The sequence below is a fragment of the Mytilus trossulus genome, chromosome 5, assembly GCF_036588685.1.
Source record: "Mytilus trossulus isolate FHL-02 chromosome 5, PNRI_Mtr1.1.1.hap1, whole genome shotgun sequence".
In the NCBI taxonomy this organism is placed as follows: domain Eukaryota; kingdom Metazoa; phylum Mollusca; class Bivalvia; order Mytilida; family Mytilidae; genus Mytilus; species Mytilus trossulus.
The window spans coordinates 30,332,774-30,404,862 of NC_086377.1; the positions used below are offsets into that span (position 1 = coordinate 30,332,774).

The following is a 72,089-nucleotide window of genomic DNA, read 5'->3' on the forward strand; positions in this document are numbered from 1 at the left end:
CAGGTGGTCGTGTGGTCTTGCGGGTTGTCACGATATCACAGTAGCATGGGTTCGAAATCCGGCTAGGGAAGAACCAAAAATTTGCGAAAGCAAGTTTACAGATCTAACATTGTTGGGTTGATGTTTAGACGAGTTGTATATACATTATGTACACAGCCATGTATCACCCTCATTGGTAGCGATCCGATGGATAAATATGTTGCAGAGTTGTCACTGACTCAGACGTACTTATTATATATATAACATATTATATATATATATATAAACGAGTCTAAATTGAAAACAACGTTCAAACCTATAATTGCGTTGGATAAAAACCGCAATTTTTATACGTGTGCATGTAAAGCAAATTTTGTTGTAGAAGGGTGTAAAAACAGCACAAACAACATTTTCCAAAAGACCAAAAAATTGAAAAAGTATATTTTAACAAAACGCATTTGACTAACAGGTCGAACAACTGATTTTCTTTGACCCTGCTGACTGCCATTGGCGATTGCCAAATAAAATTGATCACAAGATGTAACAAAATGGATCTTAATATAAACATATAAAAATTAACTTGTGGCCACGATGTTATGCCACAAACATACGGTGTCAATATTTTTTTAGTACACCAGAATAAATGTCTCTTCAGTGATGTTAGGGATCGAAACGGTATTTGGAAGGCCATATAAAAAGTACCCTAAAAAAAAAAAATATACATACAACTATTTAAAGCTTCATTTTAATGACGCCCAGGTAGTCGTGTGGTCCACCGCACCGGTTATAGTACAGACGATTTGGTGTCACGATATCTCCGAAGAATGGGTTCGAATCCCGGCGGGGGAGGAACAAAAAAATTCCAAAAGCAAATTTACAGATCTAACATTGTTTGGTTGATGTTCAGACGAGTTGTATAAACAGGATGTACACAGCCATGTATCACCATCACTGCTGGTGATCCGATGGATAAATCTTTTGTAGAGTTGGCACTGGTTTAGACGTATTTATAAATATAATTATTTCTGTGACTGTATCTTGCACTAATTTGTAGTAAAAATAACGGTACCAATTGTCTTGCACCAGATGCGCATTTCGACAATACATGTCTCTTCAGTGATGCTCGTTGCCAAACTATTTGAAATCCAAACCTTATACAAAATATGAAGAGCTATAATATAGGATTCTTTACTATATATAATTCAGCTGATCTGTAAAAATAACATCTTCATGCCTTATATACCATGTACTGTAGTAAGACGCTAGATTAAAACTGACGAGGAAAGGTAACACCCAACCACCGAGAGCTTCATTTAAATGAAGTCCAGGTGGGCATGTGGTCTAGCACGCCGGTTACAGTGAAGGCGAATTGATGTCACGATATCTCAGAAGATTGGGTTCGAATCCCGGCGGGAGAAGAACACAAAATTTGCAAAAGCAAATTTACAAATCTAACATGGTTGAGTTGATGCATATACTAAATGTACACAGTCATGTATCACCATCACTGCTGATGATCCGATGGATAAATCTGTTGCAGAGTTGTTACTGGTTCAAACGTACTTATAGATATAATTATTTCTGTGATTGTATCTTACATTAATTTGTAGGATCCTTTACTATAGATAATTTAGCTGATCTGTAAAAATAACATCTTCATGCCTTTTATATCATGTACTGTAGCACGACGCAAGATAATAAAACTTACGTGAAAAGGTAACGCCCGGCCACCGAAAGCTTCATTTTATTGAAGACCAGGTTGTCATGTGGTCTATATGCGAAAGCAAATTTATAAATCTCACATTGTTTGGTTGAAGTTAAGACGAGTTGTCGCAAATGTTTTGTTTCTTTAATATAAATTTAAAAAAAAATTCTACATCAATTTAGAGAACCAGCATGTCCTCTATTATTCAAAATATTGAATCGTAAACAAATTTCAATAGTTTCGATATATCAGACTGTCGTTTGAACATAAAAAAATTGACCGCATCAACCAAAACTGAACATGTTTACACTTTATCCTGTAAAAATATATGGCCTTATTGTAATCCAATAATATTTCTATGTCAGGACGGATCGTATGATAAAGATGACATCAAATTGGGAACACAATGACTGACATGACTACAAAAATTTGTCAACATCAATTAACAGTGCCATTATTTATCTAAAATATTGAACCGTCACTGAAGTCAGTGGTTCGTGATGGGTTTTTTTTAAAACAAAAAGGCAGCATCCAACACTCACATATATGATTCATATACTTTAATTGAATGAGTTACCACTCCATAGTACTTAAACAGATTTCTTATTTTTAAAACTAAGCGAAAACAAACATAAAAATGATAGGTAGAAGAAATTGCGGTTTACAATGAAAATCTTCATAAAATGTCATGTCAATAGTTTTGGACTATAAGAACGACATATACATTTATTTTTTGTCGAATCGCATTTTTAAATTAAAACTCAACATATTTTTCTTTTCCAATTTGTGATAAACTGAACTGCTGGAAATATAAATGTAGCTATGCATGCATCAAATGTAATGCTAAGGTATTGGCTGTGCAACACAATAATTTTCAGCCTGCTGGTCAAATAAAGAAGTAGATAAAACACATTTTTTTTAATTTGTCACTCCACTAATATAAACAATGCTAAATTGAACATGTTACATTTACTTATCCACTTTAATATTTGTTAAGTGTCAATATAGTTAAGTGTACATATCAAAGTCGTTCACTAGTCCGTCTCATGTTTTCAAAGATCAGTATATTGGTTACTGAAGATTTTCTGTTTCTTCAGAAAGAAGTTTCTTTTTAATGGTATATGCAATCATCGTACAACAATCGTCTTTTAGTTCATCCAATAGCTGTTCGAAAAAACGTTTATATGTACGATATAACACAACCGTGTTGTAAATTGGAACCACCTGTTTCAATATTCCTGGAAAGTCCTCGCATAAACGATCTATTAGCGTACCTATATAATCTGCCGAAAATGGGTGTCGTAGATTTAAGAGTCTATAATCATCCACCAAACTATCTAGTCCAAATGAATGATAGTACAAATCAATTTCACCTGCACAATAATTTAGGACACCATAGTCACACCATGCAAGCATTAATGCTAAGGATGAAATTCTGTTTTGCAACCTTTGGTATGTTACCTCAATCATTTCTTTACCAATTGAAGATAAACAAAACGCAAATGCGTCAAACTTTAAGCTTGATAATTTTGCTTCAATAAAAGAAATCAATTTTTTCATATCACCAATCTTGAAGTTCTTATTCGAAATCAAGAATATATCTACGTCTTCTTTCACGGGTGACATATCGTTGACAGCGTCAAAAATGGTTCGCCTGATTTCAGCTGGAACATTTTCTGCGGCAATTCCCATCTTTTTGTGGTTTTTGATGTCAAGATCTAATTTTGCCCTTACAAAACAAAATTTCTTTTCGACTTTTCTGAGCTGTTCTGTTAACCATTGATCATCTTCTGTAGGGACAGGATTGATAAAAATGAAAAATAAATCGTAGTCCAGAAGTTTCACCTTCTCAAGAAACATTTTCCTTGTCATGGTTACAGTTCCATACCCTGGTAGGTCGCAATATATAATCTCTTTATTCTTTGGGTGTCGGTATTCCTGTACTACCAAAGTTGTTTCACCATCTCCTTCGTTAGCTGAACCTTCGTCAGTACTGTTTACATCACGAATAGCATTGATGAAGGTTGATTTCCCAACGGAACTTTTTCCTGCAACTGCTATTCGTACCGTCGCATTTTTCCACATTGACACATTCTCATTCAGGTAACTAACCGCACTTTTTGGACCATCTGCTTTAAAAATGTGTAAAACTTCTTGTTTGATACTGCCAAGCCCTATATCTTTCAAAATTTCGTCTTCCAATGTTTCAGCATCTAAATACAAAAATAAGACGAAGGGAAGTAATTGAATCTTAAATAAAATGCAATATACCTCATTTTCCTTTTTTTCTCTCAAACAGTGTGTTGATACAAAAATTACGATCTCTACATCTACATTTTTTGACAAGTGTTTTATTGCAAAATGATAAAAAGTTGGTTTTACATTCTGCACTTAAGATAATAACATGATTGATTATCCGGTGGAATATTTTGACGTTCCACCTGATTTTGTAGTAATATAAGTTTACATGATATTTTGATAGAACAAATATATGTATATTGTTGTATGCTGTACATTTTTTGTTCAATATCAACTGTATTCTTTAAGCCTAGGTCACACCTTACCGGCTAAGACGAACGGATGCCTAACGGTTGAAAATAAAAGTTGTCCGTTGACAAAATTGTTATCCGTTTGGAGTCCGTTGATGTACTGGCCAACTAAAACGGACGCCAAACGAATGCATAACGGACATGCAACGGATATGCAACGGACGAGAAACGGAGACGTACCGGACAGAACGGATGTCGAACGAACGTCCAACGGACGAGTACCGCATAAAACGGACACATAACGGAAGCGTACCGGATAAAACGGATAAACAAAATAAACGTAAAAATTAAAGGCGAAAATAATAATACATGTAAATCGCATTAATATTGAAAATGTTCTGTGTAACTGGTTTTGGTTTGTTCTTCAAAATGTCGCTAAAGGGCAGTGTCTGACCTGAATAACAGCTGCTTGATTGTGAAGATGTGCCCTTATTTTAAGATCGATTATGAATAATAAGAATTCATGAACCTTAAAAGAATCTAATGGGCATTTCTGACGAGAAATTTTTAATTGCATGGCATTTATCCGTTTCAGATCCGTTCATCATCCGTTTTATCCGTTATACGTCCGTTTCACATTCGTTCAGCATCCGTTTCATCCGTTAGACGTCCGTTAGAAGTCCGTTGGTGAATTTATCTGCCAGACCTCCAACGAATGTATAACGGACACGTAACGGATACAAAACGGAAACGAAACGGACGAGTACCGTACAAAACGGACGTCCAACGAAAATGTCTGTTGGACGTCCGTTCAAAGTTTTGAACATGCTCAAAATTTTCCACCGGACAGAACGGACGTTTACTGATAAAACGTACGCTTAGCAGACATGCAACGGATATGGACGGACGCCTAACGGATGAGAACGGACGTCTAACGGACATGAACGGATTAAAAAAAAGTTATTCGTTAGGCGTTCGTTCGAGCTATCCGGTAAGGTGTGACCGAGGCTTTACATCCATGTAAGTATTGTTATTTTTTGTTATTACATAACAATTTAACCATCCTATTATGATTTAATGTACTTATTTGTTCATTTTGATTTTGCCGATACTAATGTTTGAAAGCCTTTTATACCCGTGCATGTATTGTCATTATGTATAACCAGTAATTGTCAAATATGTCATATCGTATGCCATATAATCATAGTACGTCACATCTCTCAAAGAGACAACTCTCTATCGGAAACACCTTGTGACATAGACGATAAGACATAAAGGTCACCGTGCGGCTTCGCTAAGAGCAAAACCTATATCACAATGTCAGCTATCAAAGGCCCCTTAATGACAATTCAAACAAAAAACTAATGAACTGATGTATGTAAAAAAATTCAATGTTTGAAAATCAAATATGATATACAGTAACATAAGACAACCATTGTATAACGGGATGCATCACATATATGATTTGACTTGTGTAGCAGGCACCAAAACACTTTCCCTTACCTTCGATGGTTGTGTACATGTCAAATACCATATATGAACAAACTATAAAAATCAGTCGAAAAGGGCTGAATTAAGGGGGCTCGCGGGTCTAAATCATTTTTTTATATTTAATATGAGATTTCCCTATTTCTTTATATAAATGAACTTTATCTTATACGTAATAGAAAAATGAAATAAAAAAGAGAGGTCGCCGATCATTCACGCATACAATCTATCTTCGAAAGAAGCATACATTTTTGTAAATGTACTTTTTTTCTGTTGAACTAGGAGAAAAAGTGGTAATATCGAAATAAAAAAAAATAACTTAATTACAGAAATCGCTAAAATTTTACAATTATTTAGTTAATGTTAAGCTTATTGGAAAAAAATGAAAACAATTATTAAAAATATTGGTCACCAATGAGTAAAAAAGATATTTCAATTTTAATGCCAAAAAAATAGGTTTTTTTGCACTAAAGGGAGACAATTTGGAGCTTTTCCAACAATGTAAACATTTTAAAAGTCATATGGGGGCCAAACCGAATCGAATTTTGTATCATATCATAAAGTAATAGCTAATAGTGTAATAAATACAATTTGATATGAAAAAAACAAATGTTTAATGTTTTGCTGAAATTTTTGTACCCGCGAGACTCAATAGATCGATACAAAGCAGTAAAAAAGTAGTAAAAATACAGTCAGTCGTGGCAGGGAATTTATATATCACTCAAAAGACACCATGTACAAAGTCTAAAAGAACTCGAAATTATTAACTACTATTAAACAAAATCGATCTAAGATTAAAGTAACTGTATCAATCAATTTTCATCTAGCATCCTTAGTTTTAGATTAAGGAAGTCATTAACAATGAGAAGATACTAAGTAATCAAAAAGAATTTAATTAAGCATCCAAATAATTTTGAACACTCAAAAATAGTTACTATACCAATATTTTCAATTGTTTTATTACTCGGGAACATATTTCAGTGAGAGAAAAAAATGTAACTTACCTGACGATAACCCTATTTCTGTGGAATGTTTCTCATTTATTAATACTTCGTCTGGTTCTTTCACCTGTTCACCTGAAGTAAATAAACAAGTTTGCTGTGTTCAGAATAAACTCATCATAGATACCAGGACTAAGTTTAGTATATACGCCAGACGGACGTTTCGTCTACAAAAGACTCATCAGTGACGCTCGAAACCAAAAAAAGTGCTGACTACTGGGCTTGTGATACCCTCGGGGAAATAAATCTCCACCAGCAGTGGCATCGAACCAGTGGTTGTAAATAAACTCATCCTAGATACTAGGACTAAATTTATTATACAAGCCAGATGCACGTTTCGTCTACAAAAGACGCGCTAGCGACGCTCGAATCCAAAAAGTTAAAAAGGCCAAATAAAGTACGAAATTGAAGAGCATTGAAGACCAAATTTCTTAAAAGTTTTGCCAAACACAGCTAAAGTAATCTATGCCTGAGGTAGAAAAGCCTTAGTATTTCACAAAAATAAAAATAAATGGTAAACAGAGCATTAAAATGCAACCTGCATGCATACATCGAAATCACACATCGTCAATTTTACATTATACATTTTGTTAATTTTTACATAAATTTTTAATAACAATATTAAAACCATATAATATTTACAAATCAGTATTCTTCATGAATAAATCATATTTTAATCCAATTAAAATTGTCTGTCTTTTGACATGTGTGAAAGTTGTTCCCGGTTTATTTTAGTTCTCTAAGTTCCTAAGTAGAGAAAAAGGAACATAAGGTATCATGCTATTTTGTATCTTATTTGAATATCGACATCATTATAATTTAGCATTTTTAGCTGACGGTATCATTATTGGTATTTAGTCAAATCTTAACCGGAATTTGTGCCCCAATTAGAATTCCAAAATTTATAAAATGTAAACAACATGTCGAAATGTTTAGGCTTGAAATAAATATATTTTTGGATACGTTAATGCAAGCACACGAGGTGTATAGTGTCTTATACAATTACATGTTTGTAATGTTTAACAACCATATCATATCAGTGTGTAAACACGTTTATTATGAGCTTTGAAAGTCAAGTAGTTCGAGCATTTTCTAAAGGTGGTGCACTAATTTCCAGCTTAATAATTCGATAGGTGTTTCACTTGTATACAAAAGTTACATTCCTTTGAACTATGAGTCTATATTCAATTTCATAAAGTCAATGTGTTGATTGTCTACCTTGAACAGGGTTATAACTTTATCTTTTACATTTAGTTTATTTTATTGAATTAAAGATCGTTTCAAAATCTGTTATGAACTAGATACCCGTATTTTTCATTTGTTTATAAAAGACATTTATGTGTATTTATAATTTCTTTTATTGGTTTTGAAATGTTTAAAATTAATATATACCAATATAAAGAATTATCTTATAAATATGTTTTTGTTACTTATAAAAATTTATTCCGTGTTTGTACGTCAAAAACGAGCAAGGTCAAATCTGCCTTCATCATCATTGACTTTATATGTGCGATGAGACAAACTGCTCTAAATCACAGATCACAGGCGCTTATTTCAGAATACAATTTCCTGTATTATACTTTTTTATACCATAAAGGTAAGGGGAAAATATTCTGAACAAGTAACTGTGTCACAGAAAAAACATTTTCCAAGTATTCCTGAAATTGCTGTCCTTTAAAGCTATATCCTGAAAATTGATTAAAAACACCACCCTTTTCTTCTTTTAATTTGAAGTACACTATGCTGGTGAAAAACATAGGTTTAATTTTGCTGTAAAGAATACACTGTTTCAAGTTGTAGTATGCATAGAAAAAAATGTCCAACAACATTCGTCCTTCTACACGTGAAGGCATTTGTTTCTAAGATCGATACGGTGTAAACACTTATGTCAGAACTCAAATGAAGAAGAAAGCTGATGTAACGTATCTGCTTTACTCAATCTCTAAAGACAAATACATGAAAGAAGTATAATAACGCTTTACACAAACCCACATAAGCACAAACACAAAACAGTACACCATAGCCACCACAATAGTCAAGAAACTTCTAACTGATGCCGAATGCTATAGTGAAACATTGTAATTGGAATCCACCCAAAACAATTAGAACTTTTCTGAAAAATGAAAACAGAAATATTTCATTTTCCCATGATTGAATGTTAGGAAAATTGATCAGAGTTATCCCACTTTAATCACAGAGAGGGGAAAGCGAATAATTTTTCGTTTAAGCTTATTAACATTAAAACAATTTTCCACTAACAAATAAAGTTACTTTATTAGAATATAAGGACTTTGTTAGCTAAATCTATTGATTTTAGTAGATATTATGATTTTTATGGCAAAATATAAACATTCTACATAATTATATTTACAGTACATTAATTAGTTAATCCCGATTTTTCCTATATAGTGTTTGTTAAATTCGGGCTGTTTCAAACCAAAAAATGTGCAGAACTTATCTTTTTGTCAGCAAAGTTCTTGCTTGTAGCGAAAGTTTTATCCTGTTACGTAATATAGTTAACATTTAAAAAATAACAGGTTACAACTATCACCGTTACAAGCTTTAGTAAACATGTCATCTCATTTAAAAAAAATAATAATTGTGCTTTGAGAAACCAAAGATATATTCATATGTTGATGGCTCACATTTATATTGTGCAAGAAATTTGTTTAATACCTACAACTGTAAACGTGTAAAAACATGATATGACGTACTGCGGTTTGATGGTATTTCATCTGTTTTTATCTTTGTAAATACTATTTAAAGGACAATGTAGCTAACCTGAGGATGACTCTTTTTCTCCCGAATGTTTCTCATTGACTAATTCTTCGTCTGATTCTCTCACCTGTTCACCTAAAATAAATGAACAAGTGAATAAAAAAGGATACATTGTTAACCTTTAGAAATAGAAAATAAAGTTGAAACCACACATCGTCCTATATTCATAACATATTCTTTACATGAACCCTTAAAACAAATATAAGGAAACAAATAACGAGTTAAATCTCAGCATTCCATGAATAAACAATCTTCCAATTTAAGCTTTCTTTCTTTTGAAGTCATGGAAATTGGTCTCGGTTTATTTCTGATATTTGGTCTTTGTTCTTAACGTAATAATATGTTCTCTCACTAGATATTTAATTTGGTTTTAATACATTAAAAAAATATAAATGGATCATACAGCGTATACAAAATTCTAATAAATAATCAACAATCCGGTGACGATGTCGAGTTAAAAGACCAAAAACTGATATCAGGGCACTCCTGGCTTAACTTCTTCTTGCATCTTTATTCTGAATAAATTCCTTCTGAACAGTTTTGGTTTACTAATACCTGATAAAATTGAAACTGTATCATGTAACATTTAAATTTGAATATCTTGTATAAAAAAGATGATTGCCAATGAGACAAATTTCAACCAATTGACACAGAAATTTACATATTTAGGTCACTGTACGGCCTTCAACAATGTGTTAAGAGTAAAAAGGTCAAATCTGTCAACCATCAAAAGTATGTATTTATCTAAAACACTCCCAAACAAATTATTCGATTTTTTTATATGTTTTAATACAATATATTTTTAAAGTTCTTTGATAGTAGTAAGGGTACTTGTTAAAAGCACCGACATATTAGTTGAACACTTACAAGTGGACGAAATTAAACGCCATTTTTTATGATGTAGTTTGGGTATCCAATACATAGTAAGGGGACCTTCACACGTTCAGGAGAAGCCTTAAGCTATGCGGTTTTGAAATAATAGTTATGCTTGCCAAAGGTAAAACTGTTAATCTTAATCTGTTTATACATTTCAATAATCTTAGATTTGACGATCTTGATGACTTATTTTATTTATATTTCAAAATTATAAGATCATTTTCATCATGAGTTATACCAATATGCTTCTTTGGTATTAATGTACCACTGCATGTTCGAAATAGAGTGAGTATTAGGTAGAAAATAATCTTATTTGATTTTCGCACCCATAATTCGTAAATGACAATAATAGCAGTTACAGTGATTCCCAAATGGCGGAGCCAAAACAGGTAAAATCTTCTTTTTGTAATTTCTCCTTGTACTCACGCTATTATATAGAATTACTCGCCCATTTAGTTGATCTGTACGGTATTGTTGTGTGTGTGTTTTATATATATCATATGTGACCAATTTACCGAAACAATAACCCTTGAAATTAATAAAGATAATCGTAACTTCAAAAGAAGATAACTAGTGGACAAATAACTTGAAAGATAATCGTAAATATATACAATAGTTCTATGATCATTGTTATTGATTTTGTCGGAACCCTCTGCTCACGGAATATATATTGATATAATTTTGTAAAAATGACAATAAACGCGCAAACTTCTTTCGTGATCGAAATCTTTTTTTTCTTCATCATGTAAGTTTGCTTACTCAGACAGAATCAAAATATGCAGCGGGGTTAAACATGATATGTGTGTTCTCAACCCTCCATGTTTACCTTTAACCAGTGAATAAATAATAAATGCACATCAAAAGCACAGTTAAACTCATGCTATGAATTCCCGAGTCTAAAACTAGTTTACCATTTGACACAGAAATAGAGTCAAGTTTTTCTTCAACGTTCCATGTATCAGTCTGGTCCTCATCATCTGAACTGTCACTCACGAGACCTCTTTCTGTGTCGTGGTCATTATTTGGAATGATTGATTGAGCTGTAATATGTTTGTATAAATCACATATCGGATTATTCATCTAAATATAAATGAAAGCGGCAGTAGTTTATCTCTGTTGAAATATCCTAAACATTTTTTTTTTTAATTTTCAGTTTGTCACCAATTTACAATTCATTTAGTGGGTTCACTGATATGGGGTATGTCAGAGAAAGTAATTTAATTAGAACAGAATATCACTGTGTTTTCTAATATAACCTCTATTTGTAAGTGCCTATCAATAGTTACCTTGTTTAGTACTGACTATTTATAACCTTAAAATACGAACAAAACAAAAACAAATCGGTTATCAACCAACACATGAGAACTGACGAGATATGTCCAACTTAACTGATTTAAAGACAACATATTAACCGGAGGAATCTAATTAACATTCGGGTCCTAATAACTAGTTTTGATCGACGTTATGGGAACGAAACACATTGTCAACTTCAACAAAAAGCAGCATAATATTTTATATATAAAGTTAATAAGAAATAGTATTTATCAAAAGTACTAGGTCTATAATTTAATAGGCCAATACAAGTATTTGGTTTCATTTACCGTCTGAAAGGACGTCACATTGTTAGTTAAGAAACAATTTAACATTATGGTCTCCATCTTTTGATCTGTCAGTAAAAGAAATTATTTCTGCTGTGCCCTTTTCATCTTTTGAATTGACCGATTGATTTTAAATAATTGATTAATCAGATATTCTTAAAAGAAACTTGTAAAATTATTTGTTATACTTTTTCAATTACAATTGTGTAATTATATATTTATGGAACCCTAGCAAAATCATGAATGACGTACGGCTTTCTAGAATGATATGTCATCCACCACAGTTTTAATTTCAAAATTATATTTCAAAATGGGATGTGAAAACAAATCAAAACCACTTTAATTGGACTATATTACCTGTCTTTGAAAAACAATTAAATAAAACAGGACCCACAAATGGCAAGCCCTATTCCTTTATATTTAATAGTGTTTCCGTTTTTGCGTCTTGAGAAAACGCCTTAATTTCCGATCTCCTATGAAAATGTCTGTACTAAGTCAGGATTTAGACAGTTGTTTTCCATTCGTTTGATGTGTTTGAGCTTTTGATTTTGCAATTTTATATGGGAATTTCCCGCGCAGTCCAGTACTTTTGTGATTTTATTTTCTATTCGAAGAGTAGCGTATGAAGGTATGTTTTTATCATATTTTCCAAATCTGGCCGGAAAGAAAGTTTTTTTTTACATTTATTGTTACCTGTGAAAAAGTCAGGGTTTTTTGTTCCGCAATTTGTACAGAAATTTGAGTCACTGCTGATTAATTGAAGACACTGCTTTCCGTCTATGTATCCAAGGCATGTAAATTGGTTTGGTGTTGGTTCTTCCATCACATTATTTATACCAAAATAAACACATACATGTAAGCTCTTCTCTGCATCTAATATATTTGGAGTGTTTTATTTTGACCTGTGGGTAAAACAAGATAACACAATTGATCTACTGTTTAAAGGAATTTGGATAGATTGATTGATTGTTGGTTGCTAAACGTCTAGTGGCACATATTTCATGCATATTCAGGACGAGAACAAGTTCACAATAAATACAATAGGTAGGTTGATACAAAAGAGGCCATCTGGGATGATGGTCAAGGAAATTTGGACTGCCACTAGAAAATGAGGGTATGTAGGGACAGAGATTTTGCCTTGCAACAGGCCACCTACGGACCCTCAAAGAGTTGTTGCAAGGGTTCTTAACGTGCAAAGAGCGTGGCACTCTCTTTACACGAGGCATTGGATTTAACGTTCCCCTTCTGACTGGACGTGACTGCGAACTTGATACATCCCGCACAGCCAAACGGACGCCCCACTTCGGCAAGCGTTTTACTGCCGGTCGGGAGAAGACCAAGTGACCATATTTCTATACCCCAGTCACCCTTGGCGGTTAAAGGAATTTGGAAGTATGTATTCATGAAGTGAACTAACTTCATGATTATAATACAAGTTTGTCATGTTTATCTTAAATATCAGAATCATATCATTACTAAGATCACACAGGACATACTTGCTTTACTTGATTTTCCCGATTTAGTAAACACATTTATGATATAATTGGTTTACGGCTTTTAAAAAAGTATTTCTTGACGATCCCTACCAAGTGTTTGAATTTTATTTGAAAAAACCGAGCACGCAAAATAAGACTTTGAAATTTGTGATGCACGTAAAATCAAATAAGCAGAACACGTTGAACGAGACACCCGTCTTGCACGACTGAACGTCATATAAACAAGTAAAAACACGTAGAACGTGAAATAAAAAAACGGCGATCACGTTGCACGAAAATTACCCTTTACCACCCTCATAAATGGCTAGTTTTCAAATAGGAATTTTAATTGACTGCCGCATTTTGACAATGGTTCACAATGTTTTTAAAGACGTATGTTTGACGTAAGGTATTGATATTTAATTACAAGACTGTTAAACCCTGGAAAAAGTTAAATTACAAATATTGCATTCATCAAATATAAGTCGACATATATTCACTGTTGGTTATTGCATGTTCTATACAGTCAATTCATGTTGATATACCCTTTCAAATATATTGATACAAGTGCAAGCCCAGGGTTGTTGATATAATTCAACAGAAAACTGCGTTGATTACGAAATAATTCAGGGCAGCCGTAGATTTGTTTTTTTAACCATTGGTTAGGCATTTCTATTCGATTGTTTTACCCTGAGCGGAAGCGGGGTAAAATACGAATAGAAATGCCAAACCCATTGTTAAATGAGAACAAGTGCAGAAAAACTATACGGCAGGTTGTTTCCGGCCTGTATTTTTGTTGTGAATCTGAGTTGTACGACGTTTCAAGGAAGAAGCATTACATTTTGCAAGACTGAACCTTTGAGAAACTTAAATGACCTCAAAGCAGTAAATGCTGTATTTTAAAGTTAACACATGTTTTTTCATTTAATTCCTTAAACCGAGTTCTTTTTTTCTAGAAAGTTGATTTGAAATAAACAGGCTGTGATCTCTATTTTGATGAAAAAATGCAGGTTGTGCCATTTCATCGTTGCTTATATGGACATTGACTACACTTTTTATTTATAAAATTAATCGTGAATTAGTGAGTTTATCTTTTCATGAAATTTGATTGTTATTACCTTAGAAAGAGTATTTTAGTGTTTCATTAATATTTCTATATTATTTGCTATTTTTCTGCAATTTTCTGGTTCCATGGTCTATTGCACTGTAAATTACCGTTCTATTGCACTTGTTTGCAGTTTATTGCACTGACCTGTTATGACTTCTTATTCTAAATCGGATTAGTTGAAAGGTATTCACGTTGACCAATCAAATTGGGTCTTTTATATGTATTAGGTAATAAAACAGTTATTGAATGTGTAACAGTGCTATAGATCAAAATAAATTTCCCTCGGTATGAAGATCAACTCATTGTTCTATAACTCTCAGCCATTGGCTTCAGGCTATAGAACAATGAGCTGATCCTCATACCTCGGGAAATATATTTTGATATATTGCATTGTTATATATTAAATAACTGCATATCATTAACATATTTTCTGTCTTTTTTAATTGAAATATTAACGTCGGTATTATAATTTCTTTATTCATCGAATTGTCAAAATACTATTCATGCCAATGTAGTGAAGACAATACGTTTATTGACCGATTACTTTGCTCCTTAAAGGGGGGGGCGGGCAGTATGTTCTGTTCTAAATGTATTAACTATTTACCTTTACAACGCCTTTCACCCAATATATATATATATATATATTGGGTTGATGTTTAGACGAGTTGTATATATATATATTTATATATATATTCTTAAATTAACAATATTATACCAATACAGTTTTAGAAAAATCAGGAATCATGCAGATCAATAATTTGTTATCTGCTTTACCTTAGTAATTTTTTTCTCATAAAATTTGTGATCAAAATATGTGTTGTTATTAGGAGAAAACCCTACCCCCTTTTTGAAATTACATACCAACCTTAGTGTACCGATATGAACACTATTTAACTGAAAATGTTTTTAAACAAAATGTTGATGCTAACGTTAATATTTTATTTAAAACAAAATGAATGAAATAAGTCGGTGAACCAAAAAATTCAAATCTAATTGAAAGTTAAAGTGCCCATGAACTCACTGATTATGCACGAGTGGGTCTATTCATAAAAAGTGTCAGTGTAACAACTAAAAAGAGTCTGTGTATCGTCTAAAAAGAGTCCGCGAAACACCCGTTAATTTGCTGTTTTTCTATACCTCTGCAGGGGGGCACAGTTGTACAAGCTGTTTTATTTCTGTTATACTAATTGATTAGTAATATTGTAATTAAAATATGTTGCAATATGAAAAAAAAATACTTACTAGGTGATCGCATCTACTGTTATCGATTTCTATTTAAATCTGTTATTTGAAGTCCCTTTTCACGAAACTGTTTATTTGTTTAATGATATATCTAACCCAAGTAATCATCTATGTAATATCATTTATAAATATTGACATGTATATTTGCCAATTAAAGGTATAAAAGTAAGTCCACAAAACCACATCAAGCGCTCGAAATACAATTTCCGGTTAAATTCAAATCCTTCTTGGTATGTTGTTCGTTTGTGCCGACATGATTTAAAACATAAGCTTTTTATGATTCCTCGATGGATTACTTAGTTGATAAAGAGATTTCAATATTCCATTAGCAAAAGTTGACGTAAATGAATTAAGTTTTTCCTCTCAGGCAGTCATGTGTCTATGTTTTTTTTTAATATAACTGTTACATAACATATAATGCTCGTAAGTCGGGTTCGGGTGTTTCTGGTCGTGATGAAAAGTGAGGCTCCTAATTATTTGCTTAAACCTTTAATAAATGATTATTTTTGCTTTTCAAAATATATATATTAATGAAGGCATAAAAAGGCTATTTCAATAATTTGTTGTATCCGTCATATTTTCTTCAACAGCCAAAAAAAACACATTTTATCCCTATTTATCATTTTAGCTGTTTTTGCTATTTTTGGGCTTTCTTTTTTTCACCTAGATCGTTGGATTCATCTGGACTTCTAGCTTTGGCTATGAATTTCTTTAGTACGAAACCATAAAACAATATTAAACTATTCACACTTGTACCTAATTTCATGCAAAAGATATATACTGGGTGACACGAATTTCATTGTATCAACTCGAATACATGTTTATCTTAATAAGGCTGATCCCGGTACTGCACCCACAAGAAATTAAAAAAGGGAGATATGACTGATGTTTCCGAGCATTGAGGCATTTATTCAATGGAATTGAACGACAATGGTAATTTGTTACGAATATGACGAGTTTTGAAAATCAAGAGTCAGAAGGTGGCTATTTAACGAGATTTTTTGACTTTGAATAAGTGATTAAGCATTTGGTAAAATAAGTCTCACTTATTTTGAGTGTGAAACAAAGATGGGTTTTGAAAAATATATATTTCTACTTTTGTTTGGAGAATATTAATACTAGTGTAAAGGATCCAGATATAAATGTTTTTTTTTTATTTTTACAAAAGACAAGATGATTAGCTTATTCAGTTTTTACATCTAAGTTGAATCAATGACTTCCAGACATTTATACCCATTTGACAATATAAACCATTGTTTCTCATTTTTCTCATTTTCAACATCGATGCACATTATTAATGGTGTTTCGGTTTTATATATTTAGGTTCATTATGGAACGGTCCTTTGGTTAATATGTTCAATAGAGAAGTCTTATATATGAATAATGAAATAGAACAGATGCACTTCGGATGTTAAAACTTACAGTTGTTAACATTCCGATCCTGCATAACGTATTTGGTGTCACGATATCTCAGTAGCATGCATCGAATACCGGCGAGGGAAAAACAAAAAAATTGCGAAAGAAAAGATCTAACATTGTTGGGGTGATATTTAGACGAGTTGTATATACATTATGTACACAGCCATGTATCACCATCATTGCTGATGATCCGATAGATAAATTTGTTGTAGAGTATACAAACAAGTCTAAATTGAAAACTGCGTTCAAACCTATGATTGCGTTTGATAAAAACCGCAATTTGTATACGTGTGCATGTTAAACAAATTTCGTTGTAGAAGGGTCTAAATACAGCACAAACAATATTTTCCAAAAGACAAAAAAAGTGAAAAAGTATATTCAAACAAAACGCATTTGACTAACTGTCGAACAACTGATGTTCTTTAACCCTGCTGACTGCCATTGGCGATTGCCAAATAAAATTGATCACAAGCTGTAACAAAATTGGTCTTTTTTATAACTTTAGTACTAAACAAATAACAATTAATTAGTGGCTAAAATGTTATGCCACACACATAAGGTATCAATACTTTTTTTGTACACCATATCCGAATTTCGACAATAAATGTCTCTTCAGTGATGTTAGGGATCGAAACGGTATTTGGAAAGTTATTTATAATTTACACTCAGTTTTAGATAGATTCTTGAATTTTAAGAGTCAATAAGATGAACGGATCATATAAACCGGAGGGACGAAAGCGAAGCCAAAACGAAAAAAAATATAAACAAGTCTAAATTGAAAACTACATTCAAACATATGATTGCGTTGGATAACAACGTGTGAATGTAAAACAAATTTCGTTGTAGAAGGGCCTGAATACACGACAAACAACATTTTCGATATATATCTGCCTATGTGTAGTGACAACTGCAAATTATACCTGGTCCATCGGATTTCTTATGATTAAGAAATACCAGGCGTTAGAATATGTATAAAGTGCCTAGAAGATCAATCTAACGATGTTTGAGTAGATTTGATTCGTAACTTTCTCCCCGGCGCTGGGGCTTGAACCTGTACTTTTCATTTCTAACTTCTACGACAACACCACCTAACATTGCGCAGAGACCATGTTCCCTCCTCTATATATAGCTCTTTTTTGAGAGCCCAGGTGGTCGTGTGGTCTAGCAGGACGGCTGCAGTGCAGGCAATTTGGTGTCACGATATCACAGTAGCATGGGTTCGAACCCCGGCGAGCAGATCATACATTGTTGGGTTGATGTTTAGACGAGTTGTATATACATTATGTACACAGCCATGTATCACCATCATTGATGGCGATCCGATGGATACATCTGTTGTAGGGTTGTCACTGACTCAGACGTACTATGCTGAGCCTGACTCAGCTAGTATAACCATGGGATTGTATCGCAATCTCGGCAAATTACAAAGAATAACAACTTGTGAGTGAAGCTTGTAGATTATAATTCCACCAGAAAGGATACAAGAGTTTTTACAGAGTGTGTAATGTTTGGTAAACTGAAAGAAATAAAAATACAATATTTTACAATATGTACGAAAGAAATATATGAATGTTCAATGCAATAATAATATCAAGTCAAAAACGAAAGTAGAATTCTCAGTTCAATTCATAGAAATAAACAATTACAGTTCGTATGGTTGAATAAACATGGAATCCAAGTTAACGGAATTAACGGTATATATATTTAACAGTTTATAATTGATTTGAAACGTTCTTGACGGTGATTTGTCACAATATCCACAGGAGCAGTTTTGTCGCATCTTCGCTAGCCAAGGGTTACGATCCACTCCCGATCTCTTCACCCTTGGCGGATTGAGCCAACATTTGTGATAACAATGTTGCGCCATCTATCGGAAGATAAAAATCACGCCCATTCTGAATACATTATTCTTGACCAATGGTAGCACTTGAACTCTTCATTTTGGAGGTAAAAACACGGTAGCGTCTAGATTCTACACACTTGGTAAAGCCGGAAATGAAAATATAAGTCAACATTCATGCATTTGTGCATAAAACATACACAAGAACTTCTGTTTGTTGATTAAAAACCTTCAAGTTGTCACTAAATATAGTCGTATGTTTAGGGATGTAAAGACTTGTTGCACAATAAACACTTGGTAATTGTTTACAAACACTTTATACATTTACACGTGATCATGTTATAGGCGCTTTTTGATTGGATGCAGCGAGTTTTGACTGCAACCAATAAAAATCCTTACGTTGTGTCTCCGAAATTTTAACTCAATCCGCCAAGGGTGAAGAGAGCGGGAGTGGACCGTAACCCTTGGCTAGCGAAGATGTTTTGTCGTGGCATCCATTTGCAATAGACCGGTGAGGAAGAGAAAGTAAGCACTAGTGAAAATACGGAGAAGTCCAGATTATTTCCGGAAAATACGGATGTCTAAAAATCCAATCATATAGACTATACAGTGAATATATAATTGCGGATGTGATCCAGAATACTCCCCGTCTGAAATCTACCTGATATCACTATTATTCCATAAGATATAACACATATGAATGTCACTATATAAATCCAGAGATATATACATATATTTACACAGGAGTGTTCTCTATGAGGAGAATCATGTCCACGATAGGGCGTGTGTAGGTTGTGGCTTTTTCATTAACGATAACTCGCACTTCTGCTTTTCGGACATGTTGGTCTGAACTTTTAAATGAGTTCACTATAATTCCAACGGGCCATTGGGTACGGCAAATGTTTTTGTCCTTAAGAAGAATGACGTCTCCTTCGATGGGATCACGGCGATCTTCGGTCCATTTTCGTCGTTGTTGTAGTAACGGCAGGTATTCCTTCCTCCAACGGGACCAGAAAACACTGGCCAGAGCCTGTACTCGTCTCCATTCGGCAAGACAGAGATCTCGTTTGTCGAATTCCCCAAGATGGTCTGAAGTGAAAACGTAGTCGGTTTTCTGTGTCAATAACATAGCCGGAGTTAGTATTAACGGATTCTCTGGATCTGTTGATACCGGTACCAGAGGTCTAGAGTTCACTATTGCTGAAACTTCTGCCATTAGTGTGTTCAGCACGTCATGTGTAAGGCTTCTTCCGGCTGCGTTTAGAAGCATAGAATCAAGAATTCTTCTGGTGATACCAATCATTCTTTCCCAGACTCCACCCATGGGACGAATGCGGCGCATTGAAGATCCAAGTTGTACCAGAATTGTACAGAAAGTTCTTGAAGGGTCCATCTTCAACGTTGATTGAGTCAATCTTTAAATCGTCGATTGCGCCAATAAAGTTTGTTCCACGGTCAGATCGGAAAATCTTTACTTGGCCTCTTATAGCGGCGAATCTCCTGACAGCGTTTATGAAGGCCGAAGAACTCATTTCCTCGATTAATTCGATGTGAATAGCTCTTGTCACTAAGCATGTGAATAAAATTGCCCAACGTTTTGAGTTGGCGTATCCACCACGTGTTTTACGTGAAACAATTGTCCAGGGTCCAAAGGTGTCTATTCCAACGTTAGTAAACGGAGGTGAAGGTTCGAGACGGTCCTCTGGCAAATCAGACATGATTTGATACTCAGTTTTTCCTCTGAGTTTGCGGCATGTCACACATTTGTGAATAATAGATGAGATTAAGCGATTTGCTCCTACGATCCAAAATCCTGCGGATCGAATCGCTCCATCTGTGAAATGGCGACCTTGATGTTTTATCTTGTTGTGGTAGTGTCGAACTAATAATGTTGCTACATGATTGCGTCCAGGGACGATCAATGGTTTCTTTTCATGGAGGTTCAAGTCCGATTTAACAATACGGCCTCCAACTCGTAATAGTCCTCGTTCATCCAAAAACGGATTGAGGTTAGCTATCGGGCTCCGCTTATTAATTTGTTCCTGACGTTTTATATCTCCATCTATTTCATCTCCATAAACTTCCTGTTGTGCAGATAATAAGATGAAATTTTCGGCATTTGAAAAACTATCCACAGAAGTCACTGATGATGCCTGTTTTGACCCGTGTAAACGAGAGAAACGTTCCAAAAAGGCTATCGCTCGCACAAGTGATGTCCAGTTGGAGAATCGATTGAATCTATCAGTTCCGATACCTTTATGCTCAGGTGTGGAAAATGTTTTTGCAACATTAACAGTTGCACGGATTTCTCCATCTTCTTCTGGATCTATTAGCTGGTATATATCCTCAGAATTCTTCTGTTCTGAGGAAAGAAGTTGTTTTGGTCCTAATAACCATTCGCTGCTGTGAATTTCATGGGCTTGTACGGACCTTGTTCCCGAATCTGCGGGATTACGGTGAGTTGGTACATAATTCCATTGACTTGGAGAGCTAAATTTTCTTATTTTCTCTACTCGATTGGCGACATAGATGAAGAACCTTCTTGTCTCGTTACTTATGTAGCCTAGGACTACTTTACTGTCTGTGTAGAATTTTACGGTGTCTATATGTAAATCTAAATTATCCATGATGGTCTGTGTTATCTCGACTGCTAATACTGCAGCAGATAGTTCAAGGCGTGGAATAGTATGACCACTTGTTGGTGCAACTTTAGCTTTCCCAAGAATGAATCCTATGTTTGGTTCACCACTATTGTCGGTCGTGCGTAGATATGCAACAGCTGCTATGGCTTTTTCTGATGCATCAGAGAAGACATGTAACTCCTTTGTGGCGGTTTTGCTCAGATACGGCACGTAGGTACGTGGAATGCGCAATGTTTCGATAGCAATTAGAGTATCTCTCCAAGATTTCCACTCATCTGCTGTCTCATCAGTGAGAGGTTGGTCCCAATCGACGGTTTCTGATACTATTTTCCTCAATAGGAGTTTCCCTTGTATAATCACCGGAGCCAAAAATCCCAGAGGATCGTAGAGACTGTTTATCGTTGATAAAATTCCTCTCCGAGTGATCGGTTTGTTTTCTGATGATAATTGAAATAAAAAGTTATCAGTGTTTACGTCCCAGCTGAGACCAAGACTACGTTGTAGGGGTTTGCTATCGCATTCTAAGTCTAGATCTTTAAGATTTGAAGCCAAATCACTGGCATGAAATGCAGACATAACTTCCGCACAATTAGAGGCAAACTTGTGAAGGCGTAAGTTTCCATATCTTGCTAATGCTTGCTGTGTGTCCTTCATGAGCGTAACAGCTTCCTCTTTAGTGGGACATGACGTAAGACCGTCGTCGACATAGAAGTCTCTTGTAACAAAGCTAGTCACGTGACTGCCAAACTCTTGTTCTGATGCTTGAGCTGCTTTTCTGAGTCCAAGCGTAGCAACAGCAGGTGACGGACTATTCCCGAAAACATGAACTCTCATGCGATATTCGACAAGGTTCTTCTGTAGGTCATTGTCTTTATGCCATAAAAATCTCAGATAATTTCGGTGGTCTTTTCTGACAACAAAGCAGTGAAACATATGTTGAACATCTGCAGTTACTGCGACCATTTCTTTCCTGAAACGCAGCAGTACTCCCAAGAGATCGTTGGTCAAGTCTGGACCTGTAAGCAGGACGCTGTTAAGTGAAACTCCGTTACATTTGGCGGAAGAATGGTGGAGCGAGCTCTGCATGATTATTGTCTAGGATTTTACTCATAAAAGTAAGAAAGTGTTCCCGCTTAACTGGGTTTCTATTCAAACTGATGTCTAACATATTAGCACGATGAAGAGCTTGTTGTCTGTTGCTTGGCAATGGCTGTCTTGGCACTCGGAACGGCAACGGTGCTACCCAACTTCCTTCCGAGTCTCTTACAAATTCGTTGTCCATCTGCATCATGAACATTTTGTCCTCATATGACTGTCCAGGCTTGTCATCGTCTCTTGTTTTTTCAAAGAGTGGCGATTGTAGGTCTTTCGTTACAGGGTCTGTGTAGTTTTCCCGGATGTCAAACTTGCTTGTGCATGGTTGAAAGGTTGAAGGTTGTCCTGTAGGCAAAATGTTGGTTATTTTGACATTTAACTCAAGAGGAACATGCTGCTTGTTATTGCAGGTTTCTCCTATCACTACCCAACCAAGTTTCAATTGTTGTGCATATGGAGTTCTGGGTGGTCCTATGCGCTGATCGAGGACACGGTGTGCCTCTATAAGGTCTCTGCCAATTAAGAGAAGAATTTGGCAATTTTCCTCTATTGGTGGAATGCTACCTCTAAGTTCTTTTAAATGAGGGTGGTGCATTGTTACTTCAGGAGTAGGTATTTCGTCCCTATTATTGGGAATATGATCACATTCAATCAGTACGGGAAGGTCAAACTTGTCATTACCATTGATTGATTCCATGACGAAACCTCTTCCTCTTTTGCCGGAAGTGACTACTTTGCCGGAAGTGACTACTTTGCCGGAGAATGTTGATAAAGTATAGTTTTCCGGTTTATCTTTGACGTCGAAAAGATTAAAGAATTCGGGCGATGCTAGTGACCTGTTGCTTTGGTCATCAATGATGGCGTACATGCGAATAACTTTGTACTGGTTATCTTTGTGATAAACATTCACAGGAAGTATATTAGCACAAGATTTTCCACTATATGTATCTTTGCAGATCTCAGTACAGGTAGAGTTCACTGAGGTTGCCTTAGTTTCAGCCGATTCTATAGGCTCCCCGCCGTAGGCTTGCTTAGGCGAGCTAGACTGTGAACTTGCAGGTTGCTGTGGTCTAGTGATGTGAAGTGCGGTAGTGTGTTGTTTACTTCCACATTCTTTACAACTTATGCTTGCATTGCAATCCCGGCTTCTATGTGTGGTAGAATCACAACACTTGTAACATACATTGTTTTCTTTTAAAAGACCTTTGCGCTCCTCTATTGACTTGGCTCTGAACGCTCGATATTCATTTAAGGAATGTTTTGTATTGTGCAGAATACAAAGACCTTGTTTGCTGGCGTCTCTAGATTGCTGCTCAACTGCTGTTTTATGAGCACCAACTTTAGTCCTAGGATAAGACGTAGACCTTGGCGCAGCACCTTTTGTATTTGGTGTGGCTTTTGACCCAAAGATGAACCCAGGATCATTCTTTGTTTTGCTTATTTCCCTGATGAAGGCAGAGAATTCTGTGAAAGGTGGAAAGGCAACTTCATATTTGGACTTGTATCTTGTAGCCCTTGTTGTCCACTTTTCTTGGAGTCCGTACGGTAACTTTTCAACAATAGGATTAATCCCGGATGAGGAGTCAAAATATCCTAGCAAACATCCCAGCTTGGGATTTTCCTTGTGATATTCTATTTCTGATAGAATGTCAGATAGTTCGTAGAGACGTGTGTTGTCCTTATTTGTTAAGGTAGGGAATTTGGCAAGTTTACTCATGAGAGAGGCTTCCAACATTTCTGGAGCACCATACCGCTCGTCAAGCCTCTTCCATAATCTCTGTATCCCTATGGTAGGATTATTGGCGTTCGACGCTCTTATGCTAATGGCGTGTTTAGCAGACTCTGGACCGAGCCACTTGATCAGTAAATCGATCTGTTCTGAGTCAGAGACTTGTAACTCATCAGTCACATTCTTGAAGCTTGCTTTCCAAGTATGGAAGGATTCTGCCCGATCGTTAAAGCTCGTTAACCGGGAAAAAAGCAGGTCCTTACGTAAGAGGAATCTAGTTATCTCCGATGTGAGGTTGATTTGTTGCTGGTGTGCAATAGGGATCTCTTCTATTATGCCTTGTTTTTGGTGTGAAACAGGGATCTCTTCTATAAAGTCTTGTTTTGGGCGTAAGACAGGGATCGTTTCTTTAACACCCTGTTTTTGGTGTTCAGTAGGGCTCTCATCTGAAAGGCCTAGTCTTTGTATGCCGGTTACTAATCCCAGATCTGGGATAAAGGTAACTTCCGGTGACTTAGAATCGGAAGGTAAGACAGCAGATGTCTGTGACAGCAAGTTCAGTGCCGCGGACGGCACGAACGCTGGTGCTTCGTGGCTCAGCTCAATTTTAACAGGAAATTGCTTTTCCTTTTGAGGTGCTGTTACTTCCTTCACAGCTGTTGATACAGGAAGTTTGTTGACAAAATCTTGCACACGCTGGAGCGGGTCTTCCTTTTCGTCAGGTAGTTCGCTAAAGGCTTGACTATCGTCGTATTCCAGGATACGAGCCTCGGCTTCTGCGGCTGCAGCTTCTTTCTGTGCTTCAAGAAGGTTAAATTTGGCTTTAAGCTCGGCCTTTTCTCGGCTTACTCGTGCAGCTTCTTGTTGCATTTCAGCCTTCCTGCGCATAGCCTCTTGTTCTAATTGCACTTTTCTGTGAGCGGCCTCCTGTTCTTTTTCAATTTGTCTGAACAGGGCTTGTTCCTCTAACATTACTTCCTGTTGTAGGATAATGGCATGTTTTTCTACAAAGGCTATTTTAGACTTGGCAGCCTCTGCCTTGGCACGCTTTTTCCGTGCTAGGCTTGACATGTCTGACACGTTAGAGCTACCACTGCGTGAGGTTTTCTTACCTTTTGAGGTCTTTGTTTTAGTGGATTTGGCCTTTGTTAGGGCGAGGCGATGCTCGTGTAGTTTTTCCATAACAAGTTCCACTTTGGACAGACGTAAATCCAAAGAGAGTTTACATGCATCAATTTCTTTTTGACTCTCCAATGTTCTGGTCCTTTTCAGAAAGTCAAGGTACTCATCTGTGAGCCTACGATAGTTATTACAGGCTTTAACTAGTTTGTCCTGAGCTGTGAGGAGTTGCTGGAGCTCGTTAGGAGGCGTTGTTACTTCCAATAACTGGGATTCAATGTCGGCCCAGAGAGCCTCCAGTTCCTGACAGAACTTGTCACGTTTTTCAGTGAAAGCTCCTTGTCCTTTTTCTGTGAGGTCACGTACTCGCCTAGCCTCGGGAGTTTCATCTGACTGTGATGTATTAGACGGATTTTCTAATAGTTCAGGGACATCTCCTTCTTGGGGCTGTATCTCTTCTTGTTGTTCCATATGACTGGGATCCATGTTGACTCAACGTTGTTGGGTTGCTGTCGAGTATACACAAGATCTGTAGTCCACTGTCAGTGTAAAGGTTTGTACGTTGCTACGTTGTAGTTCCTTGTTTGGATATGTAAAGACAGGTTGTCGTCAATTTACTATGCTGAGCCTGACTCAGCTAGTATAACCATGGGATTGTATCGCAATCTCGGCAAATTACAAAGAATAACAACTTGTGAGTGAAGCTTGTAGATTATAATTCCACCAGAAAGGATACAGGAGTTTTTACAGAGTGTGTAATGTTTGGTAAACTGAAAGAAATAAAAATACAATATTTTACAATATGTACGAAAGAAATATATGAATGTTCAATGCAATAATAATATCAAGTCAAAAACGAAAGTAGAATTCTCAGTTCAATTCATAGAAATAAACAATTACAGTTCGTATGGTTGAATAAACATGGAATCCAAGTTAACGGAATTAACGGTATATATATTTAACAGTTTATAATTGATTTGAAACGTACTTGACGGTGATTTGTCACAATATCCACAGGAGCAGTTTTGTCGTGGCATCCATTTGCAATAGACCGGTGAGGAAGAGAAAGTAAGCACTAGTGAAAATACGGAGAAGTCCAGATTATTTCCGGAAAATACGGATGTCTAAAAATCCAAACATATAGACTATACAGTGAATATATAATTGCGGATGTGATCCAGAATATTTACCTATGAATATAATTATTTTCTGTGACTGTATCTTACATTAATTTATAGGATCCTTTACTATAGATAATTTAGCTGATCTGTAACAATAACACCTTCATGCCTTATATATCATGTACTGTAGTACGCCGCTAGATTAAAACTGACGTGGAAAGGTAACACATGGCCAGCGAAAGCTCTTTTTTGAGAGCCCAGGTGGTCGTGTGGTCTAGCGGGACGGCTGCAGTGCAGGCGATTTGGTGTCACGATACCACAGTAGCATGGGTTCGAATCCCGGCGTGGGAAGAACCAAAAATTTGCGAAAGCAAATTTACAGATCTAACATTGTTGGGTTGATGTTTAGACGAGTTGTATATACATTATGCACACAGCCATGTATCACCATCATTGATGGCGATCCGATGGATACATCTGTTGTAGGGTTATATATATATATATATATATATATGTGTGTGTGTGTGTGTGTGTGTGTGTGTGAGTGTTTTAGCTCCACTGATGAGACCGGTTAATCCATCAGAAATTTTTTTTTTTTTTTTTAAATGTGTTCAATATTGAATTTGTGTTTAAAAATGTATGACCTCACAAAATCCTGTTGCGAACACGACAAAGATAATGGTATAACATAGAATTAATGTCTCGCCTTCTAAAAAAATATTGAACTGATTAGACATACTTGCTTTATTCAAATGTATGTATTTTAATAATATACAGACAATCTCAAATCTGAAAGTTTCTTCTGCAGAAAACCTTTCAGTGAAGACCGAATGAACAGGATTAAAAAGGCTAAATCAGTACTAAGTACATGAGAATTGATGACAAAAAATCCGAAAGGCTTTGCAAATTACAGTGTAGTCTATTCTTGGGATAAAAAATCGCTAGTTTTATGGAAAATTCGAAGTATTATATATATATTTGATTTATTATTATGACCATAACATGGTCAATAAAGAACTTATACACCGACATATTTTTTCATTCTGTTTATTATTGTTTGTGGTATTCGACAATGTAAGTGTACATTGCTTTGGCATCTTCTGCTAGTTCATTTAATAGATTTATCAAGAATGTTTTACAAAAACGATATCTTTTATTCACTGAGGCTAGGTCGGATCCTTTCCTACTTCTGAAATCTGTTAAAACATTTCCAATATATTCCACTGAATAAGGATGTTTCCTATTTTTGATGTTTTTCGCTAAGTCCTTATCTAGATCGAAAACGCGATAAAACATTTCAATTTCCTCTTTGATTTGCGAATCATAACTGAGGCCAACCGAATAAAAAACTGCAAATCTTATTGCCAAAAATAAGACTCTTCTCTTTAAGCCTTTATACTTTTTCTGAACTACTTCTTTTGTTAAAGTAGGTATTGAAAATAGAACAGCCTCAAATTTCGCAGGAGCAACTTTTTTTTCAATGAAGGAAATTAAATTATCCATTTCTCCGACAGAAGGCTCGTAACTTGAAATAAAGAAGATGTTAGCATCGTTCATGTCTCCAAATTTGTCCCATGATTGATTGATTTTCTTTTTAATCTCAAAAAGAACGTTTCTTTTTTGTTTTTCTTTAGTATCCAAAGCATCATCTATGTCTTCGTCAATTTTTGACCTTATGAAACAAAATTGTACTTTAGCATGTCGAAGGTGGGCAACAAACAATTTATCAGTTGATGTTGGAACCGTTCTGAAAAATATTAAAAATAAATCAAAGTCAGATATGATGACTTTCTCTAAAAAACCTTTGAAAGTCATTTTTGTTGTGTTGTACCCAGGAAGATCATGTAACAGTATCTGCTCATTTTTTGGATGTCGATATATGTTCACCTCCATGGTGGTATTGCCAAAGCCAACTTTGGCAAACGTTTCATCTCCATGTTCAACTCCACGAAATGCGTTAATGAAACTTGATTTGCCTGTTCCACTTTCTCCAGCAATTGCTACATTCACTTTTACTTTTTTCAACAAGTTTGCCTGTACAGCAAGAGTTTTCGCGAATGAATTAACTTTGCCCGATCTAAGTTTTCTTATGATTTCATCTTCAACATTAGCAAACTGTGCTTGATCTACAAGTTCTTCTATGATATCGTCATCTACAAATATATGGTACAACATTAGTAATTAAAGTTTTCTTAAAAGTAAGATATTTCATTAGTTTATATTCTATTTTAATTATTTCAAATCTGTGAAGATTAATGAATGAAATATTAATAATATCGATTAAAAATTCAACATACGTTCAGTGTCACTTTCGCTCTGAATAAGATGTTTGATCTGATGTCTCGTTAAGAGGAATTTTTCCTCAATAAAACTCTAGCAATAATTATCTAAGGGGTCAATGGGTATTCTGTTGCATACATAACTGTCTTTTCCTTCCTATATAAAAATGAGAAAGAAAATGAGGAGTCAAAGCGACAACAACCCGACCATAGAGCAGGCTGTTCAGTCGAATGCCATCAATGGGTTAAACATGTTTATGAGATATCAACCCTCCCCCTATACATCTAGCAAATGTGGAAAAGCAAACGCGTAACAATACGCACATTAAAATTCAGTTCAAGAGAAGTCCGATCTTGATGTCAGAAAATGTAAAAAAAGAAAATAAATAAAATTAAAAACCAATTGTTCAGAGAACAATTGAAGGTCTTTCCATCAAAACAATGTATTTTGATATGAAAGTTTTGAAACTAAGTTTAAAATGTCATTTCAATCGTCAAATGATAGCTTCTAGTACGCGGATTCCAAAAATATATGGTTTCCATACATTTTTTTTAAATAAGGGAGATAATTTGTGACTTCCGGTATGAAAAATGTTACTTACGATTATATTTTAATATTTACTTTACACTGATTCTAAAAATATCTGGTTCTATATACTTTTATATTAATAAAGTTCATAAAATAGCTACTTCCGGTTTACAAAAGGTAACTTCCGGTTGTTTTTTTTCAAATGGTTTGATACCTTTTTTCAAAAGTTTCATAGCTTTATCATGTATAAATATAAAATAAAAGCAAAGGTCAAAATCTAGAACGTCAAATTAAGCTATGACCTTGAGATCAATTTCAAGGTCATGAACTAAGGACCTCAAATCAAAAGACCATAGGTCTTAATTATATTTTGTTAATGAGTTATATCACCAAACGCGTATTTTTAAATACAAGAGGGGAGAAAACTCACTTTTACGTCTAATGTACCCTTGCAATAAAAATTTATGTAATACGACATGTCGCAACTAACAATTTAGTAAAAATAATTTGTAGATATCTTATACGGTCTTTTGATATAAGTGAAAATAAGCCAAATTCAAATATCAGAATATGACCTTGAGCTTTGACCTTGACCTATTTTTCATTCTTTTGGACCAAGGACCTCAAATCAAAAGATCCTAGCTCTCTTTCACTTTTGGTTTATAAGATATAACTGCATATCACTTATATCAGATGCATAAGAGGAAATAACTCTCATATGGAGCGGTCATATTGCTTCGGTCAAAATAGGACAAATCATGCCAAGGATATAACGAGCAATTTTGTAAAATAAATTTGTTGTTATCTTTTACGGTTGCGAAAGAGTTGTGAACACAAGGAAAACAGTGTTTGGGGAGATAACTCCTACAAAGAAAAGTATTCGGTTACGCAGGGTAAATTTAAAAAACGCTTAAACTGTTCGATATCATATACCAATTATCAAAGCGACATGTTGCGAAACAAATGTTTATCGCAAGAACAAAATGTGGCGGAAGAAAAAAAAAATAATCACAAGAAAGACAATAGGTCTTTCCACAGAAAAGTGGAAAGACCTAATGACAATAACACATAAAAAACAACAGACTTCTAGCAGTTACTTAGTAACTGACATGCCAGCTCCAGACCTCAATTAAACTGATTGAAAGATTATGTCTCCATCATATGAATATCAGGTACAATCCCTCCCGTTAGGGGTTTTGTATCATACTATCATAAAATATATGAGAAGAACATAACAGGTGTCATGCCAGCAACTTTTTTTTTTTAATAAATGTTTTTAGTTTCGATGCAAAGACCATATAAGTGAATCAATATTTAAGCCAAAATATGCAATCTTTAATGACCTGACAACAGTATCGTAACTATATCCCTTCTAAATAAGTCTGTTTAAAGGTTAAATAAACTTTTGAGGTGAATATTGACTTTTTGTGCCTTGTAAAGAATATTACCATACAAGATTGAAATACCTGAACGTATAAGATGTCTGCATGTTGAGTTATGATATACATACATTTGTAGTGACATTCAATAATTGTGACCTTGGTGTAGGCCGACTTAATGAATTGACCTACATTAATTACATGCATTCATTCTTAATGTTTCTGGTCATGAACAAACACGAAACGTTTACTATTTGACATAAATTAAACAGCAAAAATTAGATTTTATACATTAAACACAATTGTATACATAAAAAATTGCCAAAATAAAAGGAGAAATGAAGATCTTGTCGACAAGAACCCTCTAGAACTTGTTTTCTTGCGATTTGAAACAATAGATCCTAATGACTAGTATGATAAAGAAAACCAGAAAAACACTTTAAAAGTAACTGTTGACACAAACCTGTACGGTATAGTTTGTTTAATTAATGTCAATGTTGAAACTGGAAGCACTTCTATTAAATATTATAATAGGTATAATCCTCAGCTTTTTTTCTCATAAAACAATGAACATTTTTAATGTTTTTCACCGTTAACACCTTCAAATTAGTGTTTTTGAACGTATTTATAGCCAATGAGATCCATAAGAAGCACAAATTGCAATTATCATAAAAGCAAATAGTACAAAAGTAATGATATTTCTATACTATTATTAACTGAAAGATTATTCCTTTATAATCTTTAACTCTTCCTGTCAGATAAATTGGTCTCTAATAAATAAAACAAACAGAATTGACAAATACCGAGCAAATTCAAAATCGAAAGTCCGTAATCAAATTTCAAAATAAAAGCTCAATTGCATTATACCATAAATAACATACCAATTTCAAATTCCTGTCATACAGATGGTATTTTGAATGAGTCGAGAATGGTGGATAAAGTAGCTCAACCTCTCACTTGTATGACAGTCGTACACAATTGTAGTATATTGACAACAAGGTGTGATCAAAATAAACGTACATAATGTCACATATAGGGGTATAACAGTCAACATTGTGTCACAATTTTAATTACAAACAATGAGTTCAATTCTGATAGATGAATTGTGAAAATAGATAAAAACAGTTAGATACAATCATGATCTTGCAAAACAACACGAACCCCACCAAAAACTCAGAGTTATGTGTGCTTATGAAGGAACAACCGACCTTGCTTTACATGTGAAACCTGTCGTGTTGCTCGTACTACAAAACCCGGTAATCAGTCTAAATTGAAGAAAGGGAAATGGGAAGGTTGTTAAGAATAACTCATAATAGAGGTTTCTCAACATCTTACGAACGAACGAAAATCGCCCTAATTTGACGTAACTTGCCGTAACGAGAAAAGAGGGAGCAGTTATTTATCTTATAATATTGGATTATTGGCTGTGCGCTTCTTCCCTTTGAAATGTCTTTCATATGTAAAATATGCATGCTTGATTTTTTAAAAACATTTTGAATCAAATACATATTATATTTATTTGATATTATATAATATATAATATACAATTTATTGTTCAATCAACACAGTTGAAAGTCTTACTGATCTATCAATTTAAGCGAAGAATAAATAATATTTAATCAAAGGTCAGTAATCGTACAAGAAATTTTAATAAACATGATGACAACATCACTATTTAGTTTATGTGAAAAAGGTAAATATAGATATACGTTTAAAACCACATTTAGCTTCTTTTGATTTAAAATCTGTTGCTCAAGTTCAAACTTGCAAATGTCCTCTATGGGAACTTCCCAAACCAAAAATGATATTTGATCTCCGTGAATACAATAAAGATAAAACAAATCCTCTTTTAATTCAGCAACACTATGAAATTAAATTAAAGCCGATTATCTAGATTTTTCAACTGTCTATACTGATGGATCAAAAGATGGTGATAGAGTTGCATCTGCCATCTGATGCATCCATCTTTACTGCTGAAGCAGAAGCAATAATTTTGGTCTGAAATTTATTGCTTCTTCAGATAAATCCAAATTTATTATATGTTCGGATTCACTTTCATGTTTACAAGCTATACGAAATACTAAAATTAAAAACCCAACAATCCTGAAAATTTTATATGTAATGAGGAATTTAAAAATTCTTCTGAAGCAACCAACAATCAATCAATCAATGAAATACATATTTAAACTTATATATTGTGTTTTTTAAGTTATCATGGCCTTTTTCATTATATGTGTATATCATGTATATGTTTCCTTTATAGTATAATTATAAGTATATACACAATTTTTTTTCTTGTTTATTGTTTTCGTTAAGCTTTTATGGCATACTGTGCATATTTCCTCTGTTTTTTTTCATATTTTTCATTTTTTCTTTTTAGTTAGGGGTGTAATATATAAAAATGTATATTTTGATAACAATGTGACTACCAGTTTTGTTAGGGCTGTAGCACTCATACTTTCAACAAAAACACACATAACTCTATTTCTAACGATAAATAGAGTGCACCTTTAAATTTCTTAAACTGATTCCCAATAAATATAAGAAATAAAAAAGCTATGTTACGACGTGTCTATCCAAGATACTCTCCGACACGACAAAATGAAACACATAGTAACTCAAACCAATTGGACCCATAGAAGGGACGTGTGGATATATGAAAATACATTAAAGATGTGGTATCTCAATTACTTATCAATCTTTTAACATATTCTAATTTCGCAATGAAATGAATGAAATATTTGCCACTGAACGTTAAACACCAAACAATCAATCAACCAATTGCAAACTATATGTGTTGATTTTTTTAATCAAGAACATTATAAAAGAAACTGTTCTTTTTTAATAAATAAGGTAGATAAAGCGAACGCATATATACGACATGTCAACAAACGGAACTCAACGTAAGAAAACGAAACAGTCAACAACAGAAAATAAATTGGAACACGGATGTTTAATGAAAACAAAAAAATGCAAGGTTGCAAAAAAGGATATTAAGTTGTTTACTTTTGTCTTTTAAACACACTGCAGTATCGTAAGACATTTATTATGGATTTTATTATAATAAAATTACTGCTCCATAATGATACGTTCGTAGAGTTTTGTCCGTTCGTAAGATGTTGAGAAATCTCTAATAGGTCCTTACAATTTACAAAGGGAACATTTCATTTTCGCCTCTTGAAACTCTTGTTTTTTAGAAATTCTTTGTGAAAAGCAATCATCTACCTAGGAAATCATTCTTGGAAATACAAGCCCTGCAATACCATTTCAGTTATGCGAGTTTTGATTTTTCTACCCTGTATACCACATTGCCTCACATTCTCATTAAGAAAAAATTCACACACCTAATTAAATTGGCATTCAAAAAATCAGAATGTGAATATATATATGTTCAAACTCTTTTAGGTCATATTATAGTAGCAATAAACAAAATAACTATGTTATTTAGACATGCTTTGATACTATATATGCCCCTGAGTTTTTACTAGATAACATTTGTGTTCGCTTTGATTATCGGAATTCCAATGGGGACTAACTGTGCACCACTTATTGCGGAACTGTTTTTGTATTGTTATGAGTTACAATTTATGACAAAAATAAGCAAAGACCCATCGAAACAACATCTGATAATCAAATTTAATTATACTTTTAGATATTTGGATGATATTTTGGCTCTCAATAATGACGACTTCAGTATGTGTATTAATGAAATTTATCCTGTTGAACTTACTTTAAATAAAGCTAATACTAACAATGATCACTGCCCTTTTCTCGATCTTGATATCTATATCACTAACGGAAAGCTGAATACTAAAATATATGATAAGAGGGATGATTTTTCATTTCCTACCGTTAATTATCCGTTTTTAGATGGTGACGTTCCCTTGTCACCATTTAACGGTGTTTGAATATCTCAACTTGTACGATTCGCTCGTGTATGTAACAATGTTTTAGATTTTAACAAGAGAAATTTATGTATTACTGAAAAATTATTACACCATGGTTTTCGATATCACAAACTAGTCAAACCATTTACTAAATTTTATCATCGGTATAAAGACATCATTCGTAAATATAGCTCAACATGCATACTTCTAATACGTTCAGGTATTTCACATCCATTTTTTTATGGAAATATTCTTTATAAAGCACAAAGGTGTCAGTATTCACCTCAGAAACTTACAAAACCTTTGAATAGACTTATTAAGAAGGGATATAATTACGATACTGTTGTCAAGACATTAAAGATTGCATATTTTGGCGTTAATATTGAGTCACTGATATGGTCTTTGCATCGGAACTAAACACATTTATTCTAAAAACAGTTGTTGGCATGACACCGGTTATGTTCTTCTCATATATGTTATGATGGTATGATACTAAATCCCTAACGGGAAGGATTGTGCCTGATGTTCATATGATGATATCATAATCTTTCAGTCAGTTTAATTGAAGTCTGGAGCTGGCATGTCCGTTAACTGCTGGTAGTCTGTTGTTATTTATGTATTATTGTCATTTTGTTTATTTTTTTTGGTTACATCTTCTGACATCAGACTCAGGACTCAGACTTCTCTTGAACTGAATTTTAATGTGGGTATTGTTATGCTTTTACTTTTCTACATTGGTTAGAGGTATAGGGGGAGGGTTGAGATCTCACAAACATGTTTAACCCCGCCGCATTTTTGCGCCTGTCCCAAGTCAGGAGCCTCTGGCCTTTGTTAATCTTGTATTATTTTAATTTAAGTTTTTTGTGTATAATTTGGATATTAGTATGGCGTTCATTATCACTGGACTAGTATATATTTGTTTAGGGGCCAGCTGAAGGACGCCTCCGGGTGCGGGAATTTCTCGCAACATTGAAGACCTGTTGGTGACCTTCTGCTGTTGTTTTTTATTTGGTCGGGTTGTTGTCTCTTTGACACATTCTCAATTTCCATTCTCAATTTTATTTACTCTGTCTGGAGGAGCTGTTTAAATGTTGCTACATAAAGAAAGAAAAATTCATGATTGGAGAGCCGAAATCATCTCAGTCGTACATATTTTCTCAAGTTCGACTTTATAGATGAGGTTCAACATAAAAACCAAATTATTATTCCTATTAGTTTCTAAATCGAAATTGTTTATCAGTTTATTCAAAAATCTTACCTAATGTTTCTACATTACTATTCGACGAAATGCTGTCATCATAGTCTACAAAAGAATAGCACACCTCGTTTATATAAATAATGTCACTTTAATGTAGATGATAATACCACATTAAATAATTGTGAACATCTGTGGCGCTTTAACTTTATGGCTTGACCTTCATCATGAACAATCAAAACCACATACAACGACACATCAAAATGTATGAGATCACAAACATAAAAGCCTTTTGACCAAAAGTGATCTTTAAATTATAGCAGTGTACATCTTTTGGTAACCTTCTTGGCCTTTACACTTTCTGTTAATGTGAATGTCATTTTTCGTATAAACAATGGTTGCATTTATCTTCATATTTGTATATATAAACAAGAAGATGTGGTATGATTGCCAATGAGACAACTGTCCACAAGAGAACAAAATGACACAGAAATTAACAACTTAAGGTCCCGTACGGCCTTCAACAATGAGCACTGCCCACATCGCGTAGTCAGCTATAAAAGGCTCCGACATGTAAAACAATTCTAACGAGAAAACTAACAGCCTTATTCATGTACAAAAAATGAACGAAAAAAACTAATATGTAACACATAAACAAACGCCAACCGCTGAATTACTGGCTCCTAACTTGGGACAGGCACATACATACATAATGTGGCAGAATACAACATGTTTAATATGTAAATATTCACTAACATGTATAATTATTACATGCATGTCAATTGTTTGTAATCCTCGAGTAAGAGCTACGGGAAAACAAGGTAAATATCTTATTTTAAAATCCAAATTTACGTCCATAGCCCAGTCGTGATTTATGAACATGTAGTTCTATTTTACAAAGAACAAGATAAAATCTTCGAAAACGAAGAAAAACATTTTTTTCAAAATAATGTGCTTGCTGATATTCTCACCATTCTAGTCTATACTTTATTATATCGGTTAGGTATTACTTTTTTATAAGGAAGTACTTTGATACAACCTAATGGTCCATTGTTTGTTCCATTAAAAGAAATTTTCAATTCACCTCCTAATCCCGATTTATTACATGTATTATGTTGAGACTTTATAATGGTACAACTCCTGCGAAAACCCTGGGGACCCAATTCGCGAAAAAACGAGATCAAAACTAAGTGTGAGTTACAATTGTAACTTTATTAGAAGGCATGTTTTATGTTTAGTATTCTAAAGTTACAAACATGGATTAATGTCAGAGAAAGTGATTGAGAAAAAAAGGGATAAAAATGAAATAAATCGAGTCTGTTACCTGACAACGATTCACAATCTTCAGAAAAAGTGCCACCAAGAGAAACTCCAGTTGCCTTTTCACCTGTCAAATATAATTACCAACAAAAGTTAACTTATAATGAAAAGTATCTGTTCGTCCTACGTAGTTCTTGTGTATCAAGCCCGTCTCTTGTGTACTGCCTAATATAAAAACACATAATTACAGATATCTTATATTGCTACATCAAAAAAATTGAGCTAACTTATACTTATTTAAATTCGCCCAGTTAAGTGGTGTAATACATGATAGACCCTGTAATTACTGAAGCAATTTCGAGTTCAATAAGATACAGGTCTTCTTGCTCTCTTCGTTAAGACAAAATATTTACCTTTAAATAATGGATTGCTATTATCTAATTAGATCGATATACAAACACTTCCTAGAGACCAAACAAGAGGGTAACAAAGTGTTACAATATTCCTTAACTTTACTTTCAAACAGATCATCCAATAGTCAATATTCCAGTTGTGTATGTATCTCATATATTAATGAACCCGAATTAAAAATACTTCAGACACAAAAAAAGTATATTTCAAATCCGGATTATTATTAATACAAATAGAACACTCAAAAGTAGAACTAATAATTGATTTGCATTTAAGTTGTGACTCGTACTCTCTCGATACACTGGGTCGCCGCTTGTTTGAATTAATAAATTAACTTAACTGTACTTGGCAAAACTTTTATGAATTTGTGTTCCTCAATACTTTTCAACTTCGTATTTTTTTTGGCTGTTTTTACTGTTTTTGATTAGAATGTCACTGATGAGTCTTTTGTATACAAAAAGCGGGTCTGGCGCAAATACAAATTTGTAATCCTGGTATCTATGATGCGTTTATGTAATCGCTAAATTTGGTTTACTGTGGATTCATTATTATTCGTTGGTACCAATTTTAGTGGATTTAGTGGACACAGGCCTGAGGTGAGCCACAAAATTAAATACAAACTTTCCTCACTCCTCGAACATAAGTACCCACGAATATTAATGAATCAACAATATTCGATGTTTTTATACTTTTATATCAAGAGATAAACGACATCAGAACATATGGTTAGTATTGTTGTCTTACCATAACTTCTAGCAATTGTCAAAGACGTCTCGTTTACATCTTTTTCTTGTGAGCTTTCTTTGAAACACTCATCTTCGGAGATATTTTTTTCTTCTACAAATTATTTAAATTGATAGAACAAAGTTAATTGTACACACAATTTTATAACACATACTTTCAAACAATTCTCTTACTGTTTTTAAATTTAGTTATTATTCAATTTAAAGTGTTGCAGAAAAAACCCATCGTCTAAACATAAAATCAAACATTTTTATACGATGAAAAAGGACCAGTTATGACGTTTCGCACGATGCTGCTACTAGTAAGCGTTACACGAGTTTATCAATTATAAGACGATGTTTAAATTGACAAAAAAAATGTTTAAGAGTTTAAGCTCATATTTGATCAGAACATGAAAATCGGTTTCTGAAAAAATACATATATGTAACAAATTTAATTTTAAATTATAGATTTGCCAGCGGTTTCACATAGGAAAATGCATACATTCATTTCAAAACTTACACAGAATTTTGTTAAATATGAATTAAAAATTGACTTTATTTTCCCTAATATTTTGTATATATCTATTGCCCTTTCATTGCATTTAGTTGCCATTCATTTTGTGTTATAATTTCTGTCATTTTCTGATGATATCGTTTTCACAAAAGATCTTGCATTTGCAAGTATTATATTTGAAAATTATGTGTTTCTCATTTCCGCATCTTTGCGGCATTACGTATGTCTTTTGTTGTTGTAATTTTCCTGCAATGTTTTTTTTGTTAGTGTTTCACTATAACAACAGTAATATTGTAGTCAAGTTTCCTAATGATCAGGGGAAAAAAATAACAAATAGAAGAGGCACGTGTCACTGATCTCTTGCACACAAAATTTAACGGTGCACCTGACGTTTTTGTTTGAGTTTAGTGGTATTATAAATTTCGGTTCCCATTTATTTTTTTCAAAAATTTTAAACTAATTAAAAAAAAACACACAATGGATTTATCAAGGTGACCAGTCTATGCATTCCTTTTAATGAAAATTTATAGCAGAATGCAATTTGTACCAACACCGGGCAACATCATATGTAAATAAATATTGTTCATTGGTTATTTCAAATATGTTGGTAAGTTAGCTTTATACTCATAATTTTTTACCTGAAACTTTTTTTGTGTTTTCTGTTCCACAATTTTGACCAAATCTGGTGTCATTAGTTATTGTATTCGCACTTTGCATGTCATCTGTTATTCCCAAACAGGTAAGTTCCTTTGGTTTAATTTGTGCAATCTGAAATCCACATTTCTCGCAAAATCTGTGACTTTTTTCCACTAAATTAAGAGCACTTGTTGCATCGGTTATTGTCAGATGAATTCATAGTTACTGGAGAAAAAGCATATATTTTTGATCTATATAATTAAATTAAACAAACCCATTAAAATCCAATTCCACAAATTGGATTTATATTTACTTACTTTATCTTTTTTTATGTTTATATCGCTAATATGGCCATTGGAGGTCAACTCGATAACTAAATGGCGTCAAGACTAAAATACACAAGAAAAAAGCTACCCATGACCTGGCTGATGCAATGCAAATAGTCTATTTTATACTTTTTATAATTTGGATCAATGTTTATTACGGTTATAAATTAAATATTAAAGTTTGAATCCAATCGATGAACATGCAGTTGACAAATAGTAAAATTGAGAAAGGAAATGGGGAATATGTCAAAGCGACGACAACCCGACCATAGAGCAGTCAACAGCCGAAGGCCACCAATGGGTATTCAATGTAGCGAGAAACTCCTACGCCCGATGGCGTCCTTCAGCTGGGTCCTAAACAAATATACATATACTACTGCAGTAATAATGGACGTCATACTAAAATCTGAAATATACACAAGAAACTAAAATTAAAAATCATGCAAGACTTACAAAGCCAGAAGCTCCTGACTTGGGACAAGCGCTAATTTGCGGCGGGGTTAAACATGTTTTTTCAGATCTATCAACTCCCCCTATTCCTGTAGCCAATGTAGAAAAAAACAAACGCAGTAATACGCACAGAAAAACTCAGTTTAAGAGTGCCTTTTTAATGGATATGCACTTAATTACGATAATCAGTTTGGATGGATTGAACATTTTCTTTTTGATACAAGACAAGCTGTTTAAAGCAATGTTATTTCAAAATGCCTTATATTATCGAACATTATGATTAAAAAGGAAGCTTACCATTTGCATGACTTGATTGTGACTTTAATCGTCTTTTATTTCGTTTTAAAGTTTCTATTTGAACAATGATATTTGATGATGAAGTATTATTCGGTTATCTTTTTATAATACATTGAACTATGCATCAGTATAAGAACGTACAAATGAACATATGTTGATGACCGCGTGATGTGTGTAAAGGTGAAAATGTGTAACATGAATGGTATGTCATGTACGAAACTTAATCAGTTTATATCACACCTGGGATTTTGTTGCTCTGATTTGATTCAAATTTATTTATAGCATTCTATATTACTGGAAATCTTCTAAAATGTGTTTATTGTCTCCTTTTATTACGTCCAGAATATATAGGTTAACATACACACAATCGAAAATGCGTACTTTGCTTTCAATTGTCGTTTGAGTCTTGACAGATAGTTTGTTTGCCTTACTTCCCGTGTAATGTCACAACCCATATTAATTTTATAAAATGGGAATACATTCCTATTTATGTTTGCCAGTATTTTCCTGTATGCTGTCTATGAATTCGTACTCTTTTGGTAGCACTTTTCCCTGTTTGGCCGAAATTTTTGGTTATTCAGGTTATGTCTTTTGGAGAAAAATGATTGTCCATATACATGATATATACTATATATCATAACAACTCTAAATGTCAGCACAACATCGTTAATTATGCAAACTCACGGACGCAACTCTTTTGTTTTCCACTCTCTTTTTGATTCGAACCCATGCTATTAAGATGTGTGTAAACTGGTTCTTTTTTATATTATATCAATACTTACGTATTTTTCGTTTGATTCCCAAAGCCTTTTACACCATGTTTTAATCACTTTTCTTGTCAGAATTTGCTTAGTCGCGACATCTTCAAAATTAATTAAGGGAGTTCCAGATTTTTTTCCTTTATGCTTCTTTATGGCATGAAATTATGAACCTGACAAGCTTACTTTACATCTAGAAAACTCTTGTTCATTATTATTAAAGCTGATGTCCAAATCAAATATGTTTTTGCACGGCCTTTAGAGAAAGTTTTGAGATCAAATTTTATTCTGATTGATTGATTGTTGGTTGCTTTACGCCACATAAGCACAAAAAGGCTATATCGCGGTTAGAGCAAAATTAAAGAAGGCAATTATTACAGATGGAACATTTATCATAATGATCACAGTACCAAGAACATAACACAATCCAATGAGAACTACATACTTATTATTGTCATTAGGTAAGTCAGCATAGACCCGTTGGTTGTAATGTTCAACATATTGTCATAGAATACCTATTCTGATGTTTTATTTTATACGTATGTGGTCTATGGTCAACTGTTGTTGTCAGAATTATTGATAATCAGTATAGTGCAATATTTTGTCTTTGAATAACGATTGTTGAAGTGATATTTTATACTTATATTGTATATGTTTAAATGTTTGTATCAGAAATAATGGTAATAACTAGCGGTAAGACAAAAGTCTAATATGAATCTTGTCTCATACGGAAAGTGATAAAAGATTAACAAAAAGGTGGCAAACTATCTTAATGATATATTGTAACATATTACACGAAATCTTGGCAATTTGGGTTTTCTTTTGTGTTTATTTTCTCAAATTAGCCTTGATAAGAGGTAAAGTATATGTGTGATGACTATTAAATGAAATAATAAAAAACTAACTATGTTCGTCAAGTTAAGCGCATGTTTTCCGTTCGCATAAAAATCAATTTCATTAGTCACAGACCAATTGTTTTATCACCGTGTTCAACGAAGCAGTTGGGAGTATGTTGTGCATGTGCTTGTAGATATGGACGGGATACTAATGGTACAATGTTTTCTGAGCTTAAGTACGAAATATGACATATTCCTGCAACTGTCGCAATGTTTATACTATAAATGGTGTTGAACATCTACTTTGACCTTTAATGTTTTCCTTTTAAAATTTGTCTCATAGGCACTCATATCACATCTTTCTATATCCATATAAAAAGAAAAAAGAGAGTATGCCTTATGTCTTGCAATTTTTATATGTGCATGACTGGCAGAATATTTGGTGGGGCACGAACTATCTTATTAACCAATAAATTAGGTTAATCATTTGATAAAATAATGGTATTGATTGCTTAATTGTAAGTCTACCTCGTGAATAAATTACCTAGGCAGTATTTATCAAAACCTCTTGGTAGACCTTTTTGAAGCGTATGTTTGAAAACGATATCTGCATCTTTCCTCATTTCGCTCAAGTTTTTTTGTAAAAAATATGTTACGTAATTGTAGGTGGTTGTAGCTGCAGAACCAGGTACAACGACATCTGCTTGACTTATAGCAGCCGTTGACGGAGTAGCGACATCTATTCCAGAATGCATTATTGCTGTTAATCCTGTTAAAATGAACTGTTCAAAATTACTTATCGCCCATCTAGAATAAACCTCTGGTACTTCTTGTGATTCCGTACTATTCAAATAGAAAGCCTCGATAAAACATTTAAGTTCATCTTCATGACAACTGCATTGACTAGTATATCAAGAAATGGAACGGGTATTGCGGAGATAACAGAAGCATAAAAAGATGCCCATGGTATTCTTTTGCATAGTTGTTCATATTTTATCTGAATGACAGAGTCCGTAATCGTAGGAATAGAATGCATAATTGCAGCACATTTATCATCAGAGATACTGTTTTTTATATACTCGATCAACAAGGTCATTTCACCAATATGGGGTTGATCGTTTAAAATTATAAAAAGTGGTGTTTTTTGAAGATCGGGATGATTTTCCAGAGATTCAAGATGACTTTGCCTGATGTTTTGAATAACTGTATTCTCAACCTCGTCTTTGGATAGCGTACGATCTAGTTTAGTGCGAACTAAACAGAACGGTGTCATAGTAGTGTTGATCTGGTCTACAAACCATGCATCATCCTCTGATAAAACTGAATCAAAAATAATGAAAAAGTAATCAAAGTCACTAATATTTACTTGTTTTAAAAACTTTTTTCTTGTCATGGAAAGAGATCCGAATCCAGGCAAATCATAAAATATTATCAAATCATTTTCAGGATGAGGGTATTTGGTAACCTCCATTGTCGTGTTTCCATAGCCAGATTTTGCATATGATTTATCGCCTTTCTTTGAGCCTCGCATTGTATTAATGAAAGAAGACTTGCCGGTATGGGAACGACCTGAAACTGCTAGTCTTACAGGATATTGTCGCTGACTATTTAGTACACATTTGATATATTCTTGAGTTTTCTTAAGTCCCTCCTTCTAAAGTTTTTCTTGCAACATTTTCTCTATGTCTGTTGAATGAACTTTTGTTGCCTGTGCTTGATTTGATACCGTCACTAAAGTGAATATTAAAGACATGCATTAAAGCGTCTTACTTCAAAAAATATTTTAATATGTTTTTTTTTTCAAAAGGAAAAGAAAACAGAGGAACCAATGTTTCACATACCATAATGAAGTTATACTTTTCTTATTTGATTTTATTTTAAATTCGCAAGCACAAGGTTAATTACTTACGTTAATTTAATCATAAAGAACATAATATTTGAAAAATGTTCTGATGATTTATCTGCACTGTGTAGATGCTTTTTTTTTTTTTATTTCATCTCGATTAATAAACGATTGCAAAATATAACAATTTAACACTTCTTAACTAGACTATAAGATGTATGAGTGAAAACCTTCAAATAAAGGATGTGTGTCTGAATGATAATAAAATGCCTTATTCAAGTATCATCGTATGTAACTACTTCATGTTTACAAGTCTAAAACGAGTTGTTTCGAAATTATGTATAACCGTTTAAAATCTGATGTATTACAGATCAGATTGTATTCCCCTAAGTCTACATTTTGTAGATTGTTATGGTTGTTCACTTTTTCAACAACAAAAAACATACTAAGAAAAAAAATACACAATCCCATATGTGTTATTATAAGTGATTGCTTATCTGTATATTTCTTAATATTCAATGATTTCAAATAAATGTGACAGCAAATTTTAATAACCATCAGACCGTTTGTTCATGCTAGTACTGAAATACTAGCTACTTGGATCACGTAGGGTAAGGTTGTCCTTCCATTAAATGTTCTATGCTCTTGATTTGGTCCTGACTGGTGATAATTGAAAGTATGATAACAAAGACGAAAATGGTAATTTATAACGTTTTCTCCAATGGAATGAAACAGTGGCCACGTTTTAATTTTGTTTCTTATGGGTTCATAGGTCCGCTTCCTAAACCATAATCCGCACAAAAAAATTATTGTGTGAAAACCCTGCGCAATTTATTCAAATTGTGAATTTTCTCAGTTAAGGCATGTACTGATTCTGTGCTGGTGGGTCCGTATATAGTGCTGATGATTACAAGTAAAAAGTTGGTCCCATTTTAAACAAACGTAGCAGAATCAATAAAATTTGGCAGATAATTGTATTTAATATGATATGTGACTCTTATTTGCACTTTTGTGCATCCCTTTGGCTATTTACTAACCGTTTTAAAATAATCGTAATTTATATTACATGAAAGGGTCACATCATCCGTCCAATTAAGACAAAATTGATATACCGCTGTTCGAAATTCATAAATCGAAGGAGAAAAAACAAATCCGGGTTTTAAACTAAAACTGAGGGAAATGTATCAAATATAACTACGACACAGCAGAAACACAACACCAAAATGCAACACATACAGAAACGAACTACAATGTAACAATGGCCATTTTCCTGACTTGGTACAGGGCATTTTATGAAAAAATGGTGGGTTGAACCTGGTTTTATGGCATGCCATAAACTAGTCATTTGATATTGATTCTCTCCTGCATCATCTTCAATCGGTTTGTGTGTTAATGGATTGAAATATTTTACGTTTTACATAAATCAAACGTCTGAGGTACATTTATGTACCTGAATGTCTTCATTTTTAGGTCCTTTCATTTTTTTTTTGTAAAAAAACCTATTGTATTTGTTCTGATTATTATTATTTTCTTCCGCCAAATTTTGTTCTCGTTATGTTTGTTTCACAAGATGTGGCTTAGATATTTCTTATAAAGTATCATACAGTTTATGCACTTTTTATTTTCACCCATTCTGAGCCGGACAATTTTTGTTGTAGGAGTTATCTCCCCGAACACTGTTTTTTTCTTGTGACTGCATCTCCTCCGTAACCGTTAAAGAAAGTGACACATTTATTTTATAAAATTGTTCGTTATTTTCTTTGCATGATTTGTCCTATTTTGACCGAAGCAATATGAACGCTCTATATGAGAGTTATTACCCCTTATGTATTTGATATAAGTGATATGCATTTCTATCTTGTAAACCATAACTGATAGAGGCCTAGGATCTTTTGATTCGAGGTCCTTGGTCTAAAAAATTAAAAATTAGGTAAAGGTCAAAGGTCAATGTCATATTCTTTATTTTAATTGTTGCTTTTTTCACTAATTTCCAAAAACTGTGTAAGATATCGACAGATTATCTTTTCTAAATTGTTAGTTGCGACATGTCGTAACACGCAAATTTAGATTGTAACGAAATATGGTGTTTTCTCCCCTCTTGTATTATAGAATACGCGTATGATGATATAACTCATTAACCAAATATAATTTAGACCAATTATGTTTTTTTCTATTTGAGGTACTTGGTTTATGACCTTGAAATTGATTTCAAGATCATATCTTAATTTGACGGTCTAGATATTGACCTTTGCTTTTGTGATGATGTTCCCATATTTTGACTATTTTATTGATTGTGACTGTTTATTTAACGCATCATGTAAATGTAACGGAATTTGATGAGACTGTTATTAAAGTGAGAGGGTTAGCGCTATAGAACCAGGTTTAATCCACCATTTTCTACATTTGAAAATGCCTGTACCAAGTCAGGAATATGACAGTTCTTGTCCATTCGTTTTTGATGCGTTTTGTTTTTTGATTTTGCCATGTGATTATGGACTTTCCAAATTGATTTTCCTCTGAGTTCAGTATTTTTGTGATTTTACTTTTTACCTTATATGTATACATGATAAAGCCATAAGACCTTTTGCAATAAGTTTCAAACCATTTAACCTTGTAGATAACAACCGAAAGTGACCTTGTGTAAATCGGAAGTAGCTATTTTTGTACTACAAACAAGGTATTAAATAAAACTGGAAATCAACATCAATTCTAGAAAACCTCCATTTCTTCCTACCTCTTAATTTCATGGTGTTAGCTCAATTATTTTTTAATTTGATGTAACCTTTTTTTTCTGTTTAGTTGGTTTTTTTTTCATATTCAACCTATTAATTATGTTTTACATACATATTGTGCATTATAACTTACCTTAGGAAATAAATTGCAAAACTTGATAGTATGGCTAAACCTTTTCATGATTTGTAAACATGAAAACTTAGATAGAAACTAAGCTTACTCCATGCATGCATGGACTAACACAACAGACGTTGTCCATGCATGCATGCACTAAGGCAACTAACCCTAACTTAGTCCATGCTTGCATGGACTAACACAACAGACTTAGTCCATGCATGCATGGACGAAGGCAACCAATGCTAACTTAGTCCATGCTTGCATGAACGAAGGCAACTAAAATTAACTTTTTTAAAGTTTAAAAAATTTATAAATGCAAAATATTTCCAAAAAATCAAATTTTTCAAAAATTAAAAAAAAAAAATTAAATATTTAAAAAAAAATATCTTTTAAAATTTAATTCTTATAAAATAAATAATAAAAAAACATGAAAAATTTACAAAATTATTTTTTTCCAAAATGCTGAAAAAAGTTTAAATTTCATTTTTTTTTTCTCAAAATTAAACAAAAAGAAGAAAAAAATGGTTAATTATCACTGTGTATCATCACCACCAGATATAGGTACCCTTGCATATAGGTATAAATGCCACATGAGAATATTCACGTCTGCCAAAAGATTAGAATGTGTTCACATTTTATTTAAATGATAAAAACTCTTCACTGAACAGATCAGTTGAAGCTGAAAATTTGTTTAACATAACCTGGACAGTAGCTGCAATTAGTTCCTGAAAGTTCCTAATCATTTAGTAGTGGTTAGTGTTATTTTAGTTTATTGTTATTATATCTGTAATAAACATGTTTAATCAGTTTAATTGAGGTCTGGAGCTGGCATGTCAGTTAACTGCTAGTAGTCTGTTGTTATTTATGTATTATTGTCATTTTATTTTATTTTTTTTGTTACATCTTTTGACATCGGACTCGGACTTCTCTTGAACTGAATTATAATGTGCGTATTGTTATTCTTTTACTTTTCTACATTGGCTAGAGGTATAGGGGGAGGGTTGAGATCTCATAAACATGTTTAACCCCGCCACAATTTTGCGCCTGTCCCAAGTCAGGAGCCTCTGGCCTTTGTTAGTCTTGTATGATTTTAAATTTTAGTTTCTTGTGTATAATTCGGAGTTTAGTATGACATCCATTTTCACTGTACTATTATGAATATTTTAGGGGCCAGCTGAAGGACACCTACGGGTGCGGGAATTCTCGCTACATTGAAGACCCATTGGTTGCCTTCGGCTGTTGTTTGCTCTATGGTCGGGTGGTTGTCGCTTTGACATATTCACCATTTCCTCTCTCGATTTTATTTGTTGCACTATGATTTTTGCCTTTGTCTCAATAGCAGCTAACTTTTTGTATATATTGTACATGTACATGCAAGTCGTCAAAACATCAACCCAAAAATGTAAGATCTGTAAGTTTGCTTTCGCATTTTTTTTGTTCTTCCCATGCCGGAATTCTAACCCATGTTACTTAGATATTGTGACACCAAATCTGTACAATTTTTAAACACCAGAGAAGAGCAGATGATTTAAACACTTTTGTGTAATCAAGCATTATATAAGATGTTTTTGTGTCTAATGTTATAGTGCAGTTTGAGCACTCAAAAACATGTTCATAATGTCCACTGGTTGTGTTTGGTTGCTGTCTGCCATATTAAATGGATTTCCTTTTTTTTGTTTTTTGCTTAAATTTGTCTATAAGCTTTCTCTTTTGAAATTAAAAGAAAACAGTTCACAAATTAGGTGTGCTGGGCTTATTTTAATTAACCTTCATCAGAAACATACAAACAAAAATTTGACAGCAAATGATGTAGATACCATTATCTTGGGACTTAATAAGCCCATGTAAATCTTTAAATTAAGGCTTTTGCTTATTGTTGAAGACTTCAGGTGACCTGTACTTGTTTACATCAGTGCCCTATTATGCAGTGCTAGTAGTTGTCTCAATTGCAATCATTCCATGTATCCTTGCTTTTGTATCATTTAAAGACTTCAATTCTTAAATCATTTAAGTTAACACATTTTAATTTCAAAACATTCAACAGATATTTCCAAATAACAAATTTTGTAAACAACAGATATAATTGGTAACTGGTAATTATTTTACAGTCAATATGTTTTTATATTTATCAAGAGGCATCATAATCATGTTCATTAAATTCTTTCCTTGTCAGACTATTACTGATCTCAAAACCAGTGAAAATTGCAAGTAGCTTTTAGTTTCTAGTACAATGTAGTACTATTTTGATAAGATGTGTACTTTTTCGTCATTTCTTTTGATGTTCTGTCATAATCAGTCAGACTATTTCACCAAGATGTTTTCAAATTCTCCTAGTACTTCAAAGTGCTCTTTTTTCAATAATAATCTGAAATACACAAAATCAACAGGTTAGTAACTTCATAATGTACAAACTTTAACATGTCAGATTAATATGATTAAGAAAATGATGTGCAGCGCTGCCTTGTTATTTGACTGACCAGTTGGTGCATGTTTGGACACAATATTCAAGCTTGATAGACTGTCTGTATTTGGATTTTGATCAAAATTATGAGAAAAAAAATCCCCCTCCCCCAATTTTTTTCAACCCCCTTTCAGAAATTACCCCAAAACTTAATCCCAGCCTTTTCCTTTGTGGTATGGTACTTTGCAGTGCAATTTTAAAGAAATCTATACACTTAAACACAAAATATTGTCTGGAAATTAGAAAAATGCTTGTTTTTGACCCCCTATTTCCTGAACGTTTGAGGCAATTACCTCTTTAAACAATTCCAGTCTACCCTTTGTGATATGGAACCTTGAAGAACAATTTCAGAGAGATTAGTACACTGGCACACAAGTTAATGTCTGGAAACTACAAAAATGCTTCTTTTTGCCCCTAATTTCTAAACTGTTGGTGACATCACCCCAAAAATCAACCCAACCTTCCTTTTTGGTATTAAACCTTGTGTAAAATTTCATGGATATCCATTCTCTTAAACTATATAATTATCGAGAAACCATATGTGTCGACATACATCGCTAACAACAACATCATACCATAATATGACTCAATTTTATTCTTCGAACTTATAAAAATCAGGACGCTGTTTTTTACTTTTTAATTGTTTAACATTTTACAATGGGGGGCTTTTATTAATAGCTTATTACAATATATATGGTAATTATTTTTGCTAAAGGCTGAAAGCATACCACTGAACTGTCATTGTTCATAAAGATAGTTTTCATGGGCAATCTTAGCACATCTCTTCATTTTTACATGATGATCATTTTGAAAATCAGTCATTGTTATTTGTGGAAACCCTTCTTGGAATTTAGTGAAACTTGAATATATAAGCATAACCATTTTTATGATAAAAAATTTCAAAATATTTTCATTTCCTGTATCTCCATGATCTAATTAATAAAGGATTTTAGTATTTTTGCAGTTAACATTAATCTGTAGCTTCTTTCTAGGGTTTAATATAAAACCAAGAGTGCACACGCTGAAATGTCTTGCCTTCTTTTGTAGTCCTTAAAATAAAGCTTTATTACAATTGAAACATAACCTTAACATTAACAAAAAAAACTAAAAATTTACCACTAAACCATGAAAATGAGGCCAAGGACAGGCAAGGTGAGATGAACCATACAAGGCACACATCCATACAGCTAATAATTCTTCCATACAACTAATATATTTCCATACACCTAATATAGTTATTATAGCAGTAGACTTATTGCATATAGTATTAGATAAAAAGACAAAAACTCAAAAACTTAACTTTGACCACTGACCATGAAAATGAGGTCAAGGGCAGATGACACATACCAGCTAGAAATGTACACCTAACAATGATTCTGTTATTATTTCCATACACCAAATATATTAGACCTATTGCAAATAGTATATGAAAAACAGAAAAAAAACCACAAAAACTCAACTATAATCCCTGAACCATGGAAATGAGGTCAAGGTCAGATGACACCTGCCAGTTGGACATGTACACCTTACAGTCCTCCATACACCAAATATACTAGACATATTGCTTTTAGTATGCCAGCTATGCTGGCACTTATGGTAGAAGCATCGTTTTGGGACAAAGAACGATAACTCTTGCTAGACGACCCATCTGAAAAGTTTCGTCACTCTCGTTAAATCTCGTACGATTATTTTTTTTTAATGGCTGCCAAAATTCTCGTTTCAGCGCGATCTTGAAAAAACGGGACAGATCGGAATAATTTCGATGTTAATTACGTCATGAATTTTTATTTGTTTGCAAAAACAAGAATTCAGAAATTTTGGTAACTTTTGTAGTTTATTTAAATTTTATCGTACTACGGAAATTACCGAAGTTAGGACAACAACATCTGACGCCATGTTTCGTCTGCTACAACATTCCATTATCAGTGAGGTCAAAACAAATCACCTAAATAATAACAGGTACTGCATTTAAAAGTCACAAAATCATAGTAAACGATAACATATTTAGTGTAAAAGTTCCGTCCAGTCATGGGAACACAGTAAAAAACTCTGCAAGTAATACATTTTGGATTTTTTTTTATAATCGCCATGCGGCATGCGGGGTAGACTCCAGTGCACCGGTTGTGGTTGACCATGACTACTTATGTTCACCTGCCACATAATTCCCCATACCAAAGAACAGTGATAATGACGTTGGTTATACTGTTGATCACGGTAAGTCATGAAACCCACAGACTAATTCAAAACTAATGATTACCCCCCCCCATAATTCACAATCTGTCTGGTTTTTTTTTTAAGTTGGTTAAAAAACTAACAATAAATGTGCAATTTGGGTACTCTCATGTTAGCAACTTCACAGCTACAAATTTATTTTCATAAGTTAGACATAACTTCCTTTGGCAAACTCTCAACAAATCTTTTCACTGATTATGTCACATAGATCCCTTTAATAGATACAGTCCCCGGAGATGGAAACTGTTTTGTTTTCTCTTTCTAAGTTCAATCATAAAAGGAGACTTGGAGACTTGAGTCTGAGTAGCACATTTAAGTACAAACTATTGTATGCTCTCATATTGTCCAAAATTGGATTTATGGGAAGATGGGAGTTAATTTCATAATATAACCCATGATAATACCATGACTTTGATAGGTATATACATGTACAGGGCATACATTACTTTGGAGATTATCATATTTGTGGGCTACATCCTTAAACATTCAAGCTGCAACATGCACCTGTATATTTTTTGCATCAGTTTAAACCTGATCAAAAAACATTTTCACTCTACCAAGTACTGTATCACTATCAGGTTCACATTTGAACCTATTTAGCAATGCACACTTATGGTTATATAACATTACAGTACCAAAACTGTTCTCTGTCTCAGTAACTAAAATTGCACCTATTCAACAAAAAAACCTGGAAATCTTACAAGTTTTCTTTCACCATGTGAAGTTATCTAATTATCATCTTCTTATAATGAGTAAATTAAATTTGTTACCAGCATCCTTTTCTTCAAAACATAAAGTTTAAGCATGGTATAATGTCAAATTTATTGAAATATTTGAAGAAATAAATTAATAAAACAAAATATTTGTTTAATTCCAGTTTTAAGGATTTGAAATAAAATGTAATGATGTATGAAATTTGGGTACTGACCTCATTACAGAATCATGGATTGTTTGGAGGTCAGTTGAAACCCATTTTTCTATGACTCTGGATGAACTCAAAATTAAATTGGTGACCGTGTAACTATATTGTAAACAAGGATAGTCTAAAAAAAATAAGCACAGAATAAACTTTTGTCTGTTTCATAGAAAAAGTTGGTGAAAAAAACTCACAATATAGGTGCAATTTGTGTACTCTCATGTTAGCAACTTCACAACAGAACTACAAATTTATTTTCCTGACTAAAACAAACAAAAAAGTACAAACCTAAAGGCAATAAAATGCTTTGCCATGCACAGCCTGATACGACCACAGATGTATATTGAGCATATAAATAACACAATTTTTTTTGTCAGTTGAAATCAAACATATTTTAATTTTGGATCCTTTAAACTTCAATATGGACTAATTTGAAAACAGGTAGCAGGTAGACCCACATATTTCTATTCAGCAGAAGTCTCTAACTACATATCTCCTTAATTTCATATGACAGTAAGTCCTACAAAAATATTGAAAATGTGTTCATTTAATTTTTTTCTAGCTTCTCTCATGTGAAAGCAGTACCTTTTTGGTCACTATTAATGTGTTGCGTCTAAATAAGAATTGTAACACTTTATAGTGACTGAACAGGTAAAACAAATACTTCTCAAGAAATCAAAAAAAGAAGACAACTTGAAACAGCACAGCCATGCCAGTATATGTATGTATAAAACTGAGTTTAACTCAGATCAGAATAGCATATACAATATGTTAGTTTTATGTCCTTGTGAATTTATTGTGAGGAAAGTTATCAATAATTCTGCAGATAATGCAATTCATTCAAGTGTTTTGTACATTGCTGTTAAAATTTTCACACAATCAGTGAAACATTCAAACAAGCTAAACTGAATTTTTATTACTGAAAGTTTCAAACATTGACAAATGTTTTATTTACCAAATAACTCATGTGTTTCTGGGAGAGAAAAAAAATCATGTGCAATTTTTGGAATTAAAGGGAAAGAAGATCCTTTTCTGGTGCATGTCAATTGTGAATATATACTTACGGTAACCAAATATATTTTCTTTATCATGATACTCACATCAACATTATCAAGAAGTACATGTACATCATAGGAAAAATGCACAGACTACAGATAAAATGTTTAAAACACCCTATTTTGAGTGCATCTCCTGCCAAATCTGTACTAGATGAGTATAATTGATGTAAATAAGGTAATTTTTGGAAGAAAAACCCAAAATAAAAAAATAAAAATACCCCCAATAATGTACTATAACCCCAAAATCAATTCTTATCATCCTTTTGAGTTTTGTGTATGAACCTCCTGGTAAAATTTCATGGAAATCCATTTACTTAACTCAAGTTATTGTCTGAAACCAAATGTTTTTTTTTAACATGCTTGTATTTCCATTTCCATTCTCTATTTTCTTTTGCTGTCATATAAGAACTTGAAAAGTAAGCTACATTATGTACATGTAACAAAAAAATGTATTCAAGAAATGACATAAAACCGACTCTGAATTTAATAGTACATAATATTGATGTAGAACTCACAAACTGAAGATGATCAGAAATACAAATGTTTTTTTTATTCGAGTCAGATTTTTTTTTACCGAAGCCCTTCAGCGCTATCATTTAAAATTATTTAGTCAAAATTTAACACTAGTATTAAGGTTTACCATAACAAATTGGCAAACACAGTCTTATTATCACCTAAAAAATACTGTGTACAAACTGACATATGTGTGGTTTGGGAAGTTTTTATGTTTTTAGATATATAAAAGTTAAATTTATTTAGCATATCTGAAAGATAAAATCATTTTTGGCAATGATCTGGATTCAAAATATTTTTTTGTCCTATGCTTTTTTATTCACTAATTTGGGAATCACAATATTTTTTTCAAGAATAAAAGCATTTTCCATTTGAACTTATAATTTTATTTTAGACATAAACAAAATGTTATTTGTTATAAGTGCCTTGGACATTCGTTCTGAACATGCATGAAATATTTGCCACTGAACGTTAAACAACCAACAACCAATCAGCAATCATTATCTAGGACATTATAAAGCTGGCATTTAAGGTAGCGCCTTCCTCATATTATCTGAGATATGGACTTGACCACCAAAACTTAACCTTGTTCACTGATCCATGAAAGGAGGTCGAGGTCAAGTGAAAACTGTATGACAGCCATGAGGACCTTGCAAGGTACTCACATACCAAATATAGTTATCCTATTACTTATAATAAGAGAGAATTTCACTTTACAAACCAGATGCTCCGCAGGGCACAGCTTTATAGGACCACAGAGGTCGAACCCTGAACAGTTGGGGCAAGTATGGACACAACATTTAAGCTTGATACAGCTCTAAATTTGGATTGTGATTAAATAGTTGACACAAGATAGGTTTCTGACACAGAATGAATGTGGTCTAAGAACTTACACTTAATAAACTGTTATCACAGAGATATGTATCGCCTTTTTGTAATTTTGATAATGCAATGTTGAAATTAAATAGCAATATTTTAACATGTAAGTTATGCAAATATTCATGTAATTTTGATAATGCAATGTTGAAATTAAATAGCAATATTTTAACATGTAAGTTATGCAAATATTCATGTAATTTTGATAATGCAATGTTGAAATTAAATAGCAATATTTTAACATGTAAGTTATGCAAATATTCAAAGTCTCAGGGCTATGAACAATGACTGAAGGTACATGGCTAAACAATCTCCATGGAATGAGATGTGCCAATGATAAATATAATACAACTGCATACCAATTACCATTGTCTCATAATAAGTAGTTCCCTATAAACGAACCTAAACACAAACATTAACTTTTAAACTATGTAAAAGTTTCAAAGTCAATGAACCATGATCAGGGGTGGGGCTATATAATCTCCATGAAATCAACACTTTCAAATGACAATAAATTTGCATACCAAATATCATTGACTTAACATTAGCAGTTCATCTTAAACTGATATTATCACAAACTAATACATGTAAACTAAGCAAAAGTTTCAAAGTCAATAGACCATGACTGAGGGGGCAGGGCCAAATATTCTCCATGGAAATGAGATGTGCTAATGTTTATAAAACTGAACACCAATTAACATTGGCCTACCACTAATGGTTCCCCTTGAACTGACCTTATCACAAACTAATACATATTAACTTAGCAAAATTATTAAAGACTATAGACCATGACTAAGGAGGCGGAGTCAAAAAATCTCCATGAAAATGAGATATGTCAATGCTTATTCAACTGCATACCAAATATCATTGACCTACCACTAGTGGTTCACCATAAATTGACCTAATCACAAACTAATACATTGTTGATGCTACCGCCGTGGGGAACACCATACCTATGTCTCATTTTTTTACTCCGTCAAGGCGAGAAAAAAACTTATAAATTTTAAATTGGACATTTACCTATTATGGTCAAATATCCAAAATATAAATACATGGTTAGATTCAGCATATCATGATCATAGAACCCCAAGAATTCAATTTTTGATGAAATCAAATAATGTGCAATTTTAGACCCTTTAGACCTCAAGCATGTCAATGTGGATCAATTTGATAACCGGGCCCAAATATTAAAAATCTAAATACACGGTTAGATTCAGCATATTAATGAACCCCATTTTTGTTGAAATCAAACAAAGTTTAATTTGAACCCCGATTTGGACCAACAGTCCATAATCAAAAATATAAGTACATGTTTAGATTCAGCATCAAAGAAGTCCAAGAATTCAACTTTTGTTAAAATCAAACAAAGTTTAATTTTGGACCCTTTGTACCTTAATGTAGACCAATTTGAAGACAGGACCAAAAATTAAAAATTTAAGGGTTCTAAAACAGTTTCGTATAAAAAACTAAGGGTAATTCCCCAACTAAAAATAGACTTGGAGGGAAGTCCTTTTTTATCAACATAATTGGGAAAAAAGTATCATGTTTTTTATATTTAATTGTAAAATTAAGTTAATTCGCTTCAATTAAAACAGGTTGAATGATTAAAATATTTTTTAAAAATTAGATTAAATACACATGTTTTAAGGGGAGACAAACTGTAAACATCCTGTTTTTTTGGCAGTGAAAAGTGCAAAACCTATTTGCACCCATTGTATCTCTTTTCGAAGCAGGCGAACGTAGCCTGAAGCATAAATTTTTAGAAAGACCAGGTAAAAACCTATGAAATTCATACTGTTTTGAATATGAAAAATGTGCATGTATCATGTCTGTATGGGTGTGCACATGGCCTGATTTCATGTTTTTTATGCATAGATTAGGCAATGTTTTTCCCATTTTCTCTGGATAAAACTTTTTGGTACTATTAAAAGTACAATTTATTTTTATTTCATTATAAACTAGAGAAAATTCTGAATCTAATTATATCTAGTTTTATACAAGTATCTTCATTAACATTAACACCACTAAGGGTCAATTATAGATGGTCCCTCAAAATATGACGTCATAGAAAAAAACTGTTGATTGCAACCTAAATACACGGTTAGATTTGACATATATACAAGAACCCAAATAATTCATTTTTTGATGAAATCAAACAAAGTTTAATTTTGGACCCTTTGGACCCTCATTCCTTAACTGTTTGGGACCAAAACTCCCAAAATCAATAACAACCTTCCTTTTCAAGAAGACACTCAACCATGAAAATTAGGTCAAGGACATTGGACATGTGACTGAGAGAGACTTGGTAACCTGAGGCATCTTGGTATATATTCAAAGTATGAAGCATCCAGGTCTTCATCCTTCTAAAATATAAAGCTTTTAAGAATTCAGCTAACTCCGCTGCTGACCCCAGAACTTTATATATATGTCGAGCTTTCTGCAACAAAAGTTGCAGGCTCGACAATAAGATGATGTGGTATAATAGTCTATTTTCACATTATCAACTTTTGACTCGGATTCTATGTTTTTTCAACAGGTTTTAATACCTTCTCTGTGGTAAGACATCCTGGTACTCTGTCACTACAAACACCGAAAGAAGTAAATTCAAAAATATAAATGGTGCAATTTTGGGGGAAGGTTTACTGTTTTCTGATGATTTAGTCATGTATAGAAAACATAATGGCATTTGCATTAAACAGTTAACTTCCCTCAAATTTGTTCCGATTAAAGTGGGTTCATGTAAATAGGAAATTTGTCTATTGCCAATGACACAATATCCACCTTGAATGACATGGACATCAAATAACTGATACCATGGATACTGTGTCATACTTTCACAGATTTCTATGAAACTTTGCAGATGCTTTTATGATTGCATTTTTAGTTGTGCTAATGTTAATGGTATGTTTTAATATACATGTACTGCCCACTTTAAACAAATTTTATTGTTTCACATACAGTTATTACCATCTTACCCAATACATCTTTGATGCATACTCGAGGTACATGTATTAATACAAATATAAACATTACTTTAAATTTATGTTTACCTTCATTTGATATCCTTAATCTTCAGTCAAACTTTCTGACTCCTCAACCATTTTTTTGTCAACAGAGGAAATTTATCTCCTTTATCTACAATAAAATCCTAATTAAAACTAGACCTTACAAAAAACTCTGTGGCTTATTTATTAAATAATTAGGAGTTGACTGACAATTTCAACCATTCATGATACTTATTTGATGATCTTTTCTTGTTGATCATTTTTGCGACTTAAACTAAAATTTCTCTCCATCTATATGTTATTTGTTTAGATGACATCAAGTAATGGCTATAATCATTCATTTATAGGTCTAGGTTAGCTTTTAAGGGCATACGATACAGTTACAGAGGAGGTAATGACGTTGCTAATGCAAAATGTTATTTTCGTGACATCAAACTTTAACATACCAGGGAAAATGCATTTTTCGACTGATTTTTATCATTCAAACTGAATTTATTTGAAAACGAGTTCATGGAACCCCATTTTTCAAACCAGCAATTTGTTTGACTTTCAGGGAGATTATGTGACCCAAACTTATAAAACTGTAAATAAAGATTTTTTTTTAATTTTGATAAACATAAAGCCATGAACATTTGATAAATACGAGTTATTTCGGAATAAAACAGCATAATTTTTTAGGATACTTATAAAATACAGAAATTACCGATTATTTAAAGTCATAAAAAAACCTCAAATTAAAAAAAAATATGCATATGTTTTTTTATAACTAAATGGTTAGTTTTCATTAAACAACTTATGTACATATACTTTTTTCTGAGGAAAATTCTTTAATTTGTCCACATTTAGAAGAAGAGTACTTATTTGTAATTGCTTGCTGCCAGCAAGCAATTTGCCGACATATTTTCCGTATGCATAGTGACCCGAGCGTAACCCTCCTCGTAAAAATCCGGTGACCACAATACGTATGGATCTGTCATTGAAATAAACAAATATCTGATTATACATGTTAAACACGTGCTCAATACCAATGCTTTTTGTGATTTGTTTACTATAAGGTGACAATCGGGCTTCAAATCACGGCATTTAATGAGCAGCCATATTTGTTCAATCATAACAAACAGAGAGAGAAAAAAATTGGCGATTATATGATATATTTGCGAAAATAATGATAAAATCGTGCACATAGGACTAAGTTTATGAATGTATACATCCATTGGTTCAAGAATTGGACAAACATTATTTTTCACCACTCACTCGTTTCATATGACTTTAACAAAAAACAATTTGTGTTTATCTTTTATAACAAAAAAATTATGTCTTTTTTTCGAAAAAAGAAAATATGGCCACATATCTGAATTTTGAGCAAATATACAAAATTTCGACCTCATTTTTCTCAAAAAGTAGCACATGAAGGTATATTTTTTATAACATATTTGATTTAATCAGGTAAAAAAATTTCACGAACTTGTAAATACAGGATCAAAACTGTACGGTATGCCCTTAAGAGAAAATCAGCCCATTGTGTAAGGACAAGGATAAAATATTGATTATTAGAACATGCTTTCAGTAACTGCTATAAATATCAGATGTGTATTTCATGTGTTTTTGTTTTAGGATTTTTTATTGTGCTTTGACTTTGTATTGATCTTAGAATTAAGCCCTTTTCAAATGATTTTTATAGTTTGCCAGTTGAAATGTTGCACCACTGTCATAGGTTAGAAGGAGGGTTTCGTGCCAGCAACCATTTTTAATGTTTTAAAAACTCCATGTGTCTGTCTCAATTCAGGAGCTTGTAATTCAGTAGTGTGTTGCTGTATATCATAACAGTTTATCGTTCAATGTTTTGTTAATAAATCAGGCCCTAAGTTGTTCATTGGTAATTTCAAGTCCTTGACGTTGTATAGCTCATTGTTGAAGGATGTACAGTTACCTATGGTTGTTAATTTTTGTCTCACTGGTCTCTCATGGAGAGTTGTTTCATTTACAATCATACCACATCTTCTTATTTTTACAAAACATTTAAATAAGTATACTTCACCTTAGAAGCTGCAAACAAAATGGTACAGTCCAAGTTCCTTTTCTCTTTGTTTCTTCAACATCATTTGTATGAATGTATCTGCAACTACAAGGAAAAATTGTTTCTGTAGAAATGATAAACGTACTTAAATCTTATACTTAATAAAAAAAAATGGGGTCACCGTTCACAACCTGCCTTCGAAAGAAGCATACAGTTTTGTAAAGGTACCTTTTTTCTGTTGAACTAATAGCAGAAATAGAGGTAATACCGAAATAAGAGAACTTAATTACAGAAATCGCTCAAATTTTACAATAGTTTAGTTTAAGAACAGCTTAATTGAAAATAATAATAAAAAATAAAGGTCACGGATGAGTTCCAAAAATGGCATTTTTATACCAAAGGGAGATACTTTTGAGCAATTTTAATGATATCTACATTTTACAATTCATCTGAGGCCATCAAAAATTGTTTTTTTTAAATTATTTTTGTACCATATGATAAAGTTACAACTACTTAAGGTAACAAATAAAAGGAGTAGGTAAGGTTCCGATTTTGGCCTCAAATTTCAAATTCATCTAACGAAAGATTTTGGACACTTTTTAAACTCTTAACTGTCTATTTCAATTGATTCAATTAGTTAATGTGAAAGATTTTGACTGACTTAGTCATTAAAAATGCTCAGATTCAAGCTTTCGTATGAAAAATCTATTGAATTTGCCAAAAAATGTCACTTTTCTGATGGTTTTTGTCAAAAAATGCAAGTGGCCGCATCTGTGTTCATCCTCATTCTTTACATGTATATATATATTATGTATTATCATTAAATACAATTAAAGAACCTTAGTGAGCACACTCACATACCCCACGTCCCCACATTGTCATTGGAGAAATTAAATTAGTGTAAGAAAAAAAATTGTAATAGTATGTCCTTATTATCTACAAAATTTCATGAAATTCTGTTGTGTGGTTTCAGAGGAGTTGAGATGACAAACTGTTGCAGAAGTACATTGAAGCAAATAAGTTCAAAGGGGCGTAACTCCTAGAAAATAAATTGAATCACAAATTCCCGTCGATATGCAGAACTACATAGTATGTCCTTATTATCTGAAAAGGTTTCGTGAAATTCTGTTGTGTGGTTTGAGAGGAGTTGCCATAACAAACTGTTGCAGTAGAACATTGAAGTAAATAAGTTCAAAGGGGCGTAACTCCTAGGAAAAAAATTGAATCGCAATTTCCCATTGATATGCACAACTACATAGTATGTCCTTATTTTCTGAAAAGGTTTCATGAAATTTTGTTGTGTGGTTTGAGAGTAGATGAGATGACAAACTGTTGCAGTAGTACATTAAAGTAAATAAGTTCAAAGGGGCGTAACTTCTAGAAAATAAATTGAATCGCAATTTCCCGTCGATATGCACAACTACATAGTATCTCCTTATTATCTGAAAAGGTTTCGTGAAATTCTGTTGTGTGGTTTGAGAGGAGTTGCGATGACAAACTGTTGCAGTAGTACATTAAAGTAAATAAGTTCAAAGGGGCGTAACTCCTAGAAAAAAAATTGAATCGCAATTTCCCGTCATTATGCACAACTACATAGTATGTCCTTATTATCTGAAAAGGTTTCATGAAATTCTGATGCATGGTTTGAAAGGAGTTGTGATGACAAGAAACAGGACTGACGGACGGACGAACGGATCAAAAACATTATACCCTCCGCAACTTGTTGCATGGGGTATAATTACCATTTCAATATTATAAATGAACACGAATAATTACAATATCATAATGTAAGGGGAAAATTTACATTTTCATTTAAGACAGAAACCGTCTAAAATTTACCAAAAAATCTAAAATTTTGAAGATTTCAGTAATTTAGCATAACTTAATGATGCTAGTACCTGATATATGCATTGTATTGTCAAAAACATCCTATATTTATTTAGCAGAAGCATGCTACTTTCCAATAAATAGCTTAAGGATTACATTTTCACAATTTTGTAAAACTGCTATATTTTGGGGCCAAAAAGGGGTCTTACTGAATCTACTCCTTTGTAATGAAAAAATAAATGTTTATTTTTCTCTTAAATTTTTATACATGTACCCTAGAGCCTCCTTATTGTAACTTATAGTAGTTTCTGGTTTTATCATTGTTGAACGCCATACAGTTACCTAAAGTTGTTAATTTCTAATGTAATTGTGTCTATTGTCTAGAGACTAGATTTGTCTCATTGGCAATCATACAGTATACCATATTTTCCTTTTAATTTGTTGACTTAATATTCTGAATATTTCAACACCTATTTTCATATTTTTAAACTAGAAATCAATGGTGGATCTAGAAATTTTCATAAGAGGGGGCCCTTTTACTGCCTAAGAGGGGGTCCCTACTCGAGTCATTCCCTATACAATCAACTAAATTTTTCTAACAAAAGGTGTTGTCAGACCGGGCCCCCTGATTCTGCCTATCTAGAAACATAATAGTGAGTTGTCTCATTGGCAATCATACAGTGTACCACATTTTCTTTTTAATTTGTTGACTTAATATATTTCTTAATATTTTCAACACCTATTCACATATTTTTAAACTAGAAAACAATGTCGGATCTAGAAATTTTCATAAGAGGGGGCCCATAGACTGCCTAAGAGGGGGTCCCCACTTCAGTCTTTTCCCCTTACATTATGATATTGTAAAGTCAATTGTAAAATACTGGTATAGATTTGAAAATCTTACAACTGAATTCAGTCTATTTAAAGATGCTTATAAATGCAGCCAAGAGCTTCACAAATCTAACATAACTTCTTCTGCCAGTTCTCATTTGCTAGTAGAAAAAGTTTTTGAAATTAAACAAGAAGTAAAACATTTCGGACAATATAAATTTTTGAACATATCTAGCAAATTAATTCACACTAAATATACATGTATTAGCAATTGGTATGCTAGCCAAAATAAAGCTTCTGATGGAAAACTGTATAATAATGTGAAATTTAAGCTACAGTCATGCATCAATGATTCCCTTTATATAAAAAAATTTTCATAAGTGGGGGGCCCACTGACTGACCTACGCACTCCAGTCACGCTTCAGTGATTTCCTATATAAGCAACCAAATTTTTCCCCAAAAAAGGGGGGGAGGCCCCCTCCTAAATGATAAATCCGCCTCTGATAAACCAATTTTTTCCCACGAAAGAGGGGGGGGGGGGGCAAGGATCCGACTATGCATTGGGAACATGTGTACACAATTAAATATACTGTTCCCAGCTGACACCTTATATGTATAAGAAGTGCCCCCTCCCTAGATTCCTGTTTATTCAATTCAATTCAATATTTTATTGGAAAGAGCTCAATAGAGGCGTGATCCAAATACAGATAATTAATAATATTAAAACAACACACAAATGAAATAAAGGTTCATGGAACAAGTCAAGCCAATTCTATGTATACAAATACATAACTGTCATTATAAACTGATATTGATACCATAGACTTATATTTCAGTATTATTCTAGATTTTCATATATTTACTTAAAACACACATTATAAGATATTTATATATATATATATATATGTATATGGACAAACTACTGTCAAGGATTATTATCTGATGAAACAGTATGGTGGTCTCTCAAATCAAGAGCTTCTTCAATATACATACAAATAGATTTTAAATCCTTTTCAGACATAGGATTTAACATTTTGGTAAAATTTTCATCCAAATTATTTAAATTTATATCATTAATTTTATATTTAGATCTAATTTTGTTATATTGCAGACATTCAATCAAGAAATGAATCTCATTTTCAATTTTTCCTGTGCAAAATTTGCAAAATCTCTCATTAGATGGTATTTTTGGTCTTGCATACCTCCCAGTTATTCTATTGCTAATGAGTGTGCATTATTCTTAATTTAGTGAGTTTTTTTTCAATTAACCCTTTCCTCCAATGATTTTTTTTTTTTTTTGCGTAACTTGATTCGCATAGGATTTTTTTGATAAAATGTTGAACATATGCTTTAAGTATTAAGGCATTGCGAAAAACAACTATTTCATCAAATAAATTTGAGTCGGATATATATATACATTTGTATTCCTATGATATTCCTCTTCATAATGGATACCAATTTTATTAAATCAACTGCAGACACTTTGTAGTCAAAGTGTTTCAACTGAGGTACTACAATGGCGTCAAAAGGCGTCATTATGGAGGAAAGGATTAAAGGTATTTAGGAATATTAAAATTTAAATATTCTTGTTGTTTAAATTTTACTAAAAAATAAAAGTTTACCACAGTGTCCATCTTTTATTTTAGAAAGTTCAAATATAATTTTATTTTTTTAGAAATCTTCTAGTTTTTGTTTGAAATTACTATTACAATGCTTTTTAAAGGGTATTTGTGAGAGTTTTGTCCACTTCAAAAGCAGCCTTGAAAATGTCATGCGGACCACCAGGCTGTTCACCAATATTACTGAGACGCTCATAATATTTATACATAAGTTGATAATATTTAATGCGAATGGGTAAAGTGCCCAATTCACACCGCACTGCTAGATTGGAAAACTTTCCATGAACCACAAGTTTGTTTTTAAGGAGTTTTGTGTTTTGTCTAATTTACTTTTGTCTATAAATGCTTCAAAATTTGGTTTGAATTCTGATAACCATACTTCTGATCCATAAGTTAAAATAGGAGTTATCATTGAATTAAAAAGCTGGAGCCAAGTCTTAACAGACAAATTTTCACTATATGGTAGTTTTGACTTCAATGCAAAATATGCTGTTTTAGCTTTATCTGAGAGGCTTGACACTGCTTGTTATGAAATTGTTGATTGTTATAAATACTTAGGAGTTGATTTTCATAGCTCTGGAAAATTTATACAACTTGTATAAATTTTCCAGAGCTATGAAAATCAACTCCTAAGTATTTATAACAATCAACAATTTCAATTGCATTAGAACTGTAATAAAAGTAAACGTTTTTTTAATTTACTTTTAGTTTTAGAGAAAATTATAATTTTTGTTTTCTTAAGGTTCAAGTCCAGTTTCCATTCAGTACTATGTTTTTGTAAAGAATCAAGAGAGTTCTGGAGACCATCTGCTTATTCCGATATCAATAATAAATCATCAGCATACAATAAATGGTTCACTTTTTGACCATTTAAATTTACTGCACTAGTTAAGTTTGTATCTAAGTATTTTTCTATGTCATCAACAAATATATTTCTGTAAATTCAGAAATTATTGCGTGCATTTATTATTGCGATTTTGTCATTTAATGATTTTGAGAAAAATCCTGTTTAATTCATATCAATGATTTCAAAATGCGAGTTAAAATTATTGCGTTTACAAGTCTGTCGCATTTTTCGCAATAATCAAAACCTCGCAATAATTTCTGAATTTACAGTAAATAAAGTTGGACTTAAACTGTCACCTTGTTTGACACCCTGATTATCAAGAAAAGGCTTGGTAAACATATTTTGATATTTACATGAATATAAGGTACATGTATTAGAGTACATGTCATGCAGTATATTATAAAATTTGCCTTGTATTTTTTTATTTTGTAATTTTAAGACCAGAGCTGATCTTCAGACACTGTCTAAAGCCTTTTTAAAGTCTACAAAACACACATATAGTTTCTTTTTACATTTAAACAAATATTTGTTTATTATTGTTTTTAAAATAAAGACATGATCTACAGTTCTGTAATTTTTTTCTAAAACCACCTTGATTTGAAAATAATAAATTATGCGTTTCAAGAAAATAACTAAGTCGTTTTTGTAAAATGGATGTAAAGACTTTACCAAGACAGCTTGTTATGCGTATACCTCTATAGTTCCCACAATCAGATGGGTCACCAGATTTATAAATTGATGTCAATAGAGAAATGTTCCAAATTTTGGGGAATTTTTCTGAGTTAAGTATCTAATTAAAAAGTTTTGTCAAAAGTAAAACTAGAGTGTTTGACCACACCTTTAGAAATTCATTAATTATCAAATCAGGACCTCCAGATTTTCCCTTTTTTAACTTCTTAATACAGTCTTTGATTTCTTTACGTGTAATAGGGACATTAAGGGATGTATTAGAAAAGTTGTGATTTTTGTTCTCTATATTTTGATTTGTATCAGTTGTATCATTATTACTTGAAGCAAGCAAATTTCTATAGTGAATCTCCCATTCTTTGGCAGAAATAGCAGGCTCACAATTATTATTCTTTTTTTTGTAATTATTAATGCTGTCAACGTATATTTGTTCCGCCTAACAGAAGTTCCGATGGAAACTTTGTTATAAACATTGTCATAATATCTATTCCTGTTGGAACAAATATTCTATACCATTTATTCCGTTAGGAACAAATACTGTAATATTCAATCCTGTGGAAATAGTATTCCAGAATATGTTTTCCTTTTGGAACTTATATTATGAGTAAAAAAAAAGGCAGGATGAGTAACTTGTCAAAAAAAAAAATGGCAGGATGACAATTATTGTAAAAAAGTCAGGATAAGCTAAGAAATAAAAAAGGCAGGACCAAATAGACTGAAAAATAAAAAGACAGGACAGAGATTACAACTAAAAAAAAAGGCAGGACAAAATATTTCATCCTAGCGCCCCCATAATATGGGGGGTGGGGGGCTAGGATGTAAATTTTGTCCTGCCTTTTTTTTAGCTGTAATCTCTGTCCTGCCTTTTTATTTTTCACTGTGTTCGGTCCTGCCAGAGACATATAATACATTGTATTATATGTCTCTGGACTGGTCCTGCCTTTTTTTTTTTAGTTTATCCTGACTTTTTTACCAAAATTGTCTTATTTTTTTTTGCAAGTGTGTCATCCTGCCTATTTTTTACTCAAAACTCCTGTCCTGCCTATTTTTTCAAATTTTATCCTAGCCCCCCTCCCCCATAAAAATAAAATGGATAGCTCCGTTAAAAGAAACTGATTTTTTTTGCAGCTCAAAAGTTTAGTAGTCACAAATCAATGGAAAACAATTATCTTGCCATAATCGGCGAACATTTCAACAAACTTCCCCATATTAATTCAAATACATTTTTAACATGACGGCGAAATACGGGTATTTTAATGCGTGTTTCCTTAATGGCAGTTTTCTAAAGAGAAATAATAGTAAGTGACTTTTTACCGAGAAAATTTAAGTTGTATGAATTTTACGTATCAGATCTTATCAACACATCTTCATCTTCATCCTCAAGTTTCGTTTGCTCTGTCTTTACGGTCTCCTTTCTTACAGAAAAGTTAGGGCATATTACTGCATGAATATTTATTATTAAAGTCGCAACATCCCTAGAAAGATCAATAAAATACAAACGTGTATTGATATCATGGTTTGTTCGACAAAGAACGATGAAATGTCTTGTCATTCTAAATCAAATTAAAACTCGACAGCGGACTATTTTTATGTGCATTTAGAACTTTGTTGACAGATTGCGATTCGTGCTCGCGTCGTCTGTCAAAGATGATTTGCAAATTTTTCATACTAGAAGCAAGGAGATTGAAAATTATTCACAGGAAAAACAGTTTGTTTTGAGGCAAACAAAATCAACATTCAATTAAATAAAAAAGAGAGTTAAGGAATTTACGTGGTAAGATTTTAATAGAACAAGCGAAAAAAGGATCTGAAAATGCATTTATGAGGAGACAGGGGGGTACACTTTTCCTTCTCCCACCCCTTTTCTCCTTTCTCCTACCCCTCTTCTCCTTTCTCCTACCCCTCTTCTCCTTATTTTATTTTTTAATTTACCGGAAAAAAGAGAGATATTTTATTTTTTCATATTTTATTTTTTTCTCCAACTTAATTCTCCTTTTTCCCAACTTTCCTCTCCTTTCTCCTACCCCTTTCTCCCACCCCTTTCTCCTACCTCCTTTCTCCCTGTCTCCCTTATCCCTGTCCTCCCCCTCATTTATATCTGATACTGATCATAACTCATGAATAAAAATGGTATCTGGTCTCAGTTGGGCTGCTGTGTCAGGATTTGACTGTCAAAGTGATACAAACCTCTAGAATTCTTCTGTATATACAAATACACCGTGACAGTAGCTAATCAAGAAATTAATAAAAGGGGGAACGTCTAGTGCCTGTGGTCCTAGTGTAACAGTAGTCCAAATAATTATGACGTCTGGCAAGGCTTTTTTTAATTTTTTTCTGGGACGCCCCAGAAAAAAAAAATAGCCTTGCCAGACGTCATAATTAGTTGGAATAGTGTAACAGTAAATTTGGTCCGGTTGTAAAATTTGTTCTCCAGACTTTTTTTCCTAGTTAATTAAGTCCATGTCCATGATTTTACTAGGAATTAAAGTCCCAGGACAAATGTTTCTAGGAAAATCAGTCCATAGCTAGTAATTTATGTTTGTAACTTGTTTTCCTAGGAAAATATGTCACAAGACTTGTTTTTCTAATAGTTTTTTTGTATCATAAAATATATTTAAAATAGAAGATTTTTTTTTTTATAGATAAGATTGGAAAATAGAAGAAATTTTTTTCCAATAAAAATGAAGAATATTTCCTTAATAACCTAATTATTAAAAACATAAATATTCAGTTTCCTTTGCTTATAACATTTGTAGCTCACCTGGCCCGAAGGGCCAAGTGAGCTTTTCTCATCACTTGGCGTCCGTCGTCTGTCGTCGTCCGTCGTCGTTAACTTTTACAAAAATCTTCTCCTCTGAAACTACTGGGCTAAATTAAATCAAACTTGGCCATAATCATCATTGGGGTATCTAGTTTAAAAATGTGTGGCGTGACCCGCCAAACCAACCAAGATGGCTGCCATGGCTAAAAATAGAACATAGGGTTAAAATGCAGTTTTTGGCTTATAACTCAAAAACCAAAGCATTTAGAGCAAATCTGACATTGGGTAATATTGTTAATAAGGTCAAGATCTATCTGCCCTGAAATTTTCAGATGAATCGGACAACCTGTTGTTGGGTTGCTGCCCCTGAATTCGTAATTTTAAGGAAATTTTGCTGTTTTTGGTTATTATCTTGAATATTATTATAGATAGAGATAAACTGTAAACAGCAATAATGTTCAGCAAAGTAAGATTTACAAATAAGTCAACATGACCAAAATGGTCAGTTGACCCCTTTAGGAGTTATTGCCCTTTAAAGTCAATTTTTAACCATTTTTGTAAATTTTAGTGATCTTTTACAAAAATCTTCTCCTCTGAAACTGCTGGGCCAAATTAATCCAAACTTGGCCACAATCATCTTTGGTGTATCTAGTTTAAAAAATGTGTGGCGTGACCCGCCAAACTAACCAAGAAGGCCGCCATGGCTAAAAATAGAACATATTGGGTAAAACACAGTTTTTGGCTTATAACTCAAAAACCAAAGCATTTAGAGCAAATTTGACAGTTGTTAAAATGTTTATCTGGTCAAAATCTATCTGCCCTGAAATTTTCAGATGAATCAGAGAACCTGTTGTGGGGTTGCTGTCCCTGAATTGGTAATTTTAAGGAAATTTTGCTGTTTTTGGTTATTATCTTGAATACTATAATAGATAGAGATAAACTGTAAACAGCAAAAATGTTCAGCAAAGTAAGATCTACAAACAAGTCAACTTGACCAAAATGGTCAATTGACCCTCCAAGGAGTTATAGCCCTTTTTAGTCAATTTTTTAAAAAAAATCCTAAAATTTGTAAATTTTCACTTACATTTCCTCTGAAGCTATTGGACCAAGTTCATTATAGATAGAGATAATTGTAAGCAGCAATAATGTTTAGAAAAGAAAGATCTGCAAACACATCCCGATCACCAAAACACAATTTTGTCATAAATCCATCAGTCTCCATTGTTAAATATTCACATAGACCAAGGTGAGCGACACAGGCTCTTTGGAGCCTCTAGTTTATAATAAAAGACATGGACATTTTTAGTCCAAATAATTATGACGTCTTGATAGGCTATTATATGTTTTTTCTTTGACGCCTTACTTCGTCAAATTATGACGTCTTGTAAGTTGAAAGGCTTTTTTCTTTTTTTTCTTTGACGCCTTACTTAGTTCGTCCAAGTAAGGCTTCATAGAAAAAAAATATAATACACCTTATCGCTATTTGTCCGCCATTACTGGACATCACACAAGTTCCCGTAAAATTTTGACGTCATAAAAGAAATATCTGACGCCACAATGGAAAAGAGATTGTTGTATGACGTCAAAAGTTCAAGCGGGACAGATTATCGGGTCAAGCGGGAATAGCGATAAGGTGTATAGCCTTTCAAGCTGTCATAATTATTTAAACTAGGACATTTTTACCTAGGAATTCAATACTTATGACATGGACATGGTTTTCTAGGAAAATATGACATGGACATGATTTCCTAGGAAAATATGACATGGACATGATTTCCTAGGAAAATATGACATGGACATGATTTCCTAGGAAAATTAGTCTGGAGACAAATTTTATTTACAGCTAATTTCCTAATGCATGTAATGCAAAACTTTGGTTGGCTTGCCTTCTTTGTTTGTATAATTGTTTATACAAGCTTTGTTAATAAGATTGTCATGATGGTCATCTTTATATAATATATATATAGGCATAGTTTAACCTGTATATTTAATAGGATATTATCCTAATGAGTGTACAATTTAAATACAAAGCAAGCAAGCTAACTTAAGTCTTGCTCTACATGCTTTAGGAAATTAGCTGTAACAGATTGATACACAACTCTTTCGTTTTGTCTATAACAATGTTAAAACATATTACATTCATATTCACTTTTAAAAATTAAAGGCAAAGACATTTAAACCTAGGACTTCTAATGGCATGGACATGACTTTGTGGGAAAATTAATAGTCTGGGGACATAAATTTTATCAAAAATTTAACTATGTGACTCTTAAACATTACTAAAACATAAGATTTAAATTTGCAAATGCAAGTAATTGAATCTTTTATAGGATTTTATAGGACATGATTACCTAGGAAAATTTGTCTGGGGACATATATATATAACTAAAATCGGACTAAATATATACTAGTAAATTCTGTAACCATGGACTTTTTATACTATATAGTAATGTTTGTCCGCCCTGACATATTTTACCAGGACAAATTTATCACTCACACTTGTACTTGTTCGCCCTGGATCAATTTGCTCTGATTTTATTTTTGTACTCCAGTTGCATAATGTTAATTATTTGAACATTACATGTTAAAGTTTGTTGAAAAATTTGCTGAATTTTTGTATTGCCACAACCAATTTATTATTTCCCCTATTTGCTTAGTCACTGTCATGATAGTAGAACACTGGAGTACAATGTATTAATTTATCTTCATTGCTATTTTTTAACAAAATAATTTGTTTTTTAATACAAGTCTCAGAATATATACAAAATGTAATTTTAAACGAACTTGTAAATCCTTGTATTAAATTCCTGTTTTCGTGATTTACAGTTCGTACATCCATGACATCATTGTTTTTATTAATTCCAAGCTGACTACTAGCTTATAAATCAAAACAAAAAGTTTTTTTTTTTTTATTATTGATCCATCAAAAGACAATTATCACAAAAATCAGTGAGAATAATTTACATGTTATTGAACAATTAATTTTCCTAAAAACTTTTAAATATTTATGTTTTTTTTTATAAATTTTAAGCTATACAATTCTTACTTGCATCTCTGAAATGTGCTTCTATGTGGTTTTGTTAGCAATTTCTGTACAGGTCTGCTAAAGGCTCAAATTGACATTTCACCCAATTTCACCATTTTCCCGCCAAAATTTGGGTTTAAGGCAAAATTTTTATTTTTCCTTATTGGTGACCCTTGTGTTTGCCAGGGACGCATACATGTATATAAGTCCTTGTATTTGCTTAATATTTGAAGCTATATTTCAGCTTTGTACATTACAGATTTGGACCAGGTCACACCTGAGGTGTCACAGACAGTTTTTATTTGATATCCCATAAAAATATGTCAGCACCTCTATTTTTCCTATCATTTCATTGCTTGTTTCTATATAAAGTAAAATTTTGAGCTTAAATGGTCTGGAACCCCTATTTATTTCGACAATTTTGAGGTACTCTTTGTAAAGATTAAAATAATACAGCATTCTGATAGAGACTTTGAATAAGTCTGAGCCATCTTAACTGTGTAAAATCAAAAGTAGCAGCACGAAATAAAGTTAA

At 33.0% G+C, this 72,089-nt stretch overlaps 3 protein-coding genes and 1 long non-coding RNA gene across 4 annotated transcripts; all 4 read right to left on the reverse strand.

Moving 5' to 3' along the window:
- Positions 1-2,755: 2,755 nt before the first annotated feature.
- LOC134717847 (T-cell-specific guanine nucleotide triphosphate-binding protein 2-like) lies at positions 2,756-11,396 on the reverse strand. The gene is made up of 4 exons (XM_063580342.1): positions 11,228-11,396; positions 9,444-9,515; positions 6,666-6,737; positions 2,756-3,897 (listed from the first exon to the last, which is right to left on the reverse strand). Exons 1-4 carry the CDS (start codon positions 11,394-11,396, stop codon positions 2,756-2,758), a joined length of 1,455 nt encoding a protein of 484 aa, XP_063436412.1.
- An 8,876-nt stretch (positions 11,397-20,272) lies between these two features.
- LOC134717848 (uncharacterized) lies at positions 20,273-22,603 on the reverse strand. Its single transcript, XM_063580343.1, has one exon. The coding sequence runs from the start codon at positions 22,601-22,603 to the stop codon at positions 20,273-20,275; it is 2,331 nt and encodes a 776-aa protein (XP_063436413.1).
- A 5,047-nt stretch (positions 22,604-27,650) lies between these two features.
- Positions 27,651-39,723, reverse strand: LOC134719568 (interferon-inducible GTPase 1-like). Its single transcript, XM_063582562.1, has 5 exons — positions 39,522-39,723; positions 38,389-38,481; positions 37,298-37,360; positions 36,037-36,081; positions 27,651-28,857 (listed from the first exon to the last, which is right to left on the reverse strand). The coding sequence occupies exons 1-5, from the start codon at positions 39,598-39,600 to the stop codon at positions 27,755-27,757; spliced, it is 1,383 nt and encodes a 460-aa protein (XP_063438632.1). The 5' UTR covers positions 39,601-39,723; the 3' UTR covers positions 27,651-27,754.
- A 9,115-nt stretch (positions 39,724-48,838) lies between these two features.
- LOC134719569 (uncharacterized) lies at positions 48,839-60,073 on the reverse strand. The gene is made up of 3 exons (XR_010107617.1): positions 59,979-60,073; positions 57,986-58,070; positions 48,839-49,244 (listed from the first exon to the last, which is right to left on the reverse strand). It is a non-coding gene; the product is annotated as an uncharacterized LOC134719569 (long non-coding RNA).
- Positions 60,074-72,089: the final 12,016 nt, after the last annotated feature.

Coding starts and splice junctions, on each gene's coding strand:
- LOC134717847 (XM_063580342.1), bottom strand. CDS start 11,396: ATGAATAATCCGATATGTGATTTATACAAACATATTACAGCTCAATCA. Junction 6,738..9,443: donor AGAAAAAGAGTCATCCTCAG/GTTAGCTACATT, acceptor TATTTACTTCAG/GTGAACAGGTGAAAGAACCA. Junction 3,898..6,665: donor AGAAATAGGGTTATCGTCAG/GTAAGTTACATT, acceptor TTTTGTATTTAG/ATGCTGAAACATTGGAAGAC.
- LOC134717848 (XM_063580343.1), bottom strand. CDS start 22,603: ATGGTCGCAGTAACTGCAGATGTTCAACATATGTTTCACTGCTTTGTT.
- LOC134719568 (XM_063582562.1), bottom strand. CDS start 39,600: ATGCAAAGTGCGAATACAATAACTAATGACACCAGATTTGGTCAAAAT. Junction 38,482..39,521: donor AAACACAAAAAAAGTTTCAG/GTAAAAAATTAT, acceptor AATAATTTGTAG/AAGAAAAAAATATCTCCGAA. Junction 37,361..38,388: donor GACAATTGCTAGAAGTTATG/GTAAGACAACAA, acceptor TATATTTGACAG/GTGAAAAGGCAACTGGAGTT.